The 72089-nt window shown below is 37.6% G+C and overlaps 2 long non-coding RNA genes across 2 annotated transcripts; both read left to right on the top strand.

The window, feature by feature from the left end:
* Window positions 1-26526: 26526 nt before the first annotated feature.
* On the top strand, window positions 26527-34858 carry LOC139114227 (uncharacterized). The gene is made up of 3 exons (XR_011547830.1): window positions 26527-26729; window positions 30408-30521; window positions 34316-34858. It is a non-coding gene; the product is annotated as an uncharacterized lncRNA (long non-coding RNA).
* A 2306-nt stretch (window positions 34859-37164) lies between these two features.
* Window positions 37165-60294, top strand: LOC139114925 (uncharacterized). The gene is made up of 3 exons (XR_011547998.1): window positions 37165-37540; window positions 58093-58164; window positions 58860-60294. It is a non-coding gene; the product is annotated as an uncharacterized lncRNA (long non-coding RNA).
* Window positions 60295-72089: the final 11795 nt, after the last annotated feature.

Genomic DNA, 72089 nt, shown 5'->3' with positions numbered 1-72089 from the left:
TGAATTATATAAAATACCATTTTGTTAGAAAATGGATTTTATCCTTAATCTGATACTCGTTGACAAAATTTTAGGGAAACATTTTTGTCCTTGAAAAGAAGTTAGGAAATTTATGAAAATAATTTGAACATTTTCTTGCCGTTCGTTTGATGTTTACTTATACTTCACATTTGGTAAATTGAATTATAACACGCCACATGCTCATTCCGTGTCGCGATTCACCAGAATACGTCACGTGACGAGAAAATAGATACGTCTAGTCCCCACCAGATCGAAAAAAATGACGTCAGAGGGTATTTTTTGAATATATTTGAAAAAGAATTTAATATGTGGGTAAATCGAGTTACTGTAAATAAGATTATATATAACGCCCTTGGTAAAAAATTTGCAGTTTCAGTTTGGAGCAACATACAACAGACAGTATATATGTGATGACGGTAACTCAGCATATTTTAACACGGCACAAATGTTTCTAAACTTCGAATATAAAGAAAAAAATGACAAATTGCATATCAGTTAAATGACTGCACATTAAAGTTTTATTTCTACCAGGAAATACACCCCTTTATTCAGATGTGGATTGTTCGAGAACTTTTACATGTTCGTGATTTTCTTTACACAGAAGAAAAACACTCGAACAAGTCTGTATGAATTCTCCGATTCGTATTCTGTACACAGTGCTGACTAATTAGAGATCATATAGAAACATGATGGCACCTTGTTGAAACAACTCGGAAATTACTAGTATTTGCAACACTTGACGATTCTCCTTAAACACTGAGTGGACGTTCCTTGATAGCATTCTCAGTGTGATTTTCATTTTGATCAATTGCTATGATTTTTCGATGTTTCTAAATGCCGATATAGAATCAGAACGTAATGTAATCGTTTTCGATTGACGTCATTCCGTGTAAAATTGTGTCCAACTCTTCTGCAGTAGCGAATACAGTACAGGAGCCATAAGCCAAAAGGCCCCGTCAACTTATTATTACAGGATTGCAAGTGTTGAGAAACCCGCAACCTCTATCGTCCGATATGAAAAGTGCAGAAGTGAACCGTTACATGGCCAGCTTTTCAACTATTTCATAATCGAAGTGTTCAAAACTACAAATGTGCGGCTCAAATATTTTATTTGACCACTTATTTCTCGACCATGTCACATTAAAATAGACTGCGGACAATTTTCTCAACAACAAAGACTATATTATTGTTTTTGTGATCACTTTTCAAAGTCCCAAATAAGTAATATTCCAGATTGGCTTCCCTCAAATTAAAAACACCTTGGTAAATACTTCGTATTCTGTCTACTAGCTGTAATTGTTCTCAATTTTTAATTTTCATTTTTCACGAATTGAAATCACTGCCGGTTCCGTCGTACTCTGCATTTTACGATATATGTTATGCACTATAAAATAGCATTAATGTTTTTTATCACTTTGTATCCCAGTCTGCAAAAACGTGTGTAAATGTCGATTTGTAAATCCCTCATCTAATGATTACTATCATGTTGCTTTACCATACAATGCACACTGTCTCTAAACTGACATTCATTCATTTCAAGTCGTTTGGTGCATTCATATAAAAATGTCTGTTCTGAATAGAGTGTGAATATACTCTGATTTCTCTCCTGTGTTCCTTATATAAAAATAGCATATTAGTAGTACATGTTGATTAGAATGATCTGAAAACAACACTTTTTAGAACGACATCGTACAGTTTAAAACATAAATAAAAGATATGTTTTGCTCTTTATAATAGTTTGGATGCCACGTATCCGTATTGTGTCAATTATTTTTGTAAGATATCTGCATTTCTCGTTGGAACTGTTGAAGGCAGTGACATTCATTTCCGACTGAAAATCATATTAGTATAAAATATGCTTTACCGGCGTTACAATCACTCTGACCTAATGCATTATTATAAGAAATGATGAAACGGCGATTTTCAAAACGCTTACCCAAAGATGAATACACATGCAGCGTTGTCGAGTGAAAACAGAGTTGTAAATTGCTACACCACTCAGAGAAACCTTGATTTACTGAATAATGTGAACGATTTTAGAGTTTGCAGCATCTGGTCTTCTGTGGACCTTTTTTCTTGCATCGTAAAAACTTATAGCCCAATCAGCTGCATGAAATAACAAAAAGCAAAACTTTGAACAGTACATGTCTCTTTAAATAAAAAAAATGGTTTTACTATTTTTTACCAAAATGGCCATTATTACAGCCAAAATATCAGAGATTAATACGTTTATTTTATCAAATATTTTAATCTCCGATGCAGTATTGTTAATTTTGGGCGGCATAGGAGTCATATAATGTCTTGTTTTTTTGAGAAAAAATATTTTTGGTAGGTACTGTGATCTTTTTTTCACGATTGGCAAAATGCAGCGAGGAAGTCACAATATGCATAGAGACTGTCTCGTGATCGTCATTTTTGTGCTTTTCAAAATAAATGAATTTAAGAATTTTGCTTAGCAATATAATTAGAAACTCTATAAACTGTTGATAAGAAGTGGTGTTGAACATCTGCGAGCAGAACTGCCCAATATATGTTATTTTTACTTGTGTGGATCTCTAATAAATATGCGGCTATATGATTATTTTTAAGGGAGGGGAGGCTTGAAAAAAATTTGATCACACAGACGGGGGGCTTGAATTTTTTTATGGCTTTTAGGGGCGGATATAAAGAACATAAGATTTAAATCGCGATTCCTCCACCCTCCCAACTTCGCCGTTGTTTGTAAACGTAGCCTAATAGGCATACGTTTTTCATCAATTGATCGATTCTAACATGAAGAAAAATTAGGTGTTTGCATATGTTTATACTTCGAAGTCTGACAGAATTTTCCCGCTGCTGATATCTGACCAGTTCCATGCCTTCATTTCTACGTCGCACTTACTATTATACTTACAGGCAGCGTGCGTTCCAAACCCTTGCCTCAATGGTGGCATCTGTGAAGAAGACTGCAGCGTAAACGGGTACATTTGCAAGTGTTTACCCTACACAACGGGTTCAACCTGTGACCGAGGTAACATTACCATGCTGGAAAATATTTGGAACATTCTCACAGACATCGAACTTCTCAACTTATTTTCCAAGCACGTGGCAGTTTATTAAAAGATATTAGTTATGTATATTTGTGTGAAAAAGACAAAATCATTTTTGCCACTTAAAACTTGTAGAACAGTAAAATGATATCACTGTATGCTAGCATGTCTAAGCAACAACTGTGTCTGTCTGTCTGTCTCCCCTCTCTCTTCCTTCTACCCTTTCTCCCTCTTTCTCTCTCCCCCATCCTTCTCTCCCTCTAAAGATGTGTCGCTCTGTCCTGAAGGGTGGATCTACTTTTCGGATTCTTGTTACTTCTTTGGAAATGACAGAAGACCATGGAATGACGCCAGGACTCAATGTACAAATATGGACGCCGATTTAACCAGTGTTCGTGACCTCAGCGAACATCAGTTCCTAATAGGCGTTATCGCATCAATGTCAAGCCCATGTCTCGACACCTCGGATTGTAATTTTTGGATAGGACTTACGCACACAGTAGGTAGATTACTTGTATTTTAAATTTCACATGAAGTATAATATTTGTGACGCCATGTACGACATGTACCACTTAAACACTTAAACTGATTTTTTTTTTTAAATTGAACATTTTCTGAAAGTGGTAACATATATATGGGCGATACGAAATAAAACGCAATTCACTCTGAGTGAAAGAGTCTATGTGACTGCTGTAGACCGTGGAAAGAAATATGAACCTTCTTCACATCAATGACCGGCCAGATTTGTAAACTTTGACCTATCCTCCTAGGTGATCGCTCTTAGGTGACCAGGTAAAAACTGTACCAATAGCATATAGGGTACAAAGGCACATCTAATCACCATCAAAACGGCAGGTGACCGCTTAGTTTTTGCATCAGCTTTTAGTATCTCGCTGCATCAAACTCGATCTTTCCCAGTGTGCGTGTGTTGTTGGTATTTTTCCCCTGAAAGATGTTAAACATACAATGACATTGATACAGTTTTTAAAATGAATAATTCATTCTAAGGACGGTGCTTTTGGTGTCATTTCCATAATTTTCTCATAAAACATCAAAATTAAAATAAGAATTCAAAGCAGTCGATTCGTTTGCCCCACAGAAGTATGGTAGAAATCTGCGACATTACATACAAAGGTGATGGACTATATAGACAACAAAATTTAGAAATAAAATATAGGTATTATTTTATGCTTAATATGAGATGTATTTTTCCGAACAATGCATCCAGTCTCACCGTAAAGCGTGAATTTGATCTGAATTTATGTAACCTAAATGAGATATACAGTTGGCCGGGAATGTTCACTTACACCCCGTATTTTCTAACGATTTTTGCACTCCCCTTATTCCAATACGCAATAGACAATAAATATGAATAATATTTCTTCTTTTCTCTCTTTTAGCCCACAAATGGTTACAAGTGGGTTGATGGGACTGGTATAGAGATGTTCGACGCCTGGGATGCTCCAACGGAACCCAATGGATTTAGCCATGAGAGTCTGTGCATTGAAATTCTTCTAAACAAACTGCTGTGGAATGACCATTTTTGCTACTTGGAGAGACGTTACATTTGTGAAATGAACTCTTTCACTCATAAAAATGAAATGGATTTTTAGATCATTGATTTCTCGCTAGCAACTGTTGATATGTACTTGTACCTGTAAATATTTGTTAGCGCATCACAGGTTTCTATGGATCAATATTTGTTGTCGCAGTTTTACGTGTCAAGTTGCAGTGCGTAGAGTAACAAAACAATAAGAGAAATGTAAGAGAGGGAACACTGTCAGATTTATTACAAGGTAGAGATGCTACAGTCTCTATTGTATATTTATTTATTATATTGTATTGTATTCATCGCCTAATATAGTGTCATTATTATATTAAAACGAACTCCGTAGAGTATGCTATTACTTAACAAAATGCAGAATATATTATGCCATTTCTGTTCATGAACATGTTTAATTATGAAAATGCAAAATGGTGTTAATCAACCAGCGCTGTGTTGTGTTGTATATAGTTTAGATTTAAAGTTTAGCATCGATGTGCTTGAAGCATGCCAGGATGCAATGAAATGTTATCGACAAAGAATGAACTCTGTTTGCTATCTGTGTTTGAGAGAGAAAAAGGTGTCGCTATTTGTAACGAGTATATTAGACGCCTGATACTCAATCACACTATTTTGTGTTTGTCCACTGGTCATCTTTACGACTAATTTCTATGTTGACTTTTACTATGTATTTCTAAATTATCGTACTTTCATTTATGATTCTTTGTGTTCTGAGTATACACACTGCATCAAAGGTTCAAATGAATGAAGGCAGAACGGCAACCCCTGGAAACATAGCTTGCGATAGTGTGTATTGAGTTATAATTGGCAAATGATTTATCCAATGTTTCATGAGTGTGAAAAAGCTATCTATATGTTTATGATGATGCCATGTTTTGTTAAGGTTAGTACTCTAATATGATGATATTATTTTCACTTTTGTGCCCTAGTTATATCGTTGCGAGTAAACAGTCACTATTAATAACTTTTACTCTTCAATCATCAGCTAAATACCAAGTTTCATGGCGTCTTGACCTTGCAATATAAGCTTTGTTATCATTAAAGTATACTATGGCAGGCAGATATGACCTATTTTGCTGCACTAGAAAGAGGAGAGAACATAGAGGTAAAACTTAATTGATAATGAGCTCGTTAATCGGCCGCAATGGAAATATATATTGCATAGAGAAAGATTCAGTCCATTAACAGGGCGTAAATGTAGACATTGAACTACACAACACAATTAAGATTCTATGTAACATGCAGAAATCTTGCAACCAGCTGCTGACGTATTCATATTAGTAACGAGACAATTATGCTTGAGATACAGTATTCGGGCCTGTGGTCAGTAAAGGCAGAATCATTTGACATAGCTTTTACCTGAACATACCATACAAACTGTCTGAGAGCCGTGATAGCTCGACTCTCATCAATCTTTGGACGAGGAAAGGTGTTAGGTTACAACAGTGTAATACAGTGTTAATGGCATGTCAACCTCTTGTAAAAATCGACTCGCCCTGTTTATCAAGAAGATAGCGGAGTTATCAAATTCAGTAATGAAACATTGTGCAAAAATATATGGTATTCCTACGACATACATTCGGGTACTATTTGTAAACTATTGTCGATAGCAAATCAAACAGGAAAGTCTAATTAGCATCTCTTATTGTTTAGTGTACAGCTATAAGAAGTACAATGACAAAGTGAAACACAAATGCTGACGTTTTATACTGTAGTCTACAGGCAAAATTGCTTTGGATAGGTATGAAATCAAATAACCAATGTTCAACGTCTTGGCAAGATGGCAGGAAGCACTCCACCGTGAAAATTCCATTCCACTGTCGATGGTGCTTTAAATGCAATATAACGCTTTGACCCTGTGGAATGAATTAAGAAACAAGTGTGACTTTGTATATCGATACATCATTTACATTCACAAAAAGGGATGTTGTTCAGAATAGAAAAAGAAGCAATACAGCAGGTTTGAAAATGGTGCTAACCTGGCTGATGAGTACGGAATGATCCTTTAGAACCGAAATTTCATCCCTGCTGAGAACCATTGCACTGCAGTCACCAAACACGACCAGCGATTAAATGACCATTCTCGTCTTGCGTCGAGGCGCGGCATCTATCAAATGGACTCGTTCTCACCTGTTTTACCTTGATTTTCATTTCCATTCATTATCAACCGTGCAATTGCACACGATATGCATAATACTGAAAATCTCACAAAATATCGCAAATTAGCCCAAATTTGCAGGGAACAAAGCTGAACATGTACACAGCACTTAGGTGCCCCACGAAAGTCAATGATTAAAGTCACAGGACCGACACGCTAGTATATGGGCAAGTCTTGCAAATCTAGAGACTTTGCATTCGTGAAATAGTCTGTGAAATAATGTCTTTCATTAGGCTGATTAATAATACATCAATTGATGAATCATTGATATCTTTTAAGAACGTTCGTATTAAAAGTACATTTGGACAGATACAAGGCAATTTTGACGTATCCCTTGATGGCAACAGAATTATGAAATTCACTATTTGATTTTCGCTTCTCCAAATCAACAGCGTCGCTTATTGTCGTCTTTGTCTCTTTCACTGCCATATAGCCAAGTACGAGTGTTACACATTTGTACGTATTTGTTGTCAACAATGCTTGCACCCGAGTGTTTCGTTTCCGTACGATAACGACGGTTCAATATCTTATTCGGCATCTCCCTTTTTGGCGCTAAATCTACTGAAAAAACAACTTTACAAGCTAAAATAAAAATGTTGATAATGCCATAGCAATACTCCTCGTCGCACGAGTGTATACACTAGACTGGAATTTCCTCCATACAATTGTCTGCACTTGTATGCGAATCGCGTTTTCACCTGTCTTGGGGGTGATTGCTTAAATTAATATCTATATTGTACTTTTATAATCACGTTCAATTACCTCCTTTCTCCTAAGCATGCATGTTAAATCCACGCCACAGCTACATTTAAATATTCATGATGGTGGAGAGGCGAGGGACTTCAAACACTTTAACATGGTTTCTGTCGTTTTCTAATTATTAAAAGTGTCGACCCTTCTCAAGGGTTTAGGTTCCTAGAAACTGTAAGTTACCAAAAGCTGAATTTTCCAAGAATACATATGTAGCCATTATTAAAATTCTGAGAAGCAGTTGTTTGAATAAAGGTTCACACATTACAGCATTTACTGAGTGATATATAGTCAATGCTCTGAAGTGGCCTCTTCAACATGTTACCTTTAACAGTGGATTTCCACGTATGTGCACAAGAATAATGTCTTTTTATTCATCAAAGGACATTACCTTTGAACTGGACGATCAATGCAACTGCAAGTACAGTTACATTGAACAAGTCGGCCACAGTCATTGAATAAAAGCATCACATGGAAGCTTATAATTGTCAACGTTCAATAATTTCGTTCGACAAAATAGAGAGACGATCAGTGCCTAACAGTCGGCGAGAAACGATGTTATATATTTCGCTGGTTGCCGCAGCCACATTGTCATTTGCGTATCAAGTTCTTTCGACGATGAATTGTCCTGTACATCCCATGGCTAAAGAACAGACGGTAAGTGCTGTCTGTTGTCCTTTCCAAGGAGTTTTCTAACGTCAGAAGCATCAGCAGGAGTTAATTGTCATTTACAAGACCGAAAAACATGTAAAAAGTTAATATCTATGGCCAATTGAAGTATCCTCGACAGTTCCCAATCCGAACACAACTTTGCACGTAATCTACAGATATCAAATCGCATGTTATATTTCTTACAAGCAAAATAAAATGATATACTGTATTCTTGAAAAAAATCTTGCAATTTGAGTTTGGTGCAAGTGAAACCAGATAGTCTATGCGTGACGTCGATAAATCATCAAGGTATAACACAGCACAGCTGTACTTGTCTCTATGCTTCGAATATGAAGATGAAAAAGATCAAAAAATGCATATCGGTTTAGTGCGAACGTATACTCTTTATGTCTACCAAGAAATACGCATCTATGCAGCTGCAGATTGGTCGTGATTCTCTTTACACAAAGCAAAACATACGGACAATTTCATATAAATTCTTCTATTGGTACTTTAAGCACGACGCTGACAGATGAGAGAAAGAAACATGATGACACCTCCGATGAAACAACTCGGAGATTTCTAGTATTTGCTACATTTGACAACTCTCCTTAAACACTAAGTGAATGTTCATTTCATAGCAATCTCGGTATGGTTTTCATCATTCAATAGACACGATTTTTCGATGTTTCTGAATGCCGACATAGACCCTGTATTCGCAATATAATCGTGCCGATTTGAAGTCCATTAGCAACAAATTGCGTCCAACCCTCCTGCATAAGTGAATTGGAAAGCCATACGCCAAAGATCCCTTTGGCCCTGTTAGCTCTGCGCATTTAAAGATTACAAGGGTAGAGAAGCGCACGCCCTCTATCCTCCGATAAGAAAAGTACGGAAGTGAAATGCAACATGGCCCACTTTTCAATTATTTCATTGTGGGAGTTTCCAAACGTACTCTCCAAAGGTCTATATATATTACGGTTTTCGGGTGACGAATTATGTCCAGGCAATGTCATATTAAACGAGAATGCGGATAATCTTCTCAATAACAATGACTATATTGTTTTCGTGATCACTTTTCACATTCCAAAATACGTAATATCCCAAAGCAGCTTCCCGCCAATTAGAAAAATCAAGACTAAAATACTCCGTATTGTTCTACTAGCTACAATTGTTCCCATTTTCCAACTTCAGGTTATCACGGATTGAAATCACTGCAGGATTGTTGTTCAAAACATGCATTGAACGTTATCTTAAAACATGACATCTGACTTCACCTGCATTTTACGATATATATCATGCGTAAATAATATACAAGGTAACGTGAGTATTGTTAATCAGCTGTTTTACCCCGTAATTTAAAAGAAAAACGTGTGAAAATGTCGATTTGTAATTCTTTATCCTGACTCCAAAATGACACTCATCCAGTGCAAGTCTGTTGGCGCAAATGCATTTTATAAAATCTCCCCTGAATAGAGTACGTATTTATTCCAATTTCTCTCCTGCCTCTGTTCATTTTTCTTGATGATAATGTCTGACCGGTTCCTCTTGTCTACGCTTCTGCGTCACACTTATCATTATACTTACAGGGAGCGTGCTTTCCGAATCCTTGCCTCAATGGTGGCATCTGTGAAGAAGACTGCAGCGTTGATGGTTACATTTGCAAGTGTTTACCCTACACAACGGGCTCAACCTGTGACCAAGGTAATATTACCATGTTGTTAAATATTTGTTGCCACTTGTCACACTTCTTTATCCAACATGTAGCTGTTTATTGAACAATATTAGTTATGCATATGTGTCTGAAAAAGACAATATCATATTTACCACTTAAAACTTGTAGAACACGTACGTATATAACTGATACATAGGTACAAACTGGTTGCTAGTACTTACTGTCTGTTTCTCTCTGTCTTTCTGTCCCTCCCTATCCCTCCCCTCTCCCTCTCTTTCTTTCTCCCCTTCCAAAGGCATGTCGCTCTGTCCCGAAGGGTGGCTCTACTTTTCGGATTCTTGTTACTTCCTTGGGACTGACGGAAGATCATGGTATGACGCCAGGGCTCAATGTAAAAGTATGGACGCCGATTTAACCATTGTTCACGACCTTACCGAACATGAGTTCCAAGTAAGCGCCATCACAACAATGCCAAGCCAATGTCATGACTGGTCAAATTGTAGTTTTTGGATAGGACTCACGCACACCGTGAGTAGATTACTTGGATTTTAGATTTCACACGAAACATCACATTTTGGAGACGACATGTACCACTTCAGGACTTTTGGTGATTTGTCAAAATTGAACATTCGCTGTAAATGGTAACACACGTGTGCAATGAAATTTAACTAATTTATTATACTCTGAACGAAAGATTCTACGTGATTGCTTTAAACCGAAGGTATGAAATATGAACGCTTTTCCACGAATAGTCCGTCGACACTGTAAGCATCGACAGATCCCACATAGATGATTGACCATGTATAAAAGATTTACTAGTGACGGATATTCTTACTTCAAAAGTAAATCCAATCACTATAAAGATGGCAGACGGCCACTATATTTTTTACATGGGCCTTTAGTATCTTGCTGAAATCAATCTTTCTGATATGTGTGCTGTCAGTACTTTAACCCTGAAAGATGTTAAACATACAAGGACATTCATATAGTTGTTTATTCTTAAAGCGCATAATTTACTTAGTGACTTGTCTTTTCCGTAATTTTCTCAGAAAAACATAAAAATTAATAGGAATTCTGAGCATTCGATTTGTTTGATTCCTGCACACGAACAGTAGAAATCTGCGACATAACATGCAAAGTGACGAACGGTATAGTCAATATGATTTGCAAATAATACATAATTAGGTATTGTTCGATTCATAAGAGATGTATTTTTCTGAACAATCGCGACCAGTCTCACTGTAGAAAGCATTAACTTGATCTTGTGAGATATATCAGTTGACCTGGAATGTTTACTGATAACCCGTGATATCTAGCGACTTAGTGCACTCCTTATTTCCATACGCAATAGGAAATAAATGTGAATACTGTTTCTTCTTTTCTCTCTTGTAGCCCACGAATGGTACAAGTGGGTCGATGGGACTGGAATAGAGATGTTCGATGCGTGGGATGCCCCAACGGAACCCAATGGATATAGCCATGAGAGTCTGTGTGTTGAAATTCTTCGGAAGAAATTCTTGTGGAATGACCACTATTGCTACTCTGAGAGACGTTACATCTGCGAAATGAACTCTTTCATCCATTCATAAAAGATGAAACCAATTCCTAGATCATTGATTTCTCGCTAGCAACTGTGATTAGGGCTCGTCCCTGCGAAGATATGTTTGCACATCACAGGTTTCCAGGAATAATATTTGTTGTGCTATTTTGACGTGCAAAGTTGTAGTGCATAGCGTAACAAAACAATAATGGCAATGCAAGAGAAGTAACGCTACCAGATTTATTACAAAGGCAGAGATGCTGTATTATATATCGTATATCTATATTTTATTTATTGACTCATATCGTGTCATTATGATATTAAAACAGGCTCTGTAAAGTATGTTATACGTCACGCATTGCAGAATATATCATACCATTTCCATTCATGATAATGCTTAATTATTAAAACGAAAAATGATGTTCATGCACGTGCGCTGTGTTGTGTTGTATATAGTTTAGATTAAAATTCTGGCGTCGAGGTGCTTGGAACATGCCAGGGTTACTATGAAATGCTTTCGACTAAGAATTGCTTCTCATTTGCTGTTTGTATGTGTGGCTGTATGTTTGCTCCAGAAATAGGTGCCTCTACTTGTAAGCAGCATATTGGACGCTTGATATACATTTCATACTGTTTTGTGTTTGTGCAATAGTGACTCTAACTATGTATGTCTAAATAATCGTATGTCAATAATTGAATTAGTAATGATTCTTTGTGTTCTATGCATAAATATGCTTTAGGATACCTTTGTTTCTCATTTCAAGTAATTATAATCACAGTTTCAGATCTGTTGATAATATTCTTTTCAAAATAAAATGAAATAAACATTTATAATTATAAAATAATTGGAGTCTGGAACATTCCCATGGCATGCATGGTGTAATAAGATACCTATTTACGCCTTTCAAAATATAAATTACTGACTTGCTGGATGCTTTTGAGTATCCATACATAGCCATAGGTGCAGAAACAACTGTAGTAAACATTGAATTTAAAATCGAAATTCCATAAATTTTCTTATAATTTAATTGAATAATATTTTTAGCTCCCAGCCAACGAGATTTTACTTTCAGGAGCCCAAGATTGCTGATGTGCAGTGTGTCGGAAGCTGTTATCCAACCGGATGGCTGAATCTTACCGTTATAATTGAACAATACAAATAGACTCCCTAAGTTGTTGTGAATAATGGCAATCGATAACCTTCCGAGCACGGTGCACATAAGTAGAATAAATAACACAATAATAATTGTGAATGATAGATTTAGCTTTTGTCTTCTGAAACCATTTTTTATGTCTTCTGAGACCGTCCCGTTACGAAATACAATAATTATTGTTCTGGAAGAATCGACATCATTTTTCCAATTCTTATCAAATTGCTCAATTTGATATAATTCATGCTGTTAGTATATTGACAAGTCAATAGAATCAGCAACATCATCAGTGTATATTGAAACACAAATGTAGTACGTCTTCATCATCACAAAGCCCATCAGACTGCTCTATACACATATAATTTGATATTTCGTTTTAGGAATACCAAAAATGAAAGGTGGTTTTACGTCTTGTCTTGTGCCAATAATGCATTTGTAGTAGTCTTTTGATCAGTCGTGATCTGGCTATAAGGTCATGTTGTAGGTAGCACGCAGATATACATTATGCATTAATGTACTCACATTTATTAAGAACTTAAGAAGCTTTTACCTGAGCCGGGAGTATCAATCGTACACTTACAGAAATTTCGAGCTTTTTACCATGGTAAGAGTTTTTAGTAAAAAAAATTAACTCTGTGAAATGTGAAATATCCATGAAGAAATTGCAGATTTAATTTATAGGCTTTCACAAAAAAAGTATGGTGAAAATTGTTACCAACAGTGTACCACAAACACGTCTAGGCTCATGGACTTAAACTTTAAATTATCTGATCGGAATGGCAAAAGTCAAATTTCAGCAGCAGGATACTTGCGCTGCTTCCGTGTGCCAGTCCTCGACGTCAGTCAGTGTGAACAATGAAGAACTCAACCGAAGACAATAAACCGATTGCGTATGATTGTCGCACTTCAGCCTAGTGAGCAATTCACATAATGATCCCTTAGTTGCTACGATTTTTAGTCATATTTTTCGTGTATATGTCAGGATTGTGATACTAAATGCTATGGAATAGTTTTAGAAATGTAACTTCAGTCAGGCTTACACATGTAGCCACATATGATTGCAGATATATCTTGTTGGCGATACAGATATAGAGATGGATGAGCAGGAATCACTAATTTGTTTAATATAGCCATAAATGATTTGTTTTTATTCTTATACAGGTGTGTTAGGGTATCTTGCGCAAACACGCATACCGTTTATTAACTCGATGGCCAGGCCTAAATGGGTTACACCCGGGATTCAAATTGACCACGATATAAACAAAGTCGTGTGTACCAACGCCGATATCCATAGGTGTTTGTACACGTGGGTTTGTTTGTACCGCCATCATAAGATGGAATGTTACATCCTTTAAATTGGATACATTTTTTGGTAATTTTTGTGTTGTCGGTAATTGTTCTTAATCTAAGTTAATCGAAAATCATGTTTTTGATTGTATAATTTCTTATCCTTTTGCTTCTGCTCCTCAGGAATGTTACATTGGCACAGACAAAAATGGGTAATTTAGCGTCTTGCGCATTTTCGGGATGGATAGATTGAGTGTATACTCCAAATTCATTATAAGGAAGGGGATAGTAGATGCACCGACTAAAACTATCATGCCTTAATATTGCCAAAGCAAGAAATTAATAATTGTGATACTGCATTATCGAGAAGCTCTTCGACCATACATGTGTTTGTTTTGCTGATCAATTGAACACAATAAGGTTTACAACTAAAGAAGATTCATACAATTTTAAGATGTCAAGCCTTCCATTAATTTTCAATACCCTATATACTGTCTCGGATGAGTGGGATGAGAGCTCCACTCCTTTGGACGAGAAAACTGTTTGGTTTACCAGTAGCTGTGAGCTAAGAGTTAGTGGCCTGTCCAGATATTCTGGTGGCAATATGCCCTGTTTTCTTTAGAAGATATGCATTTCGTTTCTTATCAAATTACCTAATGTGAAAATGTGCAGAAATATTAGGTATCCATACGTGTTCATGTATGTTGGTACAATCGTTGGATTTTTTCGATTATAGCGAATCAGATTGTAAAGTCGAGTTGAAATTCTATACAGAGGACAGTTTTACCAACGTGCAATGCACAATGTCAGCGTTTTTCAGTGATGATTATATACAAACTTGCTACAATCAAAATTTCGTGCTACCGTTGATGGCCCTTTCTCCATCTCCGTTGAATCTACAGTGAACATACCACTGTAACTATCATTTTATTTTGGTGGAAGACAGTGGTATAAAAGGCCACTATGTATTGAATGTGGGTTTTATCCTGTAGGTTAAAACATGTTCAAGATCCCCTTGGACAAAATTTTGGATGATGCTTTCGTCCAGGAAGAGACTCTTTGAAATTTATGAAAATGATTAAACGTTTTCTTGCTTTTCATTTGATTTTGTTTATCGGTTATTGGATTAAAGGTACACTAGGAAGTTACCGATATATTATACTATAAAAACATACAACATGACAAAATGTAATTTCGATTGAAAGAGCAATTGACCGGGCGCCTCCAGCTTTTAATGTCCGAAAAGTAAGGCGAGACATTAGTCTGTAAGAAATTGCAAAATGCCATCACTATAAGAGAAAATTGCGAGACTGGAGCGAGAAAGTGACGCTTTCTCGCAATTGGTGAGAATCTCTTGTTATTCTCACCGCTGTCGGTGAGAAATTTTAATTCTCACTGGTGAGAAGTGAGAAATGCACTCCTTGTGAGAATAAAGTATGATAACAGATTCTCACCAGTGAGACTGGAAATTCTACAAGCACGGTAAGAATGGTAATTTTACGGTGAGAATGTAACATACTCATCATTTACTGGTGAGAATCAACCAGACTCACCATTCACTGGTAAAATTCAAGCAGACTCGCTGTTCACTGTTCACCAGTGACAGCGAGTCTGGCTGATTCTGAACCAGTGAACAGCAAGTCTTCTTGATTTTTACCAGTGAATGGCGAGTCTGGTTGATTCTCACCAGTGAATGATGAGTATTATACATTCTCACCATGCTTTGTAAGAATTTCCAGTCTCACAGGTGAGAATCTGTTTTCATACTTTATTCTCACCAAGGAGTGCATTTCTGGCAGCTCACAGGTGAGCATAAAAAAGCGTTATTTTCTCGTTCCAGTCCCGCAATTTTTTCCGATAGTGCATATAAATTAATTATTTCAAAACATAAAATAAATTTAAATACATCGCATCACATATAACTTTCACATTATAACATGTTAGGTCTGTTTTGTTGTGATGGCATAAGTATCTTGGCTGGGACATCTAGTGGTCTGCTGATTTGACAGACGTTTGGTGTTAATTTATTTATACTAGATATGATACAATATTGCTATTGAAAAAAATCCATATTTCCTCTCAAATACATGTTGGATATTTTGGTAACAATTTTGTTCTCTCCGTCCAGTTTCCACACACACAAACATGGTATAAAATGAAAAACGATTAGAAACCGACAATCACTAGAAAGTAACAATGATGGCCATGTTCTAACTGAACATGAGACTCTTGGACACACGTCGATATAATTATACAACTTTCCACATAAGTTTTAGAAGAACAATTAATCTATAAGCATTCGATCAGGCGAATGTTAAAAACACAAGGTACTAAGAGTCTCGAAAGCCTAATAAACGGACACAAAATAAACGAATTTTAACACTAGTGATCCTTAGGTGTCTCGTCATAGATTTCAGTAAGGTTATAACACCTTATCACAGCTTGATCTGGTAGTATTTCCACGAGTGACGGTGCGGGTAGTGTCACATAAGTCGAAAACAACTTTGATGCGACCCGCATCGACCCTCACTTGATATTTTCGTACCTACAGCCTGTCCTCCCTTATCGTCTGCTGAAGTAAGGCCTCCAGGCTTCAGTTGGTCGGGTCACTTGGCCGCCTCAAATCCCCAGCACCTTCGTTTTGTTAGTCCCAGCTAAAACGGTTCACCTATAGATGATAATTTTCTCTATCAATCTTTTGATTTCTTCCTTGTTAGTCCATTGGCATCATTAGGCTTGTTTCTCTTCTCTTGCCTCTTTTCAGATCAACTCGCTTGGCATCCAGATAAAATGTTTTTGCATTTAAGCCAGTGTATAAACTATAAAATCTGTAAGTCCGCAATTTGTTGATGGACTGCAGAATGCAGAGAAGGGGTAACCCTGCCTAGTCTGACTATCGCGCGGACGGGCTATCAAAAGTATCAGTATTATTACATGAGTGACAAACCATTTCTCAGCACATATCCTGAATATAGTTCAACCCACATTCTCCTCAAACACACACGAGTGAGTTCAAATGCAGAGGTAATATGCAACGAGCGACCCAAGAACTAATACTTTTTAAAGCTTAACACTTATTGAAGGTTTCGATACAAAATGAAAAATATATAACTACAAAGTGTCAGCTTCTGAAGACAATAACATATCAGCAAAGACAACAACAGCAATAAGTACATAGATCATATTCTTGCTTTTTAACAGAGTGAATTTTTGTTAATCCGTATACAAATTTTTCCACTTTGCTATCACTGTAGTCTCATTTATAAATATTTTACACAGTATAAAAAGCGTGGGGTCTGTTTGGAATTAATTGTGTACATATGACTTATCTAGACACTATGCTTTGAAAATTGCATACATTGCAATTGATAATATGTGATTGACAGCTGTATTATCTGTTGCTACTATTGCTAATACCATGTTAAGAATAGGGTCTATACCAAAGTATTTTCTTATGATATTTGTCCCAAAGTGCTGTACCTCGATAACAATGAAAAATGCTGTCTATTTTCCACAACATAAAACTTGTCAAATGAATAAACTCATTTCTTGCACTTATTACCCGAAATAAAATCCAAGTTGGGTTGTTGTAAACCACCATTTCTACTCCACATACCGTCAACATATGATCTCATAGTTTTTCTTTTCAATTAAATTCCAATACAATTTTGTTACCTTAATATTTGCATCAGTTGTAGTCACGTCCGTTTCAGTGCTTGATTCAGACAAAAGGCTAAGCAAGGTCTTAAAACGTTCGATAAGTATATTTGTTTTGTTATCTTCTCGAAATTTATTTTATTTTCTGTGACAATGTCCTTCACGAAAATAATGCCTGGTTGATCCACGCAGGGAAAAACAAAGTTTGTGTGTCAACAATCACTCTTTGAGTAAAGACCCTGCCATGTTTGGCACTTTCACCTACTTTTCAAGACATTCGCGCGTAAATAAAATCATTTCACTGTAAAAAGAAGGAAGAGCGTTGGTTTTAGGACAATCTTGAGGTTTTGTAAGTAATTATCAAACAAATGTGGTCAATATAATTTCTTGCTAAATACAAGTTTGGAATAAGTGTCCAACAAGGTTTTTCTCGAACAGGAATTTATAGTCAGTATTTAACAGTCTAACTGGATGCCAATTATCGAGCTTTGTTCTTTTATTCTTTTTATACGTAAATTTGAGGAGAGTAACGCGTTGGCTTTGACGAAGCATTCTTTTGAATAGACATCAGTGATTGACGGGTAAACGAGATCCAAAATTATTATAGAATCCCAGAAAGTTTGGACAAATTTAGGTCGGTAGACAATCTAATTCAGACGTTTAACATTTTTCATTATACAGACTGCACTTTGCACTTGTTTATGGACAAAAAGCTGTCTTAGAAACGTTCATCCTCATGTGATAACACATTACCGATATTAATTTGATCTAAATACTGTGCAATCATATTATCACAAGGTGACTTTCTAGAGCCGAACAAGTCTCGAAAATAATGTTCTTGTAAGTTGGTCGATAACCATGCAGAGACATGACATACCAGATGCCATTGACATCGTTTGTCAATTTTGTGTAATCCATAATATATACTTGTTTATGTAAATTAGCAATTATAAACAGTGCTGTCTTGAAATCAAAGTATTTTCACTTCTATTTCCTCCGCTGTAATTAACGCTGCGAGGCTGTGTTCAATGTGTGTTTAAAAGATTCATAGAATCACGTCCCTCTATCACCTTGATAGAATGCAGCGTTGCAGCGAAGTTTTACAGAACGAAAAAAAATTAGTAAGGGAAAGTACAAAAATCATTGTGTGGTTACTTTATTGATATTGTAAAGGGCATTGCCTGTCGGTAAACTGTCGGGATTTAAGGTATGGAGTCTACACAATATCAAAGTGTAATAACTAGCCATAACAAGTGTATTGAATCTTGCATTGTTAAGCACAATTCAGACGATTCTCCATACGAACAAAATCAAAATCAAAGGACAAACAACTGTTTGAAATGAAAAAGAAAACAATCTAGCACAAGGAAATTAGCATGCGATCTATCACAGTCTACGTTAGGTAAAACGATCTCTGAACCAGAGGAACGATACATTTACTCATCTTGCCTTTGACTGTCCTCGTCAATGTAGCCATTTTACAAACCTGTTGATCATCCCCTTTATTAAAGGTATTCGGTCACCTGTTTTTTCATAGCCAATCACAGATTTTACGCGGGTGGCCGCTTTTTAAAAAGGGCACCGCCACACGACCGGCCATTGCATACTTAGTAGCGTAGACCACTACGATGCTCTTTGACGTATCAAATATGGAGGACTGACTGCTACAGGTGTTACGTGGTAATACGCTAAGCCCCGCCCCTTTACAATATATGGAATATGCAAATTTACGGTGACCGTGTATCTTTAAGTCGTTAACGGGGTACCTTATGAGCTGTTAACGAGTTATTTGGTCAGGGCGATAAGCCCCAATGTTGGTGATCGTAGAACAATTAATGAAGGGGATTAGGGAGGGCAATTAACATATATGGACTGTTTTATTTGAAATACTTCACTAAGAGATAGTTAGAGTAAACACCATGTGAAGTGTTCCGTATCCACAGACCTATAGCAATATCCATTTTGATGGATTCTTACGGTATACAGCAGAATCCATTAGAGTATCCATTATTATCCAGTACTGAGAATCCAGCACCGGAATACATAATGGATTCCCCAGTATCCAGCAAAACTAAGGCTGTGGGGAATACATGCCAAAATCCATTTTGGATACTAATGGATTCTAGTGTCACAATGCATTGTGGGTCTAAAAAAACAGACCTGGCTAGATTTTGAGAATCCATAAAAGTATTTATGATGGATACTAGCCTTGCCAGTGTAACTGAAAGCACCGTCCCTCCACCCACTGTGGGATGGTGCTGAAAGTATGACTTCTACAACACTTTTTTATGCTGAGTGAAAGCGTTGCAAAAGTTGAAACGCCTTAAAAATATTACTACTCGTAAATTCGTTTTGCAATCGACATTGGCAGTGTCAAAAACGCTTTTTCCTAAAGATCCTATAAACATACAAATAAAACAAATTCCAAAACTTAATGTACGTCAAGAACTACAACGTTGCCGATAGAGGACTATGGCCTTTCATGATCAATCATTTGAGTCAAGACATGGATTGCTTTTATACTTATCAGCTTGAAACCCCCTCCCCGTTCAAATTGACCCCTCTCCTGCTGCAAGTTTACGTTTATCGATACCAGGTTTTGTTCGAGCTCGTTACAATTTGAGACGGTATATAGTGGACGGAATCGTTCATTACCATCTGTGTAATAAAACCAAACAAATACGTCATCGTGACGACAAGCTATACTCTCAAGAACTTGCGTCACATTGCCGAAAAAAAACTAAGAAAATGGCAGAAATGTAGAAGTGACCTCACTAGCAAAGGATGAAAAGCCAAATTTAAACTCTTATGCAATTGCATAAATTTGCATAAAGTTGGTCAGCTCCTGTACGCACCTTTATGCAGTGCATAAAGGTGTGTAAACATGGTGTCAGTGGTGGTGCCTATATGCATCTTTATGCACTTGTATAAAAGGATTTAATGGCTCACTAAAATTATGCACCTTTATGCAATCCAATAAATTTGCATAATTTTATGTGTGAGGTAAAGATTGTAAAACAACACTGAGGATGACAACTTACAGTCTCTACAAATTGGAAAGGACTATATGTGTTAAAGAATAGCTGGATGTATAGTGAGAAACATCTAGTCACTTCCCTGGGCTCACATTTCTAACGTTCACTCTACCCATCTGGAAACCATCTTGAAGGGCTTAGGGTTTGCACTTTGGAGTCCCCGCACTGTAGTAGACACATCCCCCTCCTTCAATTCTTATCATTTTGCAACTGTCTCTTTATCTTTCGACTGAAATAAAGCTTGCGTTTTGTATACCACATTATATATGTTGCTGCAGTCATGACGAAAATAGTGATAGGTCAGGCAATGGCAAGTCATGCAGGGCTCTGATTCATTGCTCCATTGTCTCAAGGTGTAAATAGCCATATGTCATTAACATATCAAGTTGCCATCGATATCGCCACAGCAGTTACACATGGGATACTTCCCTTTTCGTCACACATTGTTCATTCAAATTACAAATGTGTGGAGTCAGTAGATGACATCCTATCTTGTGATAGTACAGTATTTGGTAGCCGGTATCAGACAGTTTGTGTTCGTGTCGGCTACACAGACGATCCGCCCTCTTGCGAGTTCGACTTCGTGAAAAAAAGCTATGACCTGCGACCAAACTTGCTTATTTGACACATAACCAGGAGACCTGCATTACATTTTGCACCGGTATGTCATGAAGAGGGACTATGGTCAGGCAATGGCAAGTCATGCAGGGCTCTGATTCATTGCTCCATTGTCTCAAGGTGTAAATAGCCATATGTCATTAACAACAATCACGAGGACCCCCTTGAATTCATAAACAAAAGCGGTTTTTTTTTGCTTCAGTCACTGTTGCCAGAAAGTTTAACTGAAAATAGACTTTGTTCAAGTCTGCAATTTACATCAAATTCTTGTAAACTTGTTTTCTTTTAAAAGTTGATTGAACGCATTGTCATGGAGTTGCACCCGAAATCACATTTGCAGGATCGCTGTCAGCCATGGTCAGCCCTAACGCACTATGGATGAAAAAAGGAATGTCATATATTTGAAAGATTTTTGTGATGCATAGAAAATTATCAGTGAAGTTGTGTGTGTGTGGTGTGTGTCCCTGGACGTACCACAGATACGTCAATGGAGTGTCTTGCCCGTCCTCATCATGGCAACCATGCCACAGCTGAAAAGGCCACCGTCGACAAAGATAAAATAATAGGTGTGAAAGGGATTATCAGGTCGTCTGTACCCTTACATCCATGACTGCACCACCGTGGACGGTGACTGCACAGACTCCACTTCTAGTGCGTTCTACAACTTTTGAGAACGTCTACACTCAAAAAAGTAACTTGAGTAGTTTTGCGTGAAATAAAGATGACCGTGATAGCCGTGATTGAAACAACCTTTGTTTGCTGTCTTACTCGACCTCAGCCGACTACCATGGTAAAAGTCGGAGACTGCTGAGACGGGAAGACCATTATCAAATTTGAAAATTGTGAATGTATCGGTCATTTTATCCAGATGATTTAGTGTCCTTTTCGATATTAAGTGGGCGAACCAAGGCCCCCGGTATGCACTCTGTGGTCACAATGCATGTGCAGTACAATGGTACAGTCAGGGTGAAGTGTGCAACGCAGACAAAGGGAATTAATTGTTTGTGTATGCAACAAGCATTGTCAGGGCAGGGACGTGGACTCAATGTCGGAATGTGGAGGTTGCCTGATGTCCTCCCACATTAAGTGTATGGCATAATGTTATGAACACTCTGGTGCACGAATGCTTCAATCGTCGTTTGTGTGCAGAGGGTCTGTGGCTTGACGAAAACCCTATGATACAACTTCTCACTTGCATCGTGGGGGTTTCGCATAGTTACTATCAAGTCGCCTGTGCCCTGGCGAGTGCATAGCAATTATCTGGCGAATCGAATACCTTTCAAAATCGATCAAGGAATGTTTTAAAGTGCTGAGTAAAATTAAATGCTGAACACAGAATCGACAATACTGAAAATACTTTGCTGTAGCTGATGGCACAAGTAATTTGAAATACTCTCAAAGCGAACCTACTATAGTCTTAGTTTCCGTATGAATACATCGCTACAACCAACCATCAGTAAGCATGAATGTGAAAAGATACATCAATGCTGTAAGGTCAAATTATTTTGCTCTGGTAGGTAATTAAGATTGTCTTTTTTTAATTTTTCCTAGTGCTTCCTAGTGTACCAAGTATTTTCTGGCCAGATTTTAGAGTTGCAAACGTTGTATCTCGTATAACGGTGTGACCGCCAGGTTTGCCTATTGGGTATGTAAGTGTAAGAGTATCAGGGATAGACTTCTCCAAGTCTGTGGGCATATCAAAACATAATAAATTGAAGGACTAAACATCGGCAAACCGTTGTGCTAATGGTAGGCTATTCGTGGATCGTGGAGTGAATGTCGCCTGGTCAGCAAGTAACTCAACTGAAGAGAAAGCGCGACTGGGCCAGTCTACATCCGGGACTGTGTACTGTTAATAAATCCTTGGCTAAAATTTCCCAGGTTTAGAATAAAACTGGATCATATGTGCTTATCAGAGATCAAGAAGTATGACGCTTGATTTTGAAATACAAGTGCATGTTGCTTTCTAATGCTGAATTCTCATTGAGAAAACAGAACAGTATTAGGAACTTATCATGCTCTTCATATGCGCTGCAGGTTTCATTATGATCAGTACACTTTGTAAAACAGACTTTCAATTTACAGACATCAAAATATTTCTATATATTTCTGACATATTAAAGTACAGCGCCGGAGCGCCCGCTGAAAATATTAACATATGGATATCTCCGATATATATGTCTGATATGTGAAAGTCAAGCGCTGAAGGGCATGCTGAAAATATGTTTGATATTTTAAAGTAATGCGCCCAAAGGGCGCGCCGACAACATTTTAAACATACGGATATCTCTATTTATTATAGCCCAAACATGGGACCATGTGCCCGAGGGCAGGTGACCATTTGCCCGACTAAGGAGGGCAAATGACGTCGGGCAAATGGTCTCCTGCCCCGAGGGTACATAGTCCCATGTTTGGGCTATAATGTTTTTATTACATGCCTCTCTTACACATCTGTCACTCAAAATATTTAGATTTATTGGCAAATGATAATCCAATGCTTTATTTCCATCTTAGATGAAAATCCGTTAAAAATGAACGATTTCCATCATCGAATGACGCAATGATATATTTAAACTACTGTTATTCGGTTTATCAATTTTTTTTCTGCAAAATTTCCAAAACCGGATTTCATGTGCAAAACATGAAATTCGACATTTTTATATATGAAGTTGTCAAGCTAAAAATAGTTCCGGTTCACGTCCAATGATGACTATGCGGTCCGCGACGTCATCGACGAGTTACCATTGAATCCTATGGAGCGCGCGACGTTCGATATACGAGGCATGTAATAATGACATATATGTCTGATACATTAAAGTTTCGTGCTTGGGGGGGGGCCTCTGAAAAATATGTTTTTTTTTATTGTTATTAAAGTTAAGCACCTAAAGGGCGCGCCATGAATGCAAATTCAACTGAATGATGAAATTTGTCGCTTGCATGATGCATTTTAGGCAAGTATGAGCCCGTGTCGAAATTTTTAAAACACAGTGAACCCCGGCCCCTCCCTTATTGGGCATTCAAAAACATAGTGACCCCCCTATCACCATAGTCTAAAACAGGGTGACCCTCATGAGTCCACTGCCCCCCCCCCCGCCGAATAAACTGACCAGTCCCTTATTATGAATATTGTACGACTTTAGCAGTTATGAATTCCTAAGACAGAAGTTTTATAACAGCCTGGTAGCCTTATAATCCATCATAATCTTTCGCAAAATGTGCTCGTTCTTCAGACCGTGCTTCAACCAAATCAAAAATCGACTTGGGGTGAGTCAAGGCGTTTAGCGGCATTGCTCAGTGCTAGCTTCAAAGCTCGAAAGTTATTCTCGGAAGTAGGGCGGCAGCATTCGTCAGGGCCGGATTTTGCACATTATATGGAAAGCAGTGGTTATTTCTTCGAAAATATGTGATTGGACTGCGTACTTCTCTTTTGGGCCTTGGACTTTCGCCGCCTCGCCCCAAACGTCAATTAAAAACTAATCACAAGATAGTTCAGTCACGTGAATCTGTAAATTGTGATGCATCGATCTATCGTGATTAATTCTAAACTACCTAACGCATAACAAACAGGGTCGCAGTCAGGTGTTCGAGGACGTTCAGAAGACACCGTCAACTAGTTTAATGTCAGAGTTAGAGGAATTCTTTTTACTTGTTTCGAGAACTATCAGTGTACCGTACTGTTGCATATGAAATAAACTTTTAGACGATGAACTTCGAAGTTTTAAAATGTGCACAGTTTTATTAAAAACACTTTTCCGAAAAAGCGGGTGCATGGGAAAAGACACCGCGACTGGAGCGACAATTGCTCAAGAAAATGTCTTTCCACTTTCTACATTTACCTTCGTGTTCCATCAAATCCCACATCAAGTCATAGTAAACTCCGAGCTCAGTCCCGCATGTGAAATTGCAACCGTGACCCGATGATATACGATAATAGATTTCATAAAAAAAGTGCTAGAATTTCGCTTTTCCAGGCCCGTCAGTACAGGTTGGTAGATATTATATGAGTCCGATTTCAAACCATGTTCAGAATTGATGAAATAAGCAGATATGATCTCCAAAAACCGTTTTTTATTCAATTGATTCATCACCTTTTCGCGTAGACCTCGCTGTGTGTATCCACATTATCGTTCGGAAAGATACCAGTATATCTCCCACATACGTAAGCTGACATGGAGAACATCGTCAGAACTACAATATTTCTGCAATGTCTCGAAACATATTGCACCACCTTGGTGAATGATACACGTCCTTGTATGTTCGTCAGAAACTAATTTCAGTAGGTTAGGATACGACATCGGTCAAATGAGGATGAAATATTGTACTGCAGTTCTTTCTTTCAATTTATTTTTCTTTGTATATGGACTGTATTATTCTCAATTCCCTCCATACTATTTTTGAGCATAGCCGGCGTGTACATAGCAACATTGTTGGTGTTGAAATGAATCCAAATCTAGCTATTGCAACAGTAAGAATGTTGTATGTACAATAAAGAAAGAGAATACAAGATGCACGATTGGCTGTATCTGCAGATGCACTATCAATGTTAATATCAATGTTTTACTAGCCACTTTGCACAGTTCAACCCGTCTACACACGCACATACATATCTACCAAAGCAAGATCAGAGAAGAGATATCGTTTATCTCTGCTACCTCCATGGTTTATTTAAAATAGTTAAATATGAATCACATGCAACAAACGAATGAATTCTTCAAACCGTCCTCAAAATACAAGCAACAGGCCTATAGGTCTACTTCGTATGACTCACACACGATTATTTCCCAAAGTTTTAATTAGGCCAAATAGCTGCTATTTTTTACCATATTGAAAAATATCTCGCCAAATATCCGGCTCAGTGCTCTGGTTAGGCACGTCTGTATGCCTAACACGGAATATTCATGAAGATAAAAAATGCGTAAGCTGCTTAGTGTACATGCACAGGGGCTGGACTGCAGCCTGATGCTAGGGGTCAATGTGTACAATGATGTACCTTTATCTGGCGAAATACGAAAATATGGTTCAGTTAGCAATATTTTTGTCTAACGAGAGCAAAAAAAAATAAACATTTTCTTCAAGATTGAGTAAAAACATGATAGTTATAATCAAATTTTTTGCAAAGTTCATTTCGTGAATACTTGAGCACTTAAGGAGTCATACTCAGAAGACGCCATTGTTACGATCGGCGTCGCGTCGCGTCGCGTCGCTTTCATCGGTACATCGAACCATTCCTACCCCGTGATCGTGCCGTCAGTTATCTTCAGTTGTCGATATTTTAGCTTCTACTGACATGTCCCGTCGGTGTTTAGGAATGTATGCTAAAGAGTCTACCCTTGAATTCCTGGACCATCTCGACGACTATGCTGTACGTTTGAATCTAGTGCCAGTGTGTCATCGACCGTGTCATGCAGTTACGACATGGTCCGACAACTTTAAGCTTTATTCTCCGTTCAACCAGGACGAAACTCGCCAAAACGGAAGAGAGTACCTCTTTTCCGCACCAGCGATAGGTCAACACACACTTCAAGCCCTCGATCGTCGCTGAGTCCTGCATCAGCTGGACGGCTCTCGTGTACACTACAATATTATGTACCAGGTATGTATAGCTGCTGTCTTATTTTTAACCAGCCCAATTGTGTCTAAGAATATACGTCTACTCCTTCTTGTATAAACGTGTTTAGCAATGTCTGCATCTGGCAAAGTATCTAACGTTTGTTTGGTTTAAATCATCGATATTCCTGATAATTTCAATGAACATCAAATTTCCAGGTCACTTTATGCTAATTTGACTTTTAGTGGTATGCACCCCGCCCGGGATGACTGTTGATTCATGTCAGGGACCGGACAAAAATTAAGGGCGGGGGAGGGGGGATTGGTTGGTGTTTTAAAGGCCTGTGTTGGCACCAGATTGTCTCACCAGAAAATTTACACACCAGATTACAATTCCAATGGAAAACAACAGGCTATCACCCCTCCATAGTCCTCATGCATACTAGAACAAACGCAATTCCAGGGATCAGCAAAAGTGCCTTTTTAAATCCATGGAAAATAATGACCCTTCAAAAAGTGTTAGCAAGAAAATGATTCTCCCTCCCAAATTTTGTATGACCTGTGAGTCACAGTCTGTATAAATGATATCTTAATTATTGACATATAAGTTCCATTTGACTTTGAACTTTTAAAGAATACCTTTAACCAAATAGAAATAATCAGTAGAGTGAAAGTTGAATATCATATTTGTTGTTCACATCTGCTCTTTAACCATCATGTACATTAATATCAATTGCCAAACATTAATAAGAGCACAGGTCTAGCTTGTGTTGTATTTAAGCAATAAAGCACACCCAGCGACGGTATACTACAAGATTTTGACCAGTTCATGGCATATATGCATGAGTGATAGCGAGTGCATATTTGAAGTGAAATGGTCAAAACTAATTAATTTATAAGGTTATAAATAGTGCAAAGTAACATGACATAGCTGTTAATGCCCCACTAGCTGTAAGTCGTGAAATTTGTTGACCTCAGAATATGTTCCCATTTTTGTCGTGGTTTTCTCTGAATTCTACCCTCTGAAGGGATATTGGCTTTTACTGCATTAGGAAACATTCCTTTGAGAAACATTTAAACAGTAAACTCAAATTTTAATAGCCATTTTGATTATGGCCCTTTTTTAAAAATTGGTAATATTAACAAGGAGAGAGAACATACAATGTCACAGTTGAAAACATTCACCTCTAGGGTGAACATTCAATCTAGGATGTCAAAACAGCAGGACAATCATGAATGTGGGCCCGTACTCCTGTCCCAAGGGGGTCATTTAAGAAAATCAGGGGCGGCCATTGTCAATATACATGTAAAACCCTTGAATTTTCTGTGGAAAATACTATAGTCTATCAATATGTGACCTAAATAAAGTAGTCGATATATCGAATTTTATTAAAACCCTTTTCCTGCCAGACAGTATCCCTTCCCCATCAGCCAAGTCAGTAAAAACCAGTATTGAGCCAAAACATGACATATTTTCACCCACTTGGCTTGGTCTGTTATAGCATCTTTAGTCCAAAAGAATCAAGTTTACAGTTTTCAACAGCTTTCAAATGTACAGTATTATGATAAAATACACCACAGGGCTTGAAATACTTTTTTTCAACCACCTGTCCACTGGACAAGTCAAAATAAAAGTGCCTGTCCCAATGAGAAAAGTACCTGTCCCAATGGCATAATTTATTCCAAGAAACTATACTTATTTCAACTCACCGGAGACAATGTCCAGAGAAATTGATTAGAGTTCAAAGTGAGTTGTGAGAACAGGAAAATTGTAGTGTGTAGTTTATGACTGTACGTTGAAAGGATAAATTGAAATTTCATTTAGTGCCCCTAGAACATGAAGGTGTGTTTGAAGTTTAATTTAGTGCCCCTGAGAACAAGAAGTGTGTATGCACAACTATTGTTTGTTAGATGAGGGACAGTCCATTTAGAGTCGACAGATGAGCCGTTTCTGGTCGTCCGCGTTGTCTCTCCCTCCCCCACCCCATGGAGAATGGTTCTTGGAATTAGCTCATCATCCGCTCATTCTTTTCTATATGTTACTCAAAAATTAGCACTTTGAATTATTTTTCGATAACCATTCTTTGTTATAAAAAGATTTATCCATATTTTAAAACCAGCGTTGCAATGGCTAAATATGCGGAGCAATTACGTCATGCAATTATCTTCGGGCATTTGAAATAAAACATCGCTTTTTTCAAGTGATAATATCTAAGTTGCAATTCTGATCGAAATGTTTTGGCAAAAAATACAATCATTTTGGGAGTTCATTTCGTCATGAGGCGATATCGAAGATGTGTTCAGCTTCAAACATGGCCTCCCGTAACGTTGTAACTTATACCTTTGAGCTACCAAAAGAGCCATGCTTGTACAGCTTCCTTCTGTAACTGGTGGAGCCACGTGCCCTTCTTTTACTTCTGAATTTATCGATGTGTCCGTTTATTTGTCAGAAACACCAAGTTCGAAATCCTGGAGTTCGAAGTCGCTGAATTCCGGTTCAAAGTTATAAGGTTGAAGGCAAAGTGTGTCCATTGGGCAGTAGCTCAATACAAACGTACAGTAGATAAGACCCCCTAGCGATACCCCCAACTTCCTCAACCAAACACGAAACTTTGCATCATCTAAGGCCAAGCCTCTCTCAAGGAATTCCGATAAGTGGCGCTTCCATATGGCGAAAATTGCGTCATACACATCAATTAATAAAACATAAATTTCCAGGAGAATCATTAGCACATTTCTCATCTCTTCATCATGAATGTTACAAAAATAATCTACTTCAACTTTTAAAGGCAGGTTGATATTTGGGTGGACTATCCCTTTAACATTTCACACTATGACTGAGGTGAAGTGATGACCTTTGGGGAGCCCAACTTCACTGCGCGAATGAATGAATTACATGCATTTGCGTGAACTCTGTGTGACCAAACCATTCAGAGAATGTTGCGTCCTGAGTGGTGCATCAAATAGTGAAGTACATGTAAGGGTCATTCAACATCTTATAGCATGAATTGCACAATGCTCTGTGCAGTTATGTGAAGATTTCAGTACAGATATGCACATTATCCAGGGTTTTTGCTCGTATGAATGGTGATGGGATTTAATGTTAGGGCAAATATTTAATCACATTGCAATCTCTATCTTGGCCAAAGTTGCATGTATAGTCCCAGTGGGTAGTGAATAATAAGTGTATACATCACCAAAATCAGTACATTCTCACAAACTTATTTCGGTTTGAATGTAAAATAAAAAAAAACAATGCTAGAAGATACAGCTAGTAGGGGCTTTAAGTTAACATGAGATTAATTCTAATCTTACCTAAACATGATATGTCATTTTATTTTGCATCATTTAATTTTTAAATTTCTAAATTATTTCTATTACTGCTGAAAATGAAATGTGGTGTTATTTTCAACATGCACATTTTGGATATTTATATGACCATGGATGTAAAAAGAGTCAATTTTCATCAATGGTCTGACAGTCTACAAGCTCTGAGATACTGCAGGAATGCATAGTGCAGCGTGAATCCAATTATGTTGAGCCTTTTAGGCCATGAAAATGCTTGATATATTTCTGATTCAAATGTGTCGATGGACTGTCAGATTAATATGGTTATTCATCGTCATTATTGTGGCTTGAAATGTGATTCATCATCTGTGTTTGAGATAATTTGATTTTTCTTGGTAGGTTTTTTAACTTTTTTTTATATTCTTGCAAGTTGCAGGTCCCCTGGAAGTACATGTATTTATTAGGCGTTGAACAAATAGGGAAAGTGTAGTGCCCAAAGGAATGACAGTCACACAAAAAGGCATGCCAACAACTGGGAACAATATGAGAGGTATGTACTCTACAAAGTATGCACTGATAAATTTTTAGTCTAAAGTAGTGAACTTTGAAGGGCAAGTTAACCAAGCACCAGTGTTGGTGAATTATAGTACATGAACATGGTTAAGCAGAACCAATACAACACAAAGTAAGACAATTCTACTCAGTTGACCTTTGATGTTTGGTTATATTTGCAGGGCACCTAACAGCCATAAGCAACAAAATCTGCCTTTATAATCTTCTTTTGAAGATACAGATGTAATTGATAGTGATGCAGCTTAGCCCATGTCAAATTTTGAAATCACAATGAAATGTGTAAACCCTGCAATTTTTATAGAGAAGCAGAGTGTTGAACAACTTAAGGGGGTTCTTACATGAGTTCCAAACTCAAATGTACATGATGACATACAATAATTGCATAGTCAAATCTAAGAAATGTTCTTTTTAACTCTGTCTCCAAACACTTGCCAAATATTATTGAAGGAATCCATGAAGTGTACTTTATGAACTTTGTATGGGAAACAAAACATCTAAACAATATCACAAGACAAACTGTCGTTGGAGAGTTTGTTGCAAATTGTGTAATGAAAGATGAAACAAGCTTCTGTTCTGATAACATGTTCCAGATTTCATGACATGCTCAAAACCATAATTTTATCTTTTACTAAAATAGTATGAAACTATTTTCCTGTAAACATGTACTTCGTTCATACAGGCAAAAATTGAAACGTTTCAGCGACTTTATTTGTGATTTGTAAACACAGGGGATTAATAGTTTGGGTCCGCTCGTGTCCATACTCACAAAATTAAGCCATTGTTTTGATATTTAAGACGTCTTAATGCGCCCTCTCGAGTTCAAAAGGTGTGTATGGCCAAGCATACTGTGGATAAACTCACAACTCACAAACCTCGCTTCAAACAAATTACGGTATCAAAAAACCACCAACGGAAGACTTAATAGAAATGCTTTCACTAATTCTAAAACACAACAGTTTTGAATTTAACAAGCGATACTTCCGTCAAACCCGCGGCTGCAGCATGGGATCGAATGCGTCGCCGGAAATCGCCGACATTGCTTTTCATGAACTTGAAAAGAAAATAATCGTAAACAACAACAACAACATTCACTTCTGGAAAAGATTCAGAGATGATGTCTTTGCAATCTTTCTGGGAACACAAACCGAACTCACTAATTTCATTCAAAAAATCAACACAATGCACCCAACGTTTAAGTTTTCATACGAAAACTCAACACAAGAAATTACATTCCTAGATGTAGTAGTTTTCAAAGGTGCAAGATACCACAAAGAAAATATCCTCGACATCAAAACACATACTAAACCAACAGACACATTCCAATTTCTACATAGAGAATCGTGTCACCCGACAGCAACATTTAATGGCTTTATCAAAGGTGAAATCCTTCGATACGCTCGCACTTGTAACAACAATGACGACTTCACTAAAAAAGTCGCTCTCTTTAGAAATAAACTACTCGACAGAGAATACACAAACAACGAAATTACGAATATAACAGACAAAATAAACCACAGTATTCGTAATACACTAACAAACCGTACAATTACACGTAAAGAAACATCAAACAAACTCATCTTCAGTACAACATACAGCCCCTACATAAAAACAAAAGATCTTAAAGCAATTCTTTTGAAACATTGGGCCGAACTGGAGAAGGACTCAACTCTAAGGAATATATTCCAGAATCACCAATCATTGCCTACAAGAGAAACAAAAACCTAAAAGACACACTAGTCAAAACAAAATTCACAGAAGTGGAGAAACAAAAAACAAACAAACCAGACCACCAAATGCACTCACAACGAGACCCAAACATTGATATTCTTGCCTCGCTATTCGATGAGTAAGATCACTAAAACACATTAAAATAATTTTTCACAAACCAAACAAAGGAAAGAATCTACATTGCGACTGATGAGAAACCACACTCGGGTTTCGAAACGCTAGCGTCAAGGGGCCACTCTATCAACTTTGTAACACCATAGGTCCGGCTGCGTCTCGCCATAAGCTTTCCCCACACAAACAAAACATTACCGTACACACTAATCCAAACTTCCCTACAAATATCCGAGGCGAAACAAACATTTTTTATTAACACAAACAATCGGATAAGAATGTAGGAACACATTTTTGAAACGAACCAAACACAAACTCGACACAAAAACATTTGGATAGTTAGGTGGGGAGCCTCTTTCACACTTTATACATTCGAAATTAGCAAGCTTATCTCGTCGTCGGACCAGTTATTACCACGAGATGTAGTACTGTGTTCGGCAGCCATTGCGAAAGTGAATATGTATGTTGGTTGTTGTTTGTTTTATGTTACAAATACCTGTCGCGTGAGGGCGTTTGAAACGCCTCTGAAGCGTCTCAGTCTGTCCATACAGCGATTTGCGGATAGAGTTAATCCGTACAACGGCTCAGGTCGGGCCGACTGAACCGTCTCAAATCTGAAACGCTTCAGAACCACTTCGGAGTGTCCATACATGACTTTTTGTGCCAGTATTGGCCCAGAACCGTTTCAGAGACGTTTCAATGGCCTGTGTATGAACGGCATATTAATCTTAAACTATAATCCAGTGGGGACTATGTCATACTAAACTTACCTGTTTATCATATTGAAAAAAATCTACTGGGGCCACGGAGCGAATTTAAAAAAAACAACAAAACCAAACAGAAGCAGTGGAATGATCATTAGCGTGCAAGGTCGCTGTATTATATGTCAGGGTAAAAAAATTGTAGCTTTGAAATTTCTGGACGGTACAAAAGGCTCAGTGGTACGAATGTTCATTCATTGTTGACATCGTATCGATCTGATTGACACTACAGATGTTTGATCGTGCATGCCCTCATGATTGGCAGGTGTTTGAAAGTTTTCACATATTGTTCTTTGGATGCTTTGAACACGTCCACAGCATCGCAGCAGTTTTGGCATAAAAAAATCAACTTACAATGGAAACAATGAGAGAATTTCACCAACAAGGTGATGCCACAAGTATTCACAAAAGTAATATGTTGGAATGGGTTGGGTTGGGGTTCACTTTAAATTTGAAAAATGCACAGGGGTCATGTATTTTTCCAACACCATTGGAGTCACTTAATTTTCTTAAGTATTTGTCCTGTTAAAAAAGTAGTTTAAGTGTTCAAAAAAATTTTTGGGAGATAAAATGATTCGCTGCATTATTTCACTCTCAGTAGTCATTTAACTGTAAATCTGAACAAAGTATAATTATCTGTCACATAAACATCTTGCCTTGGCAACTCTGGAGCTTGTCTTATTGTAAATCAAGCACACTGAGGGCAAAGAACAATTTTTATTACTTACATATTAGAGATATAGCAAGCTTTTGTCAGGGAAAATATTTAACAGTGACCTGTTGACCACTAGTACCATGAAAAGTGAAATAAGTTTAGTTGAAATTCCAATATCATTACTGTTGTCCACATCTGAACCTTCAAACACCCTATTTGAATCAAGTACATTTGTATCAATTGTCAAACACCTCAGAAAGCACAGAATGTGTTTGTTAAGCTTTGTAAAAAAATTATTCGTAGTTTTCTCATAGACTCCAATGTATAGTGAATCTACATTTCAGTGAGATTCAGAAATCAAATTTCTTGCATACATATCAACTTTTAACCATTCTAGTCTAATGAAGTACTTTCAAATGAATTATCAAAGGTCTATAATACACAGATTTAAACAAAAACAAACTAAATGGATAATGTACAATTCTGATGATTTATTCTGTGTGTCGTTATTTACAGAAATTGAAGGACGTAAACGGGGCTATCCAAGGACTAGCATGAAGCTGAAGACATTTGATAGTTGTGTGTGTTTCTTCTGAGGACAGTGAGCATGACAGAAGTTGCAAGGGTGGTGACTTTATTCGGAGACACTTGCCATGGGATAGAGAAAGAAGTGAAACTGCGTACAGTATGGAAAAACGCTTGCATCAAAGGAAATGCATATTGAGGCTACCTTGCATTGAGGACGTGGCCTCAATCAGACCAGAGCCTGAGGATGAGGATGGTGGGCCATGAGCCGTTATACAGACAAATGACAATATCAACAGCGCTGACAACTCATTACAGGACAATGTTTAATGTATAAGCATATGTTTTTGCATTTTCTTGATTCTGCTAAAAGCTCAATGATGCATTTTTAGTTTTGAACAAGACCACTCAACTTTTTAATTTTATTGACTAGATACAGGCTGTACTCATGTTATTACACCGACCGAGTCACAAATAGTGATTATTTGTATAATTGAATTTTTGGCACTTTTTAGCTCATATTTGGTTTTATATATAAATACCAAAAGAGCTTATATGATGACTGTATGTCTGTATATTTGGGTATGTGCGGATGTATGTCCGTCACACACAAAGGCTCCCATACCGCCAAAGCTACCATCTCAGTATTTGGTGTACAGGTAGATGTAGGGTTGAGATGTGAATTTGTTCAAATGAACATATCAGTGTCAAAAATGTGCAAATGAGGTAAGAAAAAGGGAAATTCTGCATGTGTGCAGGAGTTACATGCCAGTAAGAAACAGGCAAACTCCACTTATCTTGAGTCATTTCCTGTCATTGTTTATGAACTGTTACATATTAACAGAACTGCCTAAACCATAGACAGTAGAGGGGAGGAAGACCGTCAGTAGAGGGGAGTTGTTTATGAACTGTTACATATTAACAGAACTGCCCAAACCATAGACAGTAGAGGGGAGGAAGACCGTCAGTAGAGGGGAGGAAGACCGTCTATGGTCAAACTAAGAGGGGCTAGCTGCCTTTCAGCTATGCATGTTGCTAAAGTTGACCTCCAGTACCTAAAATTTCAGACCTTAATTACTTTTGTCATTCTTGTTTTTCTGGTTTAAATATTTCTTGTTGTTTTTCTGGTTGTACTGTGCAGAAATCATTGTCATAACATCAACGTAGAATTTTCCTGCGCTGAACAGATAGAAACAACATTTATTGTTGGTCTTTGTTAACCATACTGGTATGTACCAATTCTGATCAAATTTGAGCGACACCGTATAATTGCGGTTTTTTTTCTATTCTTGGTCAAGATATCTTCTCTGAGACCACAACTCCAACTGATTTGAAAGTTGGTGTGGAGGTTTTTAGGGTACAGCTCAGTAAGACTTTCAAATTGTGGTGAAGTTTGCATAATTGTATTTTTGGCAAAATTTTTACCATTGTCTTTTGCCTTGTCTTTTTTTTTAAATCGCTGCTACAATTGTACAGACGTTCAATGAATGACTTGAAATGTCGGTTTCAAAAAATCTGGTTATATTATTGTTTGTGATTTTTTTTCAGAAACCACAGCTTTTGTTTAACACATGTGTCAATTATTGTAAATATTTTATTGGAACAGTATTGTTCAGTGAATAAAAAAGACATTATTTTTTTAATTGCATAACAGTTGTATGAACTTAAATTGTTGATGTATGAGTAAAATGAAAGAACACTAGTATATCATGAGAATACCGGTAATACATTTTAATCAATAATGGTAGATATTGTGCATACCATCCTATAGCAATATGCCTGCACATAATTCTGTGACCAAATGGAAGAATGCAGAAAAGATATTAAATATCCACGCTGTACATATTGTATCAACTTGGACCTGTTTGTTTCCCCATAATAGAACTAACTGCCCCATATCTATTTTCTAAGCATGTCCATGCATCATTACCAGTGTAATTGTTGATAATTGCACTGAAGTAAGGCCTTTTGAAATGGATCTGTCAAAAATAACATAAAGGATACAGAGGCCATGTTTAGAAGCAGAATACAAGGTTATTTTGGTATACAATTATGAAAATAAAATGATGAAACAGTACAAAATGTGCAAAAGGTAAGGTTACTGTTTCAAGTAAATACCGATTCATGAGAAATTCAAAGAATTAAAAGAATGACAGCAGAGCAGTGATATTTTATGCGATTTCATGCAGGTACCATGGGAAAATTTAAGGCAAGAGGGTGGATTCCCATGATCACTAATTTCACGCAGAATCCATTGAAATCCTGCACAGGATTATTCAGGAGACAGTCTTATGGAATCCATTAAAATGCTGTAATGGATTCTGCTGTGGATTCTAAAAGTGTTCCGTATATAGAAGAATCCATAATTGGATACCTTAGGATTCCCTGAGTACCCACAATGGATATCTCTGGATTCCCTTGGATTCTGATTGAATCCACGGAGGAATCCACAACAATGCTTAATGGATTCAGCTTTTTCACATAGTGAAAGGAATAAGCACACACAAGACACAGGTAAGGCTTGTGTAACGAAAAAAAGTTTAATACAGGTCATAACTTCTATTAGACGAATATTGCTTGCAGTACGGTGTGGTCAGAGGTGTGTAGAGGTGTGTGTACCAAAAGCGAGATACGATTTGCATGCGCATGCTCTGTTCGCTCTCAGTAAGTAGATCCATGCTATGCCAGGACTAGCCTGCCTGTCGTACTGTCATTGGCTGTTGTTTTCGTTATCACAACTTATCAACACAACAGTTTGTTGAATATCATTACTTCAATTTCCTTCTGTTATGGTATTGTTAAAGCCACCTATAACGGGCGGTCTAGTCTATGCTGGTCTCACTGCTGGGCCGGTGGTGTATAGAACCCAACCAGCTGTCTCGATGTAACTGTGGTAGCTGCCAAGGATGCAACATCATTCCTACCACTGACACAGTGTTTCACTAGAAAGTACTGATTTCCTTCATTGAAAGATCCTTCCTTTAAGCTAGGAACAAGCAGATATGTGCAAGTTTAGGGTTAGAAAATATCGCAGACGATGTAGTCGGTCGATATCTCCAGCGAGGAATATTATCGACGTTTTAGCTCGTGAAAGACATTGTTCTTGATATACCTGATGAAGACATGGAGCATATTGGACTCCCATTTTCCAATTCCTATATCTTTAAGAGAAGTAAACTGCTGTGAAGCTTGAATAAAGCCACTGGAACAGGACAGGTATGAAATTAATATGATGTGTTAATATTTCAATAGAAGAACATTTATACTGCCAACTGTCATGTTCAAGGTAGTATGCACCTCGAAAGTGAAAGACTTAAACGTATGTATGTATGTATGTATGTATGTATGTATGTATGTATGTATGATGTATGTATGTATGTATGTATGTATGTATGTATGTATGTATGTATGTATGTATGTATGTATGTATGTAGTATGTATGTATGTATGTATGTATGTGTATGTATGTTGTATGTATGTATGTATGTATGTATGTATGTATGTATGTGTGTATGTGTGTGTATGTATGTATGTATGTATGTATGTATGTATGTATGTATGTATGTATGTATGTATGTATGTATGTATGTATCTATGTATCTATGTATGTATGTATGTATCTATGTATCTATGTATCTATGTATCTATGTATGTATGTATCTGTGTATGTGTATGTATGTATGTATGTATGTATGTATGTATGTATGTATGTATGTATGTATGTATGTATGTATGTATGTATGTATGTATGTATGTATGTATGTATGTATGTATGTATGTATCTATGTATGTATCTATGTATCTATGTATCTATGTATCTATGTATCTATCTATGTATCTATCTATGTATGTGTGTATGTATATATGTATGTATGTATGTATGTATGTATGTATGTATGTATGTATGTATGTATGTATGTATGTATGTATGTATGTATGTATGTATCTATGTATGTATGTATGTATGTATGTATGTATGGTTTTTTTTTCATTTTATTTCCTCATGAGCAGAAAGAAAGGTTGACGCGGCGAGTCTGAATTGACGCGCAAGAGTATGAGAAACAAACCATTTATTTTTTTTGGCCTCAGCGTAAACAGTCGAAGGCGCGCCATCACCAATGGTTTCCACGGCTGGCAGGTGCATCGTTGGCAGCTATAACCGTTAACAGAATGACCTACGACAGTTAACTCTTTGTACTCTCTGATATACATAGAGGGTCAATAATCCAACAATATTGTGGGGCTTGCTTTTACATAACGTAAAAACGACCTAAATTTGCTGGTTTTTTTTATACTGATTAGCAACTCACCTACAATGTAAATCAACGAAGGTCAAAATCGTCAAGATCTAGAAAAAAAAACTTTGTTAACTCGACCTTCACTTTAAACCACAGCCGATGCAGTGTGTATCCAGCACTTTCGTATTGGTCTTTTACAAATTACATAGCAAAACTCTTTTACATTCAATGCAACTCTTACAGCTGTATACCGTGTACCGGTCGGTGGTGTGCTCGACAATACAAGCGGGTTTGTTGATTACTGCGACCATGTCCGCAGATTTACACCGTGGTATTCAGCGTGCAATTTTTCAATGATCCCAGTGCTAAGTTGTGACTAAAACAAGAAAAGTTGAGTATTCTCTATGTAAATCACGGTTACGTGAATCTGTGCATTTTGATATACTAATCTATCAATCATTATTCTCAACCATTGACTGTATCCAGAATTAGGCATTTAAAGGTTCTTCCCTTAAAATTTGGTATTTTCCCGACTACATTTTATTGAATGTTTTAAAGTAATAATAATGCGCACTGCCGACATAGATTAGTAAGTATTTACTTTGCAGCAAAGTTCATAAATCGTGTTATCATGCCACCTCCCAAAACTTTTCGTCATTATTTTCATGTAGAAATTTTTTTGTTAAAAACGTATCGCAAACAACGAAATTTCTTAATTGCCAAGATCAAAAAATCCCAAATCAGATCACGTATTCGCGGCGCATTTTAACGCTGTGATGACCGCATTGTTAGAGCAGTTTTTACTCGTTCTTCCTTTATTTTAAACGATTGCACGTCAAACTATCATGTCACAGATTTTGTTTTGATAAGGCCTATGCTAGATTTGATTTATGAATGGGAATGTTATGCAAATACACGCAAAAACATTCAGTTACACAATAATGGATGACGTTGCCGCACCTATACGACTAGCCTAACATGGCAGGTAGTAATTGCTATAAAGAATGAGGTGATTTTCTTAAGCGGAGGCCAAGGACGACTTTTGTAGCTTCCAGTGCAGTACCAGCTGTACGGCACCGTGTCTCATTACGTCCAAAATATAATAACGACTGTTAAGTAAGACCCTTAATATATATGAGAACTTGTAAGATTTACCGTCCTGCTTTCCTCGGTACATTATAATTATGTAAGAAAGAAAGAAATGTAATCAAATTAAGAATAATGTAAACAGATAAATCTACTCGATTTACTCAGTAAATTTGCCTTGATTCTGAGCAGTACTAGTAAGCAAGACGGAAGTCAAAGAAGCTAATGGTTTCCGAACATTGAATATTCGTAGTTAGTCAATTGCTGTGATCGAAAGTTTTTATGATGGACAAACATTTACATGCATCACCATGTCCACTTGAAATATAAAACACTAAGAAAATAAAGCTCCAGTGTGACTAAAACATCCACACGTGTGGTACGCAGTCAACGTGGTAATTATGTCAAGCCAAAATAAAATAACGTTATTTCCAACGTCTATGGTTCTTGTACTTTGACACCTCCAAGAATAGACTGGTTAATTCAACATCAACTTTTTACTATCAACTGTCAATACAGATATTACTAACATAATCATAATCTCTCAAATTTATGTTCTAATATCTGTTTTGTTGATCTACGAGCAACATCGACTTTTACGGTGCGTCAGCGACGCAAAAGACAGTGGGCGTAGTGTGGTTTGATTCACGGTGGGCGTACGGCTATGCATGGTCACGCCGGGCGGTCACCGTGTATCGAACCATTCGTAACTGTGGGCGCAGCGGAGCGAATGACATGTAAACAGTTAACATCTTCAGCGCAGAGCCGTTTTGCCGGTAATTTTCTCACCGAACATTCCCTGTTATCAATCTTTATGAATATTTAGAACGTCACTTTTTGCGTGCAGTTAATTACTCTGTGTTTGTGTGTTCTACACGAGTGACCGCTGGTGTGCAATGACGAAGACAGAAATTTGATCGTTCAACAAGTTGCGTTGTATCTTACTCTAAAAATTCCCGTAAAAATCTTTGAAGTGTTATTTGTATCGATTATATAGAAGAATTTCACGCTCAAAATGTGCAAAGTTGTCTTCGTTTGACTATCGGTGGCTTAGGCTTATGTTGAAGTTGCCACCGTATGTGTGAGCGATCGCGAGCAGAATTCGAGCTCTCCGTCGCGACGTTCCTCTGAGGTCATTCTTGATAGACAAGTAAACAATAGTTTAGCCGATCAAAATAGAGGGTGTGGCGGCGTTGATTGATGAAAATTGAAAGCTGATTCCATAATGCCTTGTTACAGTGATGGCAATGTTGTATAACTCCGCAGGGTCGAGCTGAAGCTCAGGCCAAAAAATAAAAAATAAAAATAAAAAATAAATTGTGCTGTTCCGATAACATGGTTTTCAAAAATATATCTGTAGTCGGCGGATTTTTTTTTTCAAAATATTTCTAATTTTAAATATGCATTTTCAGGGGTTCAGGGCGGTCAAACACTGACTACAACATTTTCAGAAAAAATGTTTCATACATATAAAAGGAAAAAAAAATACATAAAAGACATCCTCGTTCAAGCAAAAATTAAATGCAAGTAACGAACGCGTGAATTTACGGTTTTTCCTTTGTTTTTACTTCCGTGTTTACGTAGCCCTAAAACGTTTAGGATCGACAGGTAAAAAATAGGGTAGGTCGGGTTATCGGAACAGCACAGTATTTTTGTTCAACCTTATGAAGTCGCGTTAATAATACAACCGAGTACAAGCACGTTTAAATGGTATGGGAAAGTCATCACACAGCTCATCAAGCTCTATCATTGGTTTGTTCACTTCTCCTATCCAATCTTTGATGAAGAGCTTTAGTAACTCAGAATCTGAAGTTTCTGGTGACGAAGCTGAAACCACACAGTCTTGCTCACCAGATTCCGACACTCAAAATACTTTCCATGTATGCTTTCTCTTTGTATGACAATGGACTTATTTTAGAGGGCTCTGATGGAAATTACAATTCATTTTGTAAATCAGACTACCCTCGTTAAATAAAGTATAATAATAATATAATAATAATAATAATAATAATAATAATAATAATAATAATAATAATAATAATAAAGGATTTGACAGACAATTATAGACTTGGTTCAAGTCTGTGATTTGTTAATGTTTGAAATGGGATGAACGCGATGATTTGTCTGCTATTTTCTTGTAAAACGTGTGAGTGGGGTGAATGCAATCAGTTGGGTGAACCGCTATACAGGGGAGTTTCTCCCGGAATTATAGAGACTTGACTTTACTTCTCGATTCCCCAAGAGATGTGCATAAAAGTCACAGGGTGTTGTTGATAAAATGTTGAGTGCGACCACTCCCATCATGGATGTACCACAGACGTCCATGCTCCCACCAAAGTCAGCACGACCCCTGTTCATCACCGAAAACGTAATTGAGCCAGCCTTCCACTATGCAGGTCATATCAACTTTCTTGTCGCTGATGTACACAGCTTTCAAGCTTTCGTTCAACTTCTGGCTTTCTCCTTCATTAGAGCAATATGTGGGGGAAATTTTAATCACTACAGTTTGTCCGAAGCAATGAGAATCAGAACAATATGAGGCGACTTAATTTGTACGTCAGTGATTCACCACTGTCAGTTGGTGCCAGTTGGTATTAAATCTCGCTCGCATGATTTGCAATGGACAACCGCTTAACCGATCAGTTTTAAAAAGTGGTCGATGTGCGAACTTTATTGCCATTATTTGCTAAGCATGTAATGTACTCTGTGTTGAAGTGTATGCGTAACACTATTGGAACTAATTTGAGATAGTTGGACGGTGAAGTAATGTCGATTTAACCTGCAAATGTATCCTCATCTACATTGTTTTAAGTTACACACTTGTTTTTTATGAGTAATTTTACATATCACAACATTCAGCTATAGGGCGCCTAACATTTTTGAGAAATTTGGAAAATAGGAAGATCCAATTATCCCAAATTAGTTCCAATCGTGTTGCGTTTTTCTCATCGGCCAGAATAACCAGGGGGAAGGCTGTCAATCCCTTTGTATTTTCTTCACGTCACTGTGTACATAGTCCATCTGGCTGCTGGTTTTGTCCAAGAAGTCCAAGTCGGTGAATCCGGCAGACACTAACTCACTACTGAGCAGACACAAAGACAAATCATTAAGTCGCTAAGAAAACCTCCGGCCTGGGCTGGCAAATTCCAAACAGGTTTGTATGAAACAGGAGAAATACAAGAGAAGCTATTAAAAAAGAATTTATTTTTGAACATTCACCGACTTGAACCAAGTGGTAGTCTCCAGACACACGGTCGCTCCGCTCCACGACATGTCTGTCCCTACCACGGTCCCTCCACAATTTTGTGGAGGGACCGTGTCCCTACCAAGGAGCTAGAAACGAACTTAGTCTAGCTCCTTGGTCCCTATCGCCAGCGGGGCACTTTACTTTCATGTTTCAAATTGCGACAGCGAAGCGAACGAGGTCTGGAAGGCGAAACTATATGGAAGACTGGTCGTCGATTCTCTCGCTGAATGATGCAAATAAAAGATATAACATATGTAAAATAGAACTCCATGACCTATGAGTGCAAGCGCGCCGTACTAGCGGTATTTGCATAAGTGTTGGGTGTATTCGGCGGCAGTCCTTTCACAAGCGAAGCGGCCGAAATCTGGAAGTCGGGTCACTCGCTACCCATTTTTCTCGGCCTATCGTTTGCAAACGAGTTCCGTCAAACATCCATGACGGTTTGGGTGACCAGGGTCCCTCGAACCACGTGAGTCCAAGGGATTTAGGGTGAAATTGCGCGTGTTTCTCGGAGTTTACTATTACTCAAAAAACTTGTGCATAGGGTCAGTAGTAACGATTCGCGCAAGTCGACTAATTCTTGCATAAGTATCCGCTGACCTCCCTCCGAGCTAGACATTTTCTCCGTTCTGTGACGGAGCAGGTCGTACAATTTGCATAGTTCATTGCGCATGCTAAGTAGACATTGCCAATATTATCTACAAGATTTTTTCGCTTTAGCTTGTGAAAGAACCTTGTTTTACGGGCCGGGGTACCAGTCAACTCGCCCGATACCAACTCGCCCGATTCCAACTCGCCCGATGCCAACTCGCCCGATACCAACTCGGCCGATATTATTTGCAATTTTATGAGTACCTGGTACGCTAGCTCTGCATGGCAGGGCTGTGTGTTTACCGGTGTTATACGGAGGCTGTATAACGCCGGTAAACACACAGCCCTGCCATGCAGAGCTACTGGTACGCTTGCTGCGAATCCGTAGCCTTTGCCAATCGGGTAGCTTGGTCATTGGAGTGGAAGAATATGCCAAGGAGTGGCAGGGCTCGTTTTTGCAGCAACTGGTACGCATAAAACGTTTTATTTCTAACAACAAATATTTCTAACACAGAGAACCACAGGTGCGGCTTAAAATATGTGCCAACACGGAAAACTTTTTATTTGCGACTTTCACGTTTTGCAAATCTCTTGAAAGAATAAATTTCGTTCGGCTTCTTTACGTATAGGGATAGTTACTGCGTACTGGCTCCCCGGGGGGGGTAACTCCATGGCTAATAGTACGGGGGGGGGGCTCCTCACGAACATGGAAACCCAAACTGTTGTGATACCAGTTTTGAGCAAAAAAACCTACCCTTTCTGATACCATACAATATAATAATCAAATCAGTCTAAGAACAGTCGGACTGTTCTTAATATGTGTGATCGTCTCAGTCCACTTCCACTGTAATTGTGTGTTGATGGAGGCACTGTCAACCGGATGATACCATCACCATCCAAGGCACCATCAGCAATATGATCAATATTAGGGTGGACCATTTAATATCCTGGGGGGGCTTGGAAGATTTGGGGGGAAAAAAGATGCCAGGTGGAGTTGCTCGAAAAAAAAATCTGGCTTTAAGTGGCTGATGGAAAAACAATTATGGACCATTGCGACTCGGAAAAAAAAATCTTGGCAATTGTTCGATGCACACTGCAGCATCAATAAAATCAAGCAGTAGCGCTGGAGTTTTATAAAGCATAAACCATTTCAAGCTTGAGGAACAATAACTTAGAATTTATTAAACGAGGAACTGAAATAAATAAACAAAAACACTGAAAAATTGTCAAAAGTTACAGCTACTATCACTGTAGCTTTCAGCAACTGAAAACAAGAACTCGTCTGGAACAAAACCAATAAATATTTGTCAAAAAATAAAGCAAAACACCAAAACTTTAATAAAGTCTCAAGGAAACTGTGCTCTTTTGGTTTTAATTGGTAATAGTACATACAAGTTCTCATACTGATTGAGTTCAGCAGACATCTGGTCAGCCAGGGAGCAATATGTCATATGGAAAAGTTCAATCATCAGTATTTTGTATGAAGTCATACAATCATTGTTCCTTTTCAACTATAGTGTCAACAATTGAATATGAACAATTGTACAGTATACATGACCTTCTGATTAGAGGAAGTATGCTGAAATTGAAATTGCTCACCAGTGTTTTCCAGAAATGTGTAAATCTGAATGTATGGATTTTGTCAAAATACCACAAGAAGAGAGACAGCCTGCCATGAACTGGGTCAAGTGGACTCAGTCAGTCAAGTGGACTGTTCAACTTGCTAATATCACTCAAACCAGGACACTTGTCAGACAATGACATATTTTTTTCAAGCACAAGTAAATGCCATAAATGTACATGATTTTACAAATATATGTAGGATACCATCATCTCTTCTGATGACACCAGTGATGTTCTCAGAAAAGTTTTCACTGTAAGTTTGTTAATGCTTAATGTAGAACTCAGTAATCAGGTTGTTTGATTTGTATTTTCAGTGTGTTACCCATGGTATAAATAAGATCTATAAACTGATATTTTTGTAAAGTGAATAAAAAATGTACATGTATTTACATATCTTTATTTAGTTTCTTGAATATAGTCTGTGTGCGATAGAACAGCATCTTGTTACTGGGTGTGAAAAACAAGCAAACAAACATTGCACCGAAATTTGTAAAAAAAAATATATCTCGAAGAAGGAAAGTGAAAAAAAGTTGCCAGCATATGCCCTGTAGAAAAAAAATAATTCATGGTGAAGCAGATGGGAAAAAAATAATGGCTCTCCACCAATCTTCCAAGCCCCACCAGGATATCAAATGGTCCACCCCTTATTGTTGACTGTTTCTTGTCTCTTTATCTTACGTATAGGCCTACATTTACGACTCACTCGCCTTGCGTACCAGGGGTACCAACAGTCCAACCGACAGATCGGAAATTTTGATGGTAGATCTGGGATGTAGATACATGGGTTTCCAGTGTTGACAGCATGATTTTTTAACAAATGTCAGTTTGTGTTTAAAACCGGACCCTTTCTCATACCAACACCTCGTGAAAAGTATACCCTTTCTGATAACAAACAGTGCAAAAAAACGACCCCTTTCGCGCGGACCCTCCCCGTATAGCCATCTATGGGAGTTACCCCCCCCCCCCCGGGACTGGCTCACTTCTTTAGGAACAGCAGGACCGTCTTTCACGAGTTACTGGCCTGGCATGACATGAAAATAGCTGGCCTCGGGCCATCGGGTTAGCGTACATGGAATCTACAACACCGTGACCCTATCTCAAAACAACGGACGAGTTGATATCGGGCGAGTTTGAATCGGGCGAGTTGGTTCTGGGCGGGTTGGAAAAAGTGCGAGTTGACTGTAATTCTGTTTTACTTTACCAACCCTTTAGGAAAGTGAGGAAAAACCCTGTCGCCAAATAGAAAACTTTCCCCTGAAAGGAATTTATTTATTTTCCTACAACCAAATACCTAATCAGCGATATTTTAAAAAGTCGTACGTTACGGTCAAAAGGCAGAGAGGAAATTCTTCCGTACTGATTTCCTGTATTATTATTATTATTATTATTATTATTATTATTATTATTATTATTATTATTATTATATTATTTTGTGGTTCCAAAGCTTACATAAAACGAAAAAGACTAACATTTTGACAGGACAGGAAACGCCAGCTGAAAGCCATATTGGAGGTGTTGCTAAAACACATATTTTCCGCTGCAAAAAGTTTTAATATTTTATTAAAGCCCGGCGACAGACACTTTATCAAGTTCACAAGCTTAATTTTCAATTTTGATAAAAAAGAGAGTCAAAATTATCTGCATGGCAATTAAGCAAATATTTACAACGAAAACATCACGAGATTTCTAAAAGTTAATAGTATTTGCGAATTGAGGTCACTTTCGCAATTTCCGAAGTTATTTTGTGAACACTTGTCAAGGAAGTGTTCGAAGATTAAAGAAAACTCCTCCACGGCTTTCATTTCATTCTCTCCATTGTACAACATACATTGTGACGCAAATAGATACCAACTTTCCGATGCTGCTCGTCGAATTATGAAAATAAAAAGTTGACACAAGAATACCTTGAAAAGATTACAGTAGCGTGTAGTTGTGACACGAAAATAGTTTGCAGCAATCTGTACTATCTGACCGCACCAGCTATGCGTGTAACAAAATTATTTAATTGTCTCAGAACTGAGTAACCTGCACTATAGCGTTAATCTCCTATTTTGTTAAGAAACGACGAAATCATCTCAATTCCAAGCATTCTTCAATATGCTCACGGCTATCCATTGTCTTCAGTTTCACCTTGCTGCAATCTGCAATAACCGACAATCTATGACTCGGCTCCGAGTAACCTTCACTAACGTTAAAACTCCGTCTAGGCTAAAAAAATTACCAATCCGTCTCAGTCTGCAGCATCCTCCAATACACTCAGGACTCTATCAAAGTCCACACATAAGAAAAGTCAATCACTTTGCAGCTATCTGCAATATCCAACATGGTAAGTGTAGGTACAAAAATGATTAAAGTCTCAGCTCGGAGCAAACTGCACTGACGTTAAACTCCGTCAAGGCTGAGAAATTACTGATCTATCTCAGGCCGTAGCATTCTCCAATACACTTAGGACTCTATCAAAGTCCACAGATATGAAAAGTCAATCACTTTGCAGCCATCTGCAATATCTGACAAGCTATGTATAGTACAAAATGAAATAATGTCTCAGCTCAGAGCAAACTGCACCAAGGTTAAAACTCCGACAATGAAAACAAATTTCAAATCTATCGCAGTCTGTTGCATCTACAATAAACTCAAAACTGTATCTACAGTCCATGCATACGAAAAGTCAATAGTTTGCAGCCATCTGCAATATCTGACACGCTATGTATAGTACAGAAATTATAAATGTCTCAGCTCGGAGCAAATTGCAATAACGTTAAAACTCGATCCGTCCAGGCTACGATATTACAATTCTATCTCAGTCTGTAGCATTCTCAAATACACTCAGGACTCTATCAAAGTCCACAGATACGAAAGTCATTCACTTTGCACACAATCTGCAATATCCGACACACTATGTGTAGGTACAGAAATTAGTAAAGTCTCAGCTCGGAGCAAACTGCACTGACGTTAAAACTCCGTCCAGGCTACGATATTACAATTCTATCTCAGTCTGTAGCATTCTCAAATACACTCAGGACTCTATCAAAGTCCACAGATATGAAAAGTCATTCACTTTGCAGCCATCTGCAATATCCGACACATTATGTGTAGGTACAAAATTATCAAAGTCTCAGCTCGGAGCAAACTGCGCTAACATTAAAACTCTGTCCGGGTTAGGAAATTACTAATCTATCCCAGTCCGTAGCATTCTCTAATAAACTCAGGACTCTATTATATGTGCACCGTTAAGAAAAATCTTTCACTTTGCAGCAATCTGCAATATCCGACACACTATGTATAGGTACAAAAATTATTAAAGTCTCAGCTCGGAGCAAAATGCACTTACGTTAAAACTCTGTCCAGGCTGAGATGGCCAGTCTATCTCAGAAATGACCAGTCTATCTCACCCCGTTTCAGCTACAATAATTCAGGACGCTATCGAAAGTTCACGGATACGAAAAGCAATTGTTTGCAGCAATCTGCAACATGCAATATGCAGTGTGTATGAGGAACGGTCAAAATGTCTCAGCTCGGAGCAAAATTGCAGTAACGTTAAAACTCCGTACAGGCTACGAAATTACCATTCTATCTCGGTCTGCAACATCTTTAATAAACTCCGGACTCTATGAAATTCCACGGATACGAAAAGTCATTCACTTTGCAGCAATCTGCAATATCCGACACGCTATGAATAGTACAAAAACAATAAATTCAGGACTATCTAAACTCCACGGATACGAAAAGTCAATATTTGCAGTAATCTGCAACAGGCAATACGCTATGCATATTACGAAACGGTCAAAATGTCTCATCTCGGAACAAACTGCACTAACGTTAAAACTCCATCCATGTTAAGAAATTACTAATCTATCTCCGAGTAAGTAAGTAGCACCATCCAATATGCTCGGCATCCTATCTATAGTCAACATTTAAGAAAATGCTAAGTTTCCAACAACTGTATAGGCCTAGGACGAGTTAAAATGTCTCAGCTCCGAGTCGGAGCAAATAATCTCAGGACTATATCTAAAGTCCATGCTTACGAAAAATTTAATCACTTTGCCACAATATCCGACATGCTATGTGTAATACATAAATTATCAAAATGTCTCAGCTCGGAGCAAACTGCACTAATGTAAAACTCCGTCCATGTCAAGAAATTACCAATCAATCTAAGTCCGTCGCATCCTCCAATATGCTCGAGTCGCCGTCTATAATCAACATTTAAGAAAAAACCCCAAGTTCCATGGCCAACAAACCCCAATATCCAATACGCTGTGCATATGACGAAACTTTTAAAATGTCTCAGCTCGGAGCAAACTGCACTACGTTAAAAATATTTCCATGATAAGAAAATTCAAATCTATCTCAGTTCGTAGCATCCTCCATTTTGCTCGACACTCTATCTATAGTCAATATTTTAAAGAAAAAACGCTAAGTTTCTAACAAACTGCAATATCCAATACGCTGTGTAGGCCTCTATGACGAGACTTTTAAAATGTCTCAACTCGGAGCAAAATGCAGATGAAAACTACATCCAGGCTTCGAAATTTAAAATCTATCTCAGTTCGTTGTATCCTCCTATAAGCTCATAACTCTATCTTAAGGCCATGGATACGAAAAGTCAATCATTGGCAGCAATGTGCATGATCCTATATACGCTGTGTATATGACGAAACAGTTATAATGTCTCAGCTCAGAGCATACTGCACTAACGTTAAAACTCCGTCCACGCCAAATAATGACCAATCACTCACGTTTGGTTGCATCCACAATAATCTCAGGACTATATCTTGGCCCAAATTTACAGAGCAACTCACAATCTAACCCCTGACTATGTAGCCAGTATGTTCAATAATTATATCCCTTCAGATCACTTCGTTCTTCCAATCAGAACCTCCTTAAAGTTCCCAAAGCACGTACACTTCTTTATCAAAACACTTTGTCTGTTGCGGGTGTGGATGAATATAACAATCTCCCCCAAGCAATCATAGCTTTAAGAAATCTTGTAACACTTTCTGTATTCTATTTACTTGTCTGATGCTTCTTCGTAGTTTTTTTGATATTTGTACTTCTGTGTTTTTCGTGTTTTCAAGTTGGTGCTGTAATATGGTTTTCTTTTGTCTAATCGACCTCAATGAAAAGAGGTGTTTCATCTATGGAGTTATCGAATTTAAATAAAGATTAATAATATTAATAATATCTAAAGTCCATGCTTACGAAAAATGTCATCACTTTGCCGGAATATCCGACACGCTATGTGTCTTAATTATCAAATGTCTCAGCTCGAGCAAACTGCAGTAAGATTAAAATTCCGTCCACGTCTTAGCTTAGTCCGTAGTATCGTCCAATATGCTAAAGTCTCCATCTAAAGTCAACATTTAAGTAAAAAAAACGCTGAGTTTCCAACAAAATGCAATATCCAACACGCTGTGCATATGACGAAACTTTTAAAATGTCCCAGCTCGAAGCAAACATCACTATCGTTAAAACTATGTCCACGATAAGAAATTTCAAATCTATCTCAGTCCGTAGCGTCCTCTATCGGGTGTTGCCAATGACTGGCGACGAGATGGCTTCTGACTTTTTGTAGCCTGTTTGGCCGGAAATCGTAGGCCGGGCAGATTGGACAGTGAATAACATTTCTTTGTGTTAGTACAAGAGTCCCCACCCACGCAGTTTTAATTGGCCTGTCATATTGCCAAGACTGCGTCTTACGTAGATCGTCATATTGCTAATGTCTACCTAGCATGCGCAATGAACTATGCAAAATTTTGACCTGCTCCGCCACAGGACGGAGATAATGTCTGAGCTCGGAGGGAGGTCAGCGGACCCTTCTCAATTCTTGTGTGGTAGAGAAGTACCACGTGCCGCTGTTTGTATCATTTCAGTTTATGTGCATGTTCAGGATCGGAGTGTGATAAGTGTTGTTCTTTTCCCTTTTATGAAGAAGGTAAGCAGCATTATGTATGCCACTTTAATAACTAAGTTTTTTTATCAGTTTCGCTAATTACACAACCAGCGTTCGCTCGAGGACAAGGCAAAACCAAAGCTATTAAAAACAATCGGAGCATGGCAATCATGAATACCGCCAAAGTTCAATTTCTCCTATGAGCATCAATCGTATAAGCTGACATCAACATAGCTGTATTGAACATTTCTTGATTTGTCATTCTGAGTTTAGCATCATTAGTTTGGCAATGACAACGCGTTTGTCTGACTCCGACTCTGTCGGAAGTATTGGGACATCCTTGACATAACAAACGCTTGGCGTGATTGCCGATATTTGGCCAGAAAACAGCATCTGATGCAGGCCGATGACATACTCGTCACAAGAAGAAAATTGATATGCTATTTTGCGTGACTTCTCTCGTCCGATCGTTATATCTCGAATTGCCCGGCGTACCGCACACACTTGCCATCGGTGGGTGTAGGGTAGAATCCACAAAACCAACCCAAACGGCCCTTGTCAGGGCCATCAAACTTTCTAGAAAGAGAGGGCCCTATAATTCATTTTCTTCTCCACGGTTATAAAGATGTAATTGACTTGAATGTAGTCAGATCAAGTTTTTTATCCCCAGAAATGCGGCGGGTAGGTACAAAAATGGAGAACTGTGAAGAAACTATTGCGAACGTCTTTCGACACTGAAAATCTTGACACATATTTATTTTTAGTCACCGTTAGCAGACAAGGCGAACGCTAATGAACATTAGGTACATATCCAGCTAACTCGTGTCTTACTTTGCACAAGGTTTGATTGACAGTGATATTCAAATCCCCATCGGCGTCCCCTTGGTCAACGTTGTCACTGGCCAGGCACAATTACTCACTAAACTTTGCCCCGAAAACCCATCACTTTGAAAAATATGGAGTCATTATGCATTAATAAGATATTTACCCTGCTGTAGAGCATTCCCATTTCATAATTTTTCATAAAAAAAACACGCAAAACACCGCAATCTCTGGAGCTCTCAGTTCAAGTTATCCGTACGGCGTCTCTTTGCATAATGAGCGTCCTTTCATAACCAATGGGCATCTTTAAGACGAATTTATATTTTTACTCACCTTTTCTCAGTACGGTCTAATTCTGTAAAAATTCTAACAGGATGTTGTTTGCATATTTTATTTATGTTTTGTTTGCGTTACGGAACAGTGACAGTTTCTGCACTATCCTTTTTGTGTATTATTCTGTGCTCAATCAAAGCCTAATTATTTAATGTTGAAATCATGACCTCCGCACCATCACATCACATGTGCTTGCAGGCTATATTTAAATTTCAGTGTCTGCATGAAGTATGGTATCATTTGCGCTAAGTTTTGGTCATTTCTTAGTGTTTTGCGACATCATCAAATCGTAGTTCCTATCAACTTGACAAATATCTCAATGGAACAGTGACAGTTTCTGCACTATCCTTTGTGTGTATTATTCTGTGCTCCATCAAAGCCTAATTGTTTAATGTTGAAAACATGACCTCCGCACTATCGCATGTGCTTGCAGGCTATATTTAAATTTCAGTGTCTGCATGAAGTATGGTATTATTTGCGCTAAGTTTTGTTCATTTCTTAGTATTTTGCGACATCATCAAATCGTAGTTCCTATCAACTTGACAAATATCTCAATTACTTTCACGTTACTTTTGTATCGTCGAAAAAGAGAAAAATTATGTTATTGTTTTTACTTTCCTACCAATATTCTTCTGACAATTGCATATCAGTTCAGAGCTAATTCTCACTACCCGTTTGGACAAATCTTTCCATGCCAAACTCCGGCATTGTCTTTTCCTCAGGTTTAAGACATAATGGGGTGTTGTCCAAGCAGACGTCATATAAATCGACGGTTCCTCGTCATAATTAATCACTTGGAGTGCCTGTGATACCTGTACAATGCGGACATTGGGTTTACATTCCAGACTTTGAGAGCATCGAAATTAGAGTAAGCAGCTTTCAGTTCTATTCAGTACTGGCAGAAAACATGAACTAGTAGCGATTTCTTCACGATAAATCACTGTTTCCTTTTTTACATTTCAGGCCATGATTTCATATGCTCTAATGATATAGTAGCAATAAAACACCACGGTGATTGCTATACCACTTTATTTTGACCACTTCGCTCGTGATAATCTATTCGTTATCTACTCGTTATCGCCGATGATGAAATTTACATCTCATGTCAACTCACGTTGACCTGTAACCGTATTTCAGCTTTATCCCGCTGTTTGAAAATCAATATGTCACAATCTTGTATGTATACAGTCGAGGAATGCTTCTCCATGTAGACATTTACCCAGGTGAGCCCTTCAATTGTCTGCAGACGTGTATACCATTCCGTTTTGACCAGTTCACCCCATCTATGTAGGGCCGTGCACATATGTCGCGAACTGGTCAAAATCTCCATGTATTTAGTCGCCGGGTGTGATTTATTGATTAAATAACCAATGTTTTCAGCACCTTATTCATTCAGGGTATGTACTGATAAAGAAGAAATATAACATACAATGGTAAAATCGGCAAATTGAGCAAATGTTAAATAAAATCAGACACACCTAAAAGCTTAAAATGAAAAGCAACAAAAACAGTAGATGTCGTTGTGGTAAATCGACACAAGGCCATACAACTCAAAGACAATGAGTTGAAACATTCAGTAGTAAAATGATTCCAAAAAATAATTCGAAAGTGCCAAATATAATCACATGAAATAAGCTGGTGGAAAGGCAAAAAACAAAACCGAATGGCAACTGAGTGGAGAATGAACTCACTCAACGGTGTGTGTGTGGGGGGAGGGGGGGTGTAATTCCTGCAAATAAAAGTAGCTTTAAAATTTAGGAAAAGGGAAATCGGCCTCTGTATTAAAAAAAATCGCTCAGGTTATAGTGCTTGGTTGGAGTGCCAGTGAAAGCGTGGGAGACCAACCTTCGCAGACACTTATCTTTAACCTGATTTTTCACCATTCAAATGAATCTTTAACCCGGCATGTAGTATATGTTTGGGCAGCTCGACAATTGAAGATTACAAAAATTTTGAGAATATTTCAAAACCTGTTTGCGTGTGTTTGTTTTGCTCAAAAATGAGTGTTTTTGAGTTTTTCACCAAAGAAATGTAAGTACGAGAGGTCGATGACCATTTGTGTGTCATTTACTGCAATCGAAAGCAGGGTAAGGTGTGTAAAAAAATGTGTCTTTGATTTTTGATACTCCGCTTTGTTTTAGCACAATTAGCCTTGAAAGTGAAAAGTGGTGGATTCTGAATAAATTAACGGCTTTTGTCCACGTTTGTCGTGATATCTTTTGTTTTTGGAACATTATCGGAATTCTGAGATACGTTTTTTGTGGAAACAGTCACTAACTACAACCTGTGCAAAGACAAGGCTAATCAGTCAACGTGGTGCCAAGTTACACTCTCCAGAAGTTGCGATACATTGCCAAAACGGAACGGAGTAAATCGCAGAAATGTGTATGCGACCCTTGGAGTCGCATGAAGTCAGCTAAAAATCCGGTTCGCTCACATTTTCTGTGAAATTCCCAGCCCATAAGAAGTACAGGACTTTTTACACAATTGTTTGAATTTGTGGTATGAATGAAATGATACATAACGTGAAAATTGGAAGAAAAATGAACACCGAAACGGCCAGTTCGCGGCGTAAGCATTAGGCTTTATTTACAGAACTCTCATTCCGAGCTAAATCTGGTCATAATCTTCTTCCTAAATACAAATTAGCTTATTAACTGTGCACTGTAGTGATTATCGAGCGAAGAAATAGCTAGCTGCGTATATACTTCGTAAAAATTATGTGATTTTGCATGCCAAGTCCGATGACATTGTGTTTTCCTGTCTTTTGGTTGCGCAATCGTCACCGCGTTTTCAGCTTCCTGCCCGGAGAGAGACACGTGGCAATGAATTTACAATGTCGTACATACCGAAAAAGCCGAAGTTCATTCAGACGCCGTGTTGCGTACGCTAGCTTTTACGTTCCGTACTGCATGTTGAAGTACGACCACAGTCCACCTTGAACACGGCATGGAGCTAAAAACGGACAGCTACATGAACACGGTTTCCGACCTCAGAGCAGCAGTTTATAGTGCAGGGCTAACGTTGTGTTGTGCCAGGTTAGAACCCATCGTTAGGCTAAACTAAATATAACATCAGACAATATCTGGTATCTAAAACGATTTCCTAATAGTAAACTAAAAAGTACCAGTTTGCGAAAACTGATCAGAAATAAATCGATTCTGACACGAAACTCGAACAATCGTAAAAGCGACTTGTTTTGGCTTTGCGAGTACGTAAAACAGATGTGAATCTGTGACCACGCTAATAACTGAATGCATCATTCTAAAATCGCGACGGTCGAGTTTTGTACAAGTAATGAAATACGTGAACTTCAGTCAAACAGTTGAATATTGCGTTCTCTGATATATGTTGAAACGAACATTCGTCGTTCTTCGGTGGCGACTCAGTGTCCATGGTTGAAGTAATAACGACCGTCAAGACAGACAGACCAGCAGCACGCTGTTTTTCAGCGTGATTGAGTTTATCCACAGGAAAAAGCAGTTGTTGATTCGAAAAAAAAAACACGTTCGTTGTTGTGTAATGGCTTTCAAGATCATGAAAATTATACTATTATTTTCTTTTTTGGTTTCTTTAAATTTACCGCATATATGTTTATAATTACCTAATAATAATTCAATCGCAATTATTTTAAAGCTATACTGACATGAATTTGTGCTGTAAAATATCGCATACTTTTCAATCGAGATTGATTTCGACCCTTGACTTCGACTCGCTTCATGAGCTGTCCACCAATAACAGTTCAGTTGATCGAGACAAATTATGTTTGCTCTATGATTAGCTCCGGTACAGATGGAAAAAACGAATGCTAGGTCAACATTGTGTTTACATTGTAAATCACGGCATCATTCTAATGTAATATGCAAAACTGTACGGGCGTTACCCGCATCACGTTCCCTCTGTGTCCGCATAGAATTCACAAAACAATAAGCTTATACGTTTCCAAACCGGGCAGAGCAGACACCGGCGCGATTTTGTCGCTATAAAAGTTCGAACTATTGGCATATTTCTAATTTCTACTGAGAGGAATGTTGCTCGCCCAACAGTCGAAACAAAAAGATGTCGCAACCATTTTCACAAAAAGCCGGAAAACTTGTGGTGACGTACAGGAACGTAATCTTCATGCCGTAACGTAAGCGGGAACAGTTTTGGTTGCCGGACTTCTCTGGGCATTTGCAGACATAATCTGACATTTTTATCGTCAGTCGCAATTAGTTCGGAGCGGGATCAATTTTGAATGTCGGACTTCATTAGGTGCAGACAAACATGTAAACTGTTATCAGAAAAAGACGTAATTTTTGGATTTTCGGAGTAGGCCTAGTTTGATTGGGGCGGGGTCAGTTTTGAATGTCAGACTATACTTTGCATTGAGTCCACGTCACTTGTTAGCGGACACAAATGTACGTTTTGGTTTTCGGCGGCGATTAATTTTGAATGCTGGACTTTATTTGGCAAACATGTAAAGCATAAGACAAAGACGTACTATTTGGATTTTCGGCCGTTATTTGTTTTGTACGGGAACAGTTTTATTAAATACATGTTATAGGAAAACGAGGTAAAAATAACGTAAACTACAATAAGCAGCCTCTCAGTTGTGCGCAAGATGTATCACCAGCTTTTGTTCGAAGCTCAGTTTACTAAATTTAGTGTTGAATGCGTAAGCTTAGCGTTCTGCGTTACAGTGCGCGCTTGCGACCAGTTCCAGTTTACACTTTTCAACGCATCGGAAACTGGAGTTTTAAGCTGGACTGTAACTCTGACAATTTCAACTGTTCTCTCATTCCCGGCCATATGCTTGATATTTCGCTTTTGAGGACCATGCTTTTGCAATCGACGGCTACCTTCTTTAGCCACGATATCCATCCGGTGTTCTGCCAAGAACGTAGTCTGCCAGCAACGGAGACACACTAACATCTGAGCATGCGCGATTTTTTGGGTGTCACCGTCTCTGGCAGAATAGAGCTGCCGACAACGTAGCCTGCCAACAACGGGGACAAGACTCGTCAACCCAACGTCCATGGAAATTTGCCTTTTATTTCACAACAAATCATTTACAGCTGATGATATGTCCCCCCAAAACTTGTATTTAATTATTTTCTATCGTCTGCTGACAGGACTTGGTGGTTTTATATTGTAATAATTATTTTTCGTAAGAAAGGTTGAGCGCCCATGGTCCGTAACTGTTGAGAATTATCTTGAACGTTTTGAGTAGGTCTGCAAGATTTTCTTCTCTCTTTCAGTGCAGTGTCGACGACGCTTTATTCAAAAGTGTAGAACTTAAAAACTCTATATGTTACACAATCAAAATTCATATGGTCGTGGTATTAAAACAGATGATCAACAAATCTTTTCTACCTCACGGTCCTACCGTACAGTATCACAGTAACAGCAGTGGCACTGCCGCCATTTTGCTATTGCTAAGCAACATTTTATATAAAACAGCCAAACATGATATACACCTATATTATACACAATATCATACACAAAACGCAAACAACAAAAATATGAACGATGTGTGGAGTTGCTTTCTCTTTATTACCAATCATACATTACCATATTTGTATGTATGTATGTATGTATGTATGTATGTATGTATGTATGTATGTATGTATGTATGTATGTATGTATGTATGTATGTATGTATGTATGTATGTATGTATGTAGTATGTATGTATGTATGTATGTATGTATGTATGTATGTATGTATGTATGTATGTATGTTACATGTATGTACATGTATGTACATATATGTGTGTGCCTGTGTGTCTGTGTGGGTCTCTGTCTGTGTTCAAGCGCATGCATGAGACATGAGCGTATTTATGCATGGCAGGAATTCTATTCTTGCATTTTCTTGGGCATATCGTTCATGTCATTATTCATTTCTTTCTTTTCTGTTTTTTTTTCGCTTGATAACATGTCTTTTTTGACCACATAGGTGCATACTGTGGACAGTGGGATGCAAACGCCTGCTTGTTATTTGCCGATCATGCAAGCCTGTTTACCCCAGGTGATATATTTAACTTTGTATTTCTCTCAATATGCTAATCTTTTAACCAGTTTCTGAATATTTTACTTAAGAATCACACAAGAGTTCTCAACTCATAGTGCTTTAATTTGAAGAGTTTATGTAAATTCAATTATTATGCGAAGGACAACTTTTTGATTTTGGTTGATGTGATTAAATTATGGAGAACAGAAAGTTTACATCTTCTTCCCACAATCAATCCTACCCACGTTTTTGCATAGCAAATGTACAACGCTAAAGTCAAGTGCAATATATTGTTCGCGGTTAGAAAATTCTCAGATGGTCATAATGTTGTGGCATTTGCAGAGAGAGAGAGAGAGAGAGAGAGAGAGAGAGAGAGAGAGAGAGAGAGAGAGGAGAGAGAGAGAGAGATTTAAATATCACATGCAAAAGTAGAGTTAAGAAATAGCATTTGCCACATAATGACCGACCTGTTTAGTTCGAAATAACCACCATTCCTTTGTTTCCTTTACATATTTGATTATTGCAAAAACAAGACAGTGAAAACTTGATTTAATATATGAGCTTTAATATAATTCACATGTACGGTGTACCAGAAAGGTACTGTACATATTTTTGAGTCCAAATATGCGTGTACTTGAGGCGCATTTTTGCAAAAGAGCCCTTGGATGTACCCGAATTTCTCAGGGTTTTTTTTTGCATGTTTAATCTTACAGCAACCAGTTGGCGCCGATGATATGCATTGTGATTTACAAAGATCTGGACTGGAGAGAAGTCGAGAAGAGAAAGCCAATTCTACCAGCGCAAGGAAAGAATGCACATTGTAGATTTACATATGTTAATATAGAAGAAAGTTTGAAATTAGAATGTCATTATACAGTGATAGTTATTACGAACGCGTGGTAGATAGCGAAAAATTCACGATAGACATAACACAAGATGGTGATGAAGATAAAAAGCACAATACCAAATATCAAACAACATCTGTCGATCAACAACAGGTTAGGATAATTTAAAATAATGACATTAGCCGTCTTCGCGATGAGATATTCACTGATATAAAATTGCATGAGAATTCTCACTGTTGAGGACACAAAAGTATTTCTAAAGCTGTTTGTGGGCACTTCATTGAGTGGTATCTGGCAGAGACCTCTTTTTAGTGAACGAAATTACGCTCGGTGGATGAGTTTTATCAGACAGTATAGTTGTGGATTTATTTTCAATGATTTTATGTACAAGTCATCAAAATAGACACGTGTACACCAAGAATATACTAGCAGCTTTGATGACGCGATTTGTCTGATTTTGATACAAGAAGTAATTCTATAGGAAATACAATAGCAATGAAATGTCTGTAAAATACATGTAAAATGTCCCCTAATACATCAAATATGTGCAATTTATGCATTCAATACATTCTTGTTTGATATTTACGGATTAACTATTTATGTGTTCATCCTGAGAAGCGATCTTTGTACAAAAGGCCCAAGATATTTTTCAACTTCCTTACCCTTGAATTTTAATGGAGGTGAACTGATTTTCTTTTATACTGATGTGAATTACTCCTTCTTTTAACATTTGAAAAGAAGTTACTACCATCATCACACCCTGTAAACCAATCTATATACTTCTTCCTCGCGAAATTTGTCCTGATCTAATAAAGCCTTGTCATCAGCAAATTTGCAAGGCTTATCATTACTCTTAGCATGTATGGAAGTACCATGTGAATAACAATACAATCGGTATACAAAGACCGTATGAGCCTCGAGGCTAGCCGCTAATTGTCAACTGCACATGGGGTCGCATCAAATTTACCTTGACATAGTGTGGTCTCCTCACCAAAAAATCTGCAACCCAACAGATTAATTGCGCGTTTAATTATTTATTTTTCAATTTGGTTTTATTAATAAGTTTGGCGAAATAGTGTACTAAACGTACTTGAGAAGCCCACAAAATAAAATTTGCAGAGGCTCATATTGGAAATATCAAGGTGTTGCTGAAGGGTATATAAAGTTGAAGACAAAGAACTATATCCACCGCACTCCTATGTGGCGCTAAGCAAATTGTAGTGGGTCTTGACACCTTAATGTTTGGAAACCAATTATTTAATAAAGATATTTTTCCAGATTTCCTCTGGAATGACGTGAGTGCAACAGGTCGTTAACTATTAAGTTTCCCTGGCTTCGATACTTTTGGAATGGGACTGATACAACTTGTTTTCCAAACACTGTGACGTGTCAAGTGACAATTGCATGAGTTCAGTAAAAATTGACGCCAACTGGATACAAAATCTTCAAGAGGTTTCCTTCTGTTCATTATCACCCTTATTCTTTAAAATTAATCAACTTAGTCCACAAAATCTCTCTCCTTAGAAACTCTCAACTTATTCGTTGACGGTTTATCTCCTGTAATTTTCTGTAATCCATGTCAGACGTAGACTGAAAGATTCACAGTGTGCAGATGCTCCGGCGCACTGCGACCTACGACCCCGGCCTACGACCTTTTAAAGGGTCATAGTTCGCCATGCGCCGGAGCGCCCGGACATGACTGAATCTTTCAGTCTACGTCAGATGTGGTGCGTATTATTTGTGTGAGAGTAATTTTCTCTTCTGCACTTATATTCATATTGTTTTTTTCTTATTTCTCTTTCAACAATTTTGAACTTAATTTGGTTGAATTATTTTCCTTTAAGGGCCGTCTTTATTTTCCTGACTACTAATAAACCATAGTTTGTTGTTTTGGTAAGGTTCAACTTTTCAAGTTTTCCCTTATCTGTAGGCATAAATCAATACACAAATTTATGTAATCAATTATCAACTCTGTTGAATTGTTGCAATCTCCATCATAAAGCTCATCCCTAATGGTGCAATATAACAAGCACGTAGCCTTTCAGTTATTATATAAAGTCAGGTGTCCATTCCAACACCGAAACTTTTCTTTGTTTTTCTAGTTTCAGTTTTTTTTCGATGTGATGGCACCATGTGTAACATACAGTGGCCAGATTTTCCAAGCCCAGGAATTCTTCGAGCATAGTAGGCATTAGAAATGTTATAACAGCAGAAATCTACAGTCTTTTTCCGCTTAACGTAATTCAAATACTAGTGGTAATCAGAAGGACCCTGTTTAACCGGCATTCATTGAAATCACCGACGATGATAATTGCTACACCTGGAAATCAGTTTCTATTTGTCGAATGTGGTCTGCTAAAATTTATCCAAAATTGTACTTACATTCGATCTCGGTTGACAATATGCTACGCACATGACAACCTTTGAAAATTCTCGAGGTAAATGGTACGGTCGGATACTCATGGTCAGAAATTCAATATCTGGAGAGGCCAGATTTGCTCGCACAGTACAGTTACTTCACAATTTTCATTTAGAAGAAAGGCAATCTATGCTTCCATTTTCTTTACGAGATCGATCGTTTTATCTTCTCGAAAGCAGGTAAATCCAGATAAACTAATGTCAAAGTCAGGGGTATTGTCACAATACTAGTTAAGCACCGGTGCCGAGAATAAACTCTTCTTTTAGAAATGATGTAGGTCAGTACATTGAAATTATAGTTACGATTTTCGATAATTAGTTTTTGTAGGATTTCTGGTTACTTGGCGTTGTCAATTTTGGCAGGCTATTGTTAATCTAAGGTCTTGTCTTTTACTTTTAAAAAGTATTTTTATAAGTCAACGGGCTCAATTTTTCAGTATTGGAAAGATGTGGCCAGCAATTCACAAATTGCACACTTTCTCAATGTTGTCGTTTGGGGCGCTCTTCAGCCAGCGGTCCTTTCGATTTGCATGACCACGATAATGACCTACGTAACAAGTCGACGTTTTATAAACAAACTCGCTCGCACGACCCAAGTTCATTTGACATCCTGCCCTCAGTCTTTTGACATTTTTACATTGCAGTAGAGTACGTTGCAAACATAGCGATGAATTGGATACCCCTACTTTATCAAGTTCCGTTGTAAATCGAGGTTTACTATGTTTAATACAGCTGGACCGATATCTTGCGGCTTAAGTGGCATAAAAATATCGATGTACGAATCAAATCTACTTTCTAGAGTTGTAGAATTACCGCTTTTCAGCTTACAGGGCTGAACGCTGAGTTTTCCACATCTTGTAATCATGCTATTGTCAATCACGCTCTGGGGAATGATTGTTGTGATGGCAGTAATGAGTTTATTCGGCGTATCGAACGCACGATCATGATTGTGATTGGCTAATCACAATCCTAATAGTGTAAATTGAATGCGCCTGTTGGTTTACGTATGATGGGCTCCAATAGATTAATAAAGGTTGTTGCACATTCAGGGAAAATGGGTTCCCAGTGCGTGTTCTCACAATAATTGGAATGACGCATGTTTTGCTAATCGTCACCGTCAATGAAGACAAGAAAATGGTATCTTTCCCAATTCTATCAGAATACACCGTCAAACCTGTTAAATAATATTCTTGGATGCACTCGCGTCGTAAAGATGAAGCGTCAACTGCGCATTCACCCAGACACAGTAAGGCACCCCTGTACTAAAATGGGGATCCCTTCGGACCCAGAAATGGTAAATGTATACTTTGATACTCTGCTGTCCCGACACGACGCTTCTATTGTTTGAAGAATTCTCCGGGAGAATTTGTCTTAGTTACGTATAACAGTATAAAAGTGTTAATGATTGAAGTCCGGGACATGACTTTGTCATTAAAGCACTTGTAGAGATGATCCATGAGGCTGAAATACACAGATTATGTAAGCAACAATTTATTGCACCTCTTTTCTACAGAAGATATGAATGCATCAGAAAATATGCAAAGAAAGCATCGGTGAACTTCTTCAGAACACTCACAAACACGCCCTCAACTTTGGTCATGAACATGCTGGTACACCTTTGACTGCGCAGAACTCTTATGTTAACAGTGGGGATCAATTTTCCTCCCGATCGGGAGAAATTCCTAATGTTGGTCTTACTTCTTGCCTGTTAACATGTGATGCTACCAGAGTTGATTGCAAAAAACTGATGATAATAGTGTGGTTTACAGTCTAGATATTCTATACTCAAGTATAATTCATAACCCCGTGCATATTAAAGATAGCGTTCCACCTTTACCGGGAATTTTATGTCGAAATTACGAAAATTTGCATTTTTCTTGAAAGAATTCCTGTAATATTGATCTTCAAGTGTGAAGAATATTACCTTGGTCTGGAATTTTCTGTTTCTGGCTGAAATTTTGCGATAAAATCTACAAAAAAAAAACTGCGATGCACGTTTTTGCGTTTTGAGACTACCGTTACGGTAAATCATTCATTATCGGGATCGCTTGATTAGAACCTTCCGAGGCTATGAACCCTTTCCGAGATTGAATGCTGACATAAAATTGCATTATATTTACGCTTTTGAAGACGGCATCAAGATGCCGTAGCAGTGCAGACACATACATCGAACAGTTAAAAGTATATCAAAATCTTACAGCTAATCCGTCAACATATTATCCATAATCCCTTACCCGGCACTCCCATTTAGTCATCGTCCACTGTGTAGATTGTGCTCTGAAAGGGAACATCGCTCCCGAAAATCATCCTTTTTAGCCTTATTTCAACCGTTGACACTGATTTCAATGAGTGAATATACTGTTTGGGTTGAATAGTTGATTTCACTATCTTGTTTTGGTGTTTTATCTGACGAGTATTTGTTTATGCCTATTCAAATGGAAAAAAACCGAACAAATTTACTAAATCGTCTTTTTCTCAGTTCGGCGTGTTGTCACGTTGCAGCACGCTTGAAAGAGTTTAACTCGAGAACGCGTGAACATTTAATTATCGCAGCTTGGTTGATAAACTTTTATTCAACACTAAGAGAAAACTAATGCCTTTTACAAAAATCTGAGACACAGTATTATGGCCAATGTGAAGTGCAATTACTCTTTAACACCTAGACAGTAGCCCTTCCGCTCTGACTTAGACTTTTTACGCCTGTTTGCCAAATTTCTTTACACTTTCACGAAAATCTTAAAGATTATCACCTATTAATTTTTTGACCAAACAGAATGAATTCTAAGTAATAGCTTTCAGGTGATATATAATACTTGAGTAAAAATACACAACTTGACATCAAAATTCACTTTTGAAAAAAGTCGTCGAAAAGGTGGAAAGCTATTAACAGCATTGAGTAAAGAACACTCGTTTTCCCTAAGTGCAATCTCTCTCTCTCTCTCTCTCTCTCTCTCTCTCTCTCTCTCTCTCTCTCTCTAACTCTCTCTCTCTCTCTCTCTCTCTCTCTCTCTCTCTCTCTCTCTCTCTCTCTCTAACTCTCTCTAACTCTCTCTCTCCCCGAGTCAAAGTAAAACTCAAGGTTTTTCCAGGGCCAACACACTCTATGTCAACAAACTCCAACGGACATTAAATAATTAGTGGCTTCTCAAACACTACACAAATACAGCACACTCTCTAATAAAACTGAGGCGACGTCAAAAACAACCAAATTATATTTTAGAGACATAGCTGTGACCTTAAGAAACATTATACTGTCAAAATTGATAAAAAAAATGGAATATGTCTGTTGGAGACCAACCCCGCTAAAATCACCTCATGCTTTGCGTTCTAACGATATGTTTACTGCAGTTCGATACGAAATACAGTTTACCACATACAATGCTTATCAAATAACAACATTATGCGCTCTAAATTCGTGTATGTATAAATCGCCAAAAACAAGATCTTATCACAATATTTATTAATTTTGTTCATATCAACACAATCTAAATAAGTTATGGTACTAGCACTCAATGGAACCTTGATGCAAAATTTCAAACCAGCATCAGATGTGATTCTTGTAAAGATATTTTTACCAAAACACACAAAGAAAAATCTACAAAAATATTAATTATGTTCATCTCATTCTGATGTGGCAATACATGTATGAAACATTTGTAGAGATTTACAAACCAAATTTCAAATCAATTGAAATATTTCTATGAAAATAAAAAAAGTGACCTTATGACCTAGCGGCCGATAGAGCTTCTTTTTTTTTAAATTTTTTTCTTGACTTTTAGAAAAAAGAAAAAACAATGAACATTTCAGAAAAGAAAAAGCCAACATAAAACAAAGAAGCAGAACAGTTCTTTGATTTTACATCTCAAAACATTCCGTTTGAAAAATAGACTTACTTTTCACCATTTGTCCGGAGGAATATGTCTATTAGGTGTCAAAGCTGTAAGGCAAGCGGTTTCTTAGAAACAAAATTTTTGACCAAAAATGGCTAAAATTGACCCAAAATAAAAAAATTCTTCAGAATATGAATACATCACATTTTGATCATCTCAATGAATCTGTACACCAAATATTAAATCTACCAGCTTAGCGGTATTACAGGAAAATGTTTGACCAAAAATGGGGTAAATTGCCACAAAATTACAAATATGAAAATTTCACCACAATTTGATTAAATCTGACTTGCGTCATCCCGAGGAATATGGATATCAACTTTCAAATGAATCATACAAGCTGTTTTAGAGAAAATGATTTTTGACGAAAAACTAAATTTAAAAAAAATCCCCGAAAATACCAACATGCAAATTTCACAACAATTTGATAATAAATAATGTAGAATACCTAAAGGATCGCGCATTCCAATTTTCAACCCAATTTTACCCAATCTGACCTATTCATGTACCTATGTATGTATGTAGGTAGGTAGGTATGTACTTTAGCATCCATGACTGCCTGCCTCCATACATGCATACATGAATGCATGCATACAGGCAGGCGGGCATGTGTACATACATACATACATACATACATACATACATGCATACATACATACATACATACATACATACATACATACATACATACATACATACATACATCACATACATACATACATACATACATACATACATACATACATACATACGCACGCACGCACGCACGCACGCACGCACGCACGCACGCACGCACGCACGCACGCACATACATACATACATACATACATACATACATACATACATACATACATACATACATACATACATACATACATACATACATACATCCATCCATACATACATACATACATACATACATACATGCATGCATGCATGCATGCATGCATGCATGCATGCATACATGCATACATACATACATACACACACACCACACACACACTACACACTACACACACACACACACACACACACATACATACACACACACACACACACACACACACACACACACACACACACATGCATGCATGCATGCATGCATGCATGCATGCATGCATGCATGCATGCATACATACATACATACATACATACATACATACATACATACATACATACATACATACATACATACATACATACATACATACATACATACATACATACATACATACATACATACATACATACAAAATGTGAGTTAAAATCATTTTCAGTACCATCAGATGTTGTGAAAATTCTCACTAATATACCACAAGCTAAAACGATGATTATTATTCGAAATAAGCTGTTGACATCAACTTCAAAAAACCACAAACCTTCCTTTAACATCGAAGCGTTACCTACATACTTATGGAAAACCAAACATCTGAATCTTGGTAATTTGTGATAATGGTATTTGTTGCATACACGGGCTTTCAATAGAAATTTTCAGTTACTCGTCGATAATGTAAACGGCTATAATATTTTTAAGCCACTTTTTGTCACAATACTTTGTGCTTTATTGAAGTACAATGCATTGTGACAAAAATGTCGCGATATCTACTAAGTTGAGGACAGCTTATAAAGTTACCTATGTTGCTCACAGCGATATCATAATGTCGTTTAATTTTCGAGTAATCGCATGATCGAAAGCGACTAGTACACCTACAGCTGTCAGATTGTATTTGAATAGCGTCACTGGAAGAACAGAGTGGTGTTTTGTGTGTTTTAGTATTGGTAGCAGTGAAGCACTGATGAACGGCGTCTTCATTTTTTGAGCTAGAACTCGTCTCCACGAGAGCTCAGCGTTTCCCTGCTTCTTTCTATACTTGACTTTATAAAATCATCATCATTCTCTTGTGATCCTGCCGGCTGTAGCGAAGTAGAAAAAAATAAAGGGCTAAAAACTTCCTTATAGATGGCATATATTTGAAACTAAAGGTAAACACCGAAGTCAATGAAGATTTACTTCATGTATACTATATAAATGGGCAATACCATCCAAAAGGCTTAAACCCCCTGCTCAATTTTCCACACGTTTATGATACAGCCAAGATTGATAACACCTTGTCAAATAGAAGGAATTTCCATTTCCTGTAACCCGCATTATTATTACAAACAACCTCAATGTCAAAATAATGAACATCTTACCTGAATGCCCGAGGGACGTGTTCTCATTCTCGGTGTTTTTGGCTTAGGAGATGTATTGTTTGATTCCAGTTCACCAATCTGTAATCATAGGTAAATATCATTCCTTATGTAAATTGGGGTACAATATCTGCAATTATATTACCATGCCCTGTCCATCGCATTTTAATTGGTCGATCTGAACCACGTGACTGCCCACAAATACACAGTAATGGTTTGTTTACATGCCCGTGAATATGAATGATATCGTAAACATAATAAGTTTACAGCTAAAACGAAAATTGTGATTTGTACAAAGATCATAATCAATCACAAAATAAAATGGAGCACTTGTGGGCCAAGTTTAGACGCTTTTTCAAGAGAATCTCCAGATTTTCAAAATGTTTGAAGTACTACTCACTGACAAGTACTGGGCCCCGTTGTCGTTCGCACGGGGAATTTTCCTAAATTTTGACGGTTTCGGGGGATTCGTTGATAATATAATGGAAATAACAGACTCCGCCAAAATTAACAGACTCGGCAAGCTTCGCCCGTTAATTTTTGGCTTTCCTCTTGCCCTTGCACATAAATAAACTTTAATGGTCAGCGCGTCGTCCGTTATTTCTATATTGTGCCCCAGGAGTAGGGTGGAATTTTTGAGGGCAAGAAGCATGTAAGAAGAAATGCATAATCGGTAATGTTTAATAATTAGTTTGTAACATGTACGCCCCCTAGAGTTCTACAAATGAATCTATATTTGTCATCTGGCTGCATGTTAGAATTAGAGGCATAGGTGAAATCAACTTGGTAAGTACTAGTAGAGTCATACGGTCAAAGATCGAATGATCTGAGCTACTCTGCAAAACTCATAATGACGTCGAGGCAAATATTTTGTAAGGCGACATTCAACTTTCCATACAGGAAATTATAAAAATTCAAAATAGTCATAATAAGACAATATGCAGCAATATTCCTTAAAAGGAATGGTCAGCGAATGTCAGGTTAAGCTACGTTGTACGCAGATGACATCAATACTATATTACCCTACCCTGTTCGTCGCATTTTAATTGGTCGAGTTGAACCACGTGACTGACCGCAAATACACAGTAATGACTTGTGTACATGCACATGAATATTGAATATGAAAACATATATTAGCATCGTAACTGCACAGCTAAAACGTAAATTGTGATTTGTACTAAGAACATAATCAATCACAAAATAAAAATTAAGCACTTGTGGACCAAACGAAGACACCTTTTCCCGAAAAATCTCCTGATTTGCAATTTTTACAGCGCGCTTTACAGTGCGACGCGTATTGCACAAGTTCAGGGGCTCCATTGTCTTTCGCGTGGGACATTTTCGTAATTTTGACGCTTTTCTCGGATCCGTTAACGTTGACAATAGATTGGGAATAATAGACTCCGCCCTGACCGATACCATTAACGTTTATTTATTGGCAAGGGCGAGAGAAAAGCCGACATTAACGGGCTTGGCAAGCCTCGCCAGTTATTTTCGGCCTTTCACTCGCCCTTGCCCATAAACAACCGTTAATGGTCCGGGATTCGCCCTTCGTTTCTATAATAGTATGTCTTTGAACCTAGTAATTCTCTATGAAAGCCCGTAAGGGACATTCTGTAAAGCAAAAAATAACATGTCATGCGCACGAGATGTTTTTCCATGCGCATGAGATGTTATTCCGTTTGCACGATATGTTTACCGTGCGCACGACATGTGCGCATGAGAAAGTTTCTCGTGCGCAAGAGATGTTATTCCATGCGCACGGAATACTTTAGACTGATATTTCAGCGCAAACATAAGGAGTAAGAATTACTGACCCAACAATTCCTTGGTGGCCACATCATTTACCTATCATGTATCTTATCTATTAATCGAGATATTTCTTTTATAGTGACAACTTTTCTTAAACATATCTATTTGGAAATGGTATTTGCATGGCATCAACGTCAATGAAGATTTAAAATATGCCAGCTGTCTGAAATTGCCGGACAAGTTATTATTGTATAACAGTTTAGAATTTACAGTCATAGTGAAACCTCCATTGTCCCAAAATGCTGAAATGAAGGCCAAAATCTTTAATTGAATAGTTTGATCTGATAAGTTGTCATTCTTGTTATTGTCTAAAATGTATAACATTTCACGACTGGTTTTCGGACCAAGAGATCTGATGTGACAAGAAGGCAGATATGGATATTAAGATTACATTGGTCATATTACCTCTACTTACAACATAGCTCGGCCACGCAATAATGAAAAATGCTACTGAAAAATACTACCTTTTCATATTTAAAAATGTGTGAATTAATATCCCTTGTTTATTCACAACTTTATTTTTCAGACAAGGTCGTAAGAGTGATTACATGAGATTAAATCGTCGTAACAATGATTACATGAGAGTAAATCATCAATATTGAACGGAAATAATTTATTGTATATGATGTCTATGTTTGAAAAAGTTACTTATGTTTTCAGTCTGATAGTAATCTATCAAATGAAGAAAATTACAGGTACGGCTTGTAGTCCATAGTGTTTGCTAAGGGTACTGGTTTTTTTCCTATGTAGGAAAGTTAGGCTGTCTGTTAGTTTATAGATCTCTCTCAGTCGGTTACTGAATAACTAAGTTGACATTATTTACCTAAACGTATGCTAAATATGGAAGTGTCGATGCTTTGTCGATGTCGATGTTCAAAGCCGAATAGATGCAGAGAATACCACAAGAAAAACATTTTTCCCCGAATTCCATGCCATAGATTGTAAGCAACTATAAACAATGCTATCTGGAAGTTGAAATATTACAGGTATTGCTTACTTGGTTCTAAAGGGGAATTCTGTTACCGTTCCTTTGTATTTCAAAATTAGTTGCATTGAAGAGAGTTTTCATTTCAAGCGTGTATTATGATGGCTTTTTACACATGAACTTGACAATTGAGTTACCTACATTTTGCAAGGTCATGATACATCCAACTGCACAACCAAGATTGCATTGAAACTATCGGCAGCGCTCAGATGTTTATGTCTAGGCATCAAGGGCAAACGCATCAATATTTACCTTACAAGAGAAGTTTTAAAATTGATACGTGAAGATTGCTCACCATGTGTTAGTCCTACGGCGTGTCGTTGGAGTGTAAATCCTGTAGGCGTCTTCGACAGGAGTTGTTTGACCGTTATTCTCCCTATGACTCACCCTAGGAGTTGACTTGCAACACCCCATAGAATCAAACGATCTGGAATGCAATAACAGATGTGAATATTTTGTATAGGTTTTCATACAATTGCTCTTTGAACACCACTATGAAGAAATATCTGTATCACAATACTCTAAATTGACGAGTTTCATTCATGTTGAATAAAACCAGTGCATATTTAAATACTAGAAAACGTGTACAAATACACACACACACACACACACACACCACACACACACACACATATATATATATATATATATATATATATATATATATATATGTATATATATATATATATATAATAATATATATATATATATATATATATATATATATATATATATATATATATATATGATGATTGCTTAGCGCATGAAACAGCCTGTAGAGTGACAACTACAAGTTCCTAGATTCTCAGTATATATATATATATATATATATATATATATATATATATATATATATATATATATATATATATATATATATATATATATATATAATATATATATATATATATATATATATGGGTGCAGGTACGTGTCACATCATCAACTTTGCAAAAACAACATTTCACACCCATATAAGTCATAGTGTTCCTCCAATTTCAGCGTCTTCACGAATGTAAGTAACCCAAATCTATGTGCAGCATTCTGAATCTTTAGCTTTTGGGCAAGCATCGGAGAACGGGCCCACGAAAATATGATCATAGGATACGTTTACATGTAAAAGTACACAGCCAAAGCCGAACTATTGTTCTGCCTGATTACATTTGGATGCTAATTAAAAACCTGTACGCTAATTGGAACACACAAAAATGCCAAAGTGTAACTACCGCCCGAAGAAAAAAGGTGTGACATTCACACAGGGAGACTCGTTTCTGTCTGAGCAGTGCAAAGACAAACGTTTCCTGAAGACTCCTAAAGAAACTAAAATACAGCAAGCTAGCAAAAAACTTAGGTTTCAGGAATGTAGATTAACAGTCAACTGAAATATATCAACCAGAAACTTGAATACCTGCCAGCTCTCAAATCCACTGTCTAAGAAATAATGCAGAGCAACTCACGATGTCTAAGTCACTCGAATTCTTCAACAAACTTGTTTAAGAATTACAAGGGTAGGTAGACTTTATATTGAGACTGATGAGAGACAAAACTACGAGCAAGGAATGATGACATGGAGAAAAGATTTACATAGCTGGAGTAAAACGTTGACGAACAACAACAAATAAACAGTAGAAGGGGAAACCTTGAGGTTCACGGAGCTCCCGATCCTATACTCTTTTACGGTACACATGTAAATGTACGTTCAATTTACAAGAATTTTGAAGAGCTTAAGTTATTGTATGAAGCTATATTGACTGAAAAGTTTAAAGTGATAGGGGTGTCCAACTTAATAATCGATAGAAACAG

Source organism: Ptychodera flava, chromosome 16 (genome assembly GCF_041260155.1).
Source record: "Ptychodera flava strain L36383 chromosome 16, AS_Pfla_20210202, whole genome shotgun sequence".
In the NCBI taxonomy this organism is placed as follows: Eukaryota; Metazoa; Hemichordata; class Enteropneusta; family Ptychoderidae; genus Ptychodera; species Ptychodera flava.
Note: the sequence above shows the minus strand (reverse complement) of the source record. Positions and strands in the feature narration are given on the sequence as shown.